This window comes from Lissotriton vulgaris, chromosome 12, assembly GCF_964263255.1.
Source record: "Lissotriton vulgaris chromosome 12, aLisVul1.2, whole genome shotgun sequence".
In the NCBI taxonomy this organism is placed as follows: Eukaryota; Metazoa; Chordata; class Amphibia; order Caudata; family Salamandridae; genus Lissotriton; species Lissotriton vulgaris.
This window is the reverse complement of record NC_141700.1, coordinates 335,273,542-335,345,630: the sequence shown is the minus strand read 5'-3', so window position 1 is coordinate 335,345,630 and position 72,089 is coordinate 335,273,542.

Genomic DNA, 72,089 nt, shown 5'->3' with positions numbered 1-72,089 from the left:
GCAGTTAAGTAGGGTAAGTATTTTATAAGTCATAAGGCATTTAAACTTAGTGATATCTTTAATAAAGTTATAATAGCTAGGGAGCAACTATTTACCCAAATCTTAAGCCCTAACACTGAACAAAGCCAACGTGTAGTAAAAACAATATGGTTGCCTTTTCATTCTCTAAAAATAACCATTACCCAATTATGTACTGGCTTGTCATTGCTATGTACCATGGTATACTGCAAAGATACTAAGGTATACCATGGCCCAAAACATAACTAAGGCTTAGCTGTATTATTGGATTGTGGCACCCCTACATCAGTCATGGTGTCACATGGGCAATGCAATACTTAAGTCAGGTTTGCAAAGGAATGTAAGCCACCATGCATGGCCCTGCTTTCATTGGAAAATCTAGAGAAACACAAGGCAGCACATTTAAATGTTTTTCATTACTCTACCATAATCACCATAATCGCCATAATCTAAAATGCTGCTAAATTTCACATATATCCAAATACCGTGCCACTGTAGCCCCTCTGTTATATGCAATACCACTCTTTGTCACTCCTTCATCTCCACTGTACGACTCCACTTTATGGTATTACACTGTACACAATGCCACTCAAGTCTACGTCACTCCACTGAACACCACTCCACTCTACTCTATTCCACTATTCACTACTCCACTCTGCAACACTCCACTGTATGCCTCTTCACAGTCTGCTACGCTACTGTACACCACTCCAGTGTATGCCACTCAACTCCATGTCTCTTCATTCTATGCTATTGGATTGGACACTATCCAATGTACGCCACAACACTGTGTGCTATTACACTGTACCCCAGGCCACTGTATGCCACTCCAGTCTAGACCACTTCATTATACACCACTGGAGTGTACACTATTCCACTATACACTATTACATTCTATGCCAACCCACTGTACAACACTCTGCATCAACCCACTCTGCTCTATGCTATTTCACGGTACACCACTCCACGCTAGTCCACTCTACACTGTTATACTGTAATCAACTCCACTCTACGCCTCTTCAGCTAGTCAATTCCACTGAATGCCACTCCTCTATATGCTACTACAGTATGTGCTTTCTACTGTATGCTACTCCACTCTACACTGCTCAAGTATATGCCACTCCACTCTATCGCACTGCATTCTGTGCTATTCCATAAGACACCTCTCCACTGTATGGTGTTACACTCTGTCCCATTCCAATGAAAGCAACTCCAATTTATACTACTTCACAATACGCCATTGCAGTGTACATTACTCACCTATGCACTTTTACACTTTACACCACTCCACTGTACCCTATCACGCTGTATGTCACTCCAGTCTACATTACTCCACTGTACACCACTCCACAGGACACTACTCCACCATACGCTATTCCACTTTACACCATTTTATTGTATGCTGCTCCACTATACTCTATTCCACTGAATGCCACTTGCACTCTACAACACTCCACGGTATGCTATTCCACTGTATGCAACTCCATTGTACGTGAATCCACTGTATGCCACTCTAGTGTATGCCATTCTACTATACGCCACTTCATTCTACACTATTCGTTTGGACCCCACTCCGATGGATGCCACACCACTGTATGGTACTACACTCTACCCCACACCACTGTACGCCAAACTAGTCTACACCACTCCATTATACGCCACTCCACTGTATGCTACTCCATATACACTGTACTCCACTCCACTGTACAACACTCCTCTCTATGCTATTTTGCTCTACACAATTACACTAAACATACCTCCACTCTTTACTGATCCACTCTACATTATTACACTGTATGCCACTGCAGTTTACCCACTTCAGTGGCCTCCACTCCAATGTATGCAACTCTGCTATATGCTACTCCAGTATATGCTGTTACACTCTATGCAATTCCACTGTTTGCTACTCCACTCTATGTTATTCCACTGTATGCTGCTCCACTATACCTAACTCCACTCAAAGCCTCTTCAGTGTATGCCACTTCACTGCAAGCCACTCCGCTATATGCTATTCCAGGATATGCTATTCCTCTCTATGCTATTCCTGTGTATACCACTCCACTCTATGCTAATCCACTCTACTCAACTCCACTATATGCTACTCCACTCTACAACAATACAGGGTATGTCACTCCACTCTATCCCACTCCATTCTACGCTATTCTGTTGGAGGCTACTCCATTGTATGCCACTCCACTATATACTGTTACACTTTACCCCATTTCAGTGTACGCCATTCCAGTCTACACCACTTCACTGTATGACATTGCACTGTACGCTACTCAACTATACAATATTACTCTTTATGCCACACCAATGTATGCCGCTCCAATCTATGCTACTCTAATCTATGTCATTCCACTTTATGCCTCTCCACTGCACACAAATCCACTCTACACCACTCTATATCTCCACTCTGCAAGACTCTACCACACTGCCACTGTACTAGACTCTACTCCACTCTCCCCATAGACTCCATTGTCCAAATTTGTCCTCAACTCTTTGCCTGTACACTCTATTGTACAACACTCTACTCCTCACTACAATTGTTTCCAAGACTGTACTACACAGCACTCCAATCTACTGTTTGAGATACCACCACAATTTATAACACTTTCCTCAAGTGTACACTATGCCATTCCACTCTACGCAAATCAACTTTACCCTAATCTGCTCTGTGTCCCTCTACACAATTCAACTCTATGCCACTCCACTCTTCTATACTGCACTGCACAATATTCCACTGTACGGTATTCCAGTTTATGCTACTCCACTTTACTGTAATCCACTCTACGCCACTATAGTCTATGCCGCTCCCCTCTATGCCACAAAAATCTATGCCACTTGACTCTAAGATGATCCATTATATGACACTCCCCTCCACTCTATATAACCCTACTCTATAAAAGTGTACCAAACTTAATGGAACCCTATGATCAACACCACTCTATCTTCATACGCCCCACTTTCTAACTCAACACAATCTAATGTACAACACCCTATTTCACTGCACAATACTTTTCTATATGACACAGCACTCCATTCTATCATACGAGATCCTTCTTCAATTTGTGACAGTTTACTATGTATGCTAATCCAGTGCACTTCACTCCATGCCACTCTACTCTACCACACACCAATACTCTCTATTGTACTTTACTCCATACTATGTTACACCAATCCATTCAACACTGCTCTACTCTACAAGACTTTCCCTCACTATACACCACTACACAATCCACTCTATGCAGCTCCACTGTTTCCACACACTATTGTAATCTAAGTAGCTCCACTCTACAACACTCTACTACACTATATGCCACTCTTAAAAAAACTTAAATGATACCTTTAGCCCTTCACCATCACTGTACAACACTGTACTATACTGCATGACACTGTACAACACACTACTCCACTCTACTATACGATACTCAAGTCCACTGTACAACACAGTATTCAAGTCTATGTAAGCCACTGCACTCTACTTTACTCCACTCCACTCTAAAATATTACTCCACTCTACTCCACTACTCCACTGTACGGCACTCCATTCTGTTCAGCTTAATGTAATTATACTCTATAACACTGTATGCCAATCCACGGTACCATACTATACAATAGTGTACTCTACTGGACACCCCTCCACTCTTCAAAAATCAACTAGACTGTATATTACTCTATATATAATCAACAAGAGAGAAAGGGCTTGTAAGGCCACTCGTGTGCCCCTTATGAGCAGTAATTATAAATCAACAGAAGAGTGACCAAAAAAACTTTGAAGGGATAGTAATTGGCTTCCACCAAGCTGAAGGAAGAATATCGGACGGAGAGCAGTCGGACAGACAAGATTACATGCAGAGTGCCACAAGAAGAACCCTCTAGCACCCACAAGACAGTTGGTTGCCATTTGTCTTCATTGGGTTCTATATTGAAAGTAGTGCTTGAAAAGTTAAAAGAAGTATGGACTACTCCCCGAACCAGTTTATTAGGGGTTAGTTCTAACCTCATTAAAAGTCTTAGTGAAAGTAGAGCGGACGAGAAAGTGGTTAAGTTAGTTTGAACCACCCAGTCCCAAACAAAAAACAAATATAGGTTGACATGTTTCTGCTACAAAGAGCCTATACTCAGCTCAGCGTTCATCAGGACCATATACATCTACAACAAGTGAGTGAAGCACACTAAGGCCTCACCACCACTTGAAGTAGAAAGATTATCAAAAAAGAAGATTACGACCTTATGTGTAATCAAGACACTGGAACTTTCTAGTGTTTTCTCCTCTTACGAGTGAGAGATTTATGTCTGTAAAGGAAGAGAAACAGAACAAAACCAAAAAATATATATATATATTAAAAATATATTAAAAAGGCACTCAGTTTCAAAGTTTCGTGGTATTTACAAAAAATATGAAAACCGTATTCTATAAAGGTACAAACACCATCACCCACTGAATGTGCATTAAATGGAAATAACAACATAGTGTCTGATAGCTCTCATTGTATAACTTGTTTAGTAAATATAGAATTTTGTATTTATTTTATACTAAAACTCAATGTGGCCTTCATAAGTTTTTTATGAAAATTATAAGCAAGGAGCCAGCTATAGTTTTTCTGCGAATTAGACAGAAAGATAGAGACTTTATAAACGCAGTCAACTCTCAGGAGAAAGGTGCGTAATGGAAAGGAAAATTCAATCCATACTCTCATACGCATGTCCAACAATTTAAAAAACAGTCCAGCAGTCATAGTTTATCGACCTGCCAAGTATTCATGCATATTGAGCATGTTAAAAAGATTTTAAGTATGTACACCTTCACCATATTGGAGATACTGGGAATGGAAAAGATTAGTTTGGTCAATTTACTCACATGTCTGATGATTTCACAGCACCGCATGGGCTCGCGGCTGGGGGAAATCTTCACGCTCGGGCACCTAAGGGAGTAATTAAGCCTTAGTGTTACAAGGCTAGTGGTGCTCAGGGTTTCAATTGCGAGCGGGATAGTTTGTTTTTTCGCCGGCAATGAGGGCACATAAAACGCCGACGCCCTCATAGGGCTTTCGTTTTTGAAAAGGCGCACAGATACTGCAAGCATGCCGGTTCTACATACGGGTATTAAAATTGCATGCATGCCGCTTGTGAGCAGGTGCCGTTTAGTGCTTACCTGGCTCCCGGCGACTTCCCGCTTCTGAACCTGCTTGTTGGCCAGAACTGCGGCCCGAAAACACTGAGCCGCCATCGGCAAACAGTTTTAAGCTTGTTCGTAAGGAGGGAGTGCCGATCACGTGATAGCCAGTGACGTAAGTTGGGCTGTCTTGGTTTTCTTAAAGGGGCAGTGTCCATAGATAGCATCATGAAGAACACTATATTTTCGTCCCTATTAATGTACAAAAAAGTAGACGCTTTCTGACCTTAATAAACTGCTGCCTTATTAAAAAATCAGACCGCAAACAAACAATGGAAGAAGAAGGCACTTGGCCCATAGTCAAGAAAAACGGGCATTATTATTTGATCTTATTTGGTCTTTATTATTGTGTTGAAATATCAATCAGAGAACGATCGATAAGCCCTGCTAGCTAATATGTCAAATGGCCTTAGTCCATTGTAACAAATTAAGGGCAAAGAAACAAACAAACAAAATAGTCAAAAGGACCAATAAGGAAACAGCTAAACAGATATGCCTAGGGAATTAGCGTCGCATTACTGAGCCCCAAGGTATGGCATCGTTCAGGCCAGTTAGGTGTGTGTAAAGACGGTATATCCATCTTTGTTCCCGTTCAAACAAGGTGTTTTCATTTGTTGAGTTGAGCTGTTCTACAACTGTCCATCTTAGATCATTTGGACAGTGGCCAAGTTCAAGAAAATGTGCAGTTAGTTTTGTAGTAGTCCTACAGCACTTCACGTTGCTGCGGTGTTCACCGATGCGCAATTTTATTTTTCTCGTGGTCATCCCCACATACCGGAGACCACAAGCACTTGCCACCAGGTAAATAACATGGGATGAGTTGCAATTGGTATGGCCTCTTAACTGCCAGAGTTTACCTTCCTCAAGATGGAGTGTTTTTGTTGCTGAGGTCAGGTGGCACACACTACATACTCCACAAGGGTAATGGCCAGTAACTCTAGGTAGACCCCATGTAGTGAGTACACTGTTGTCCGGTGTCGGTTCAGTGTTCCTAGGACATGTGTGAACCAGTGCATCTTGCAGACTTCTTTCACGTTTGTAGGAAAAATTAGGTTTCTTCCATTTCCGGCCATTGCTCATCAAAATGCGCCAGTGTTTACCCACACACCTGCTTACTGCATTCAAGATGTTGCTGTATGTTGTCACGCATGTTAGGGGTGTCTCATCTTCTCTGTCTTTGTTATAATCCTCCAGGAGGGCTTCGCGGTTTTGGTTCTTCGCCCTATTGCAAATTTTTTTCAAGATGCCTTTGGGGTAACCTCTTGCTGCTAATTTATTCGTTAGGTCATCTGCTTGTGCATTGAAATCGTCTAAGTTGCTTCAGTTTCTATGAATCCTTAGATATTGACCAAACTGCAGATTTTCACGCAATGGGCGAGGATGGAAGCTCGAAACGTGAAGTTGTTTTTGCTGGTAGGTTTCTAGTAAGTTTTTGTGATTAGACGATCTCCCACTTTGGTTTTTGTCACATCCAGAAAGACAATTGAGTTGGGATGGTACTGGTGGGTAAATTTCAAATGGGGATCACAGTTATTGACCCAATCGCAAAAGCCCAAGAGGCTCTCCTCGGAGCCCTGCCAGATTAAAAGCACATCATCAATGTACCTCAGCCACAGGATAACATTGAGATTTTAGGGATTGGTGCGGGCTAAAATGTGAGTTTTTTCAAAATTATGAACGTACAATCTGGCAATGCTTGGGGCAAAAGTGCAGCCCATTGAAGTACCCGTCTTTTGCAGGTAAATGGTGTCTTCATACTGGAAAAAATTGCGCTTCAGGGCTAGAGTGGCACACTCGATAACAAAGGTGCGGGAAGTGGTATAATACCACGTGGAGTTCTCTAAGACATCCGTCAGAACTTTCAAAGTTGCATCCTGCGGGATGCAGGTATATAAACTTTCAATGTCTAGAGAGACAAGGAAGCATGGTTCATTGGGCATTTTGACATTGAGAAGTAAGGATGAAAGACTCTTGGTATCCTTGACATATGTGCTAGTCGACTGGATTAGTGGTTTGAAGAAGAAATCACAGTACTTGGATAATGGCTCCAGTAACGAGCCAATACCCGAAACGATCGGTCTCCCCGGGGGTGGGAGCCTATTTTTATGGGTTTTTGGTAATGTATAAAAGTACGGGATTTTACCTTCTGATTTTGTGAGGAAATCTGCTTCATGTTTATTTATATAGCCATCTCGTTCAGCCGTCATGACCAACTCAACTATTTCGTCTTTCAAAAAAGGTGACGGATTTTGTTGGAGAATCACATTATTTCTAGTATCTCCTAACAGTCGTCTGCATTCTTGGTCATAGGCAGTGGCATCTTGGAGGACAATGCCTCCCCCTTTGTCCGCACTTTTAATGACTATTTGTCTGTTGTTTTGAAGTGCATTAATGGCTTGGTATTCACAGGCAGTCAAGTTCTTGAATGTGGTGGGTTCAGTCATCGCTTCCACTTCCTTAGATACCGCCTGCTCAAAAGCTATAATATCAGCAGGCATAAGGTGTGTTGGAGGAATGAAAGTTGACTTGATCCTGAAGTCTGTGTCACTTGGTACAATTTGACGTTCTAATCGCTCTTGGTTCTCAAAAAAGGTTTTTAATCTGAGTTTTCAAAAAAATTCATTAAGCTCGCAGTGTAATTTAAAACGGTCAAGCCGTGGCGTTGGTATAAAGCCAAGACCCTTTTCCAGGACTGAAGTTTCATCTGGACTCAAAGGGTATTTAGATAGATTAGTAATCAGGGTTTTGCATTGCTGGGACCCGCTCTCTGTTCCTGGGTTTTGCTCCGTGTATTCTCCCCTACGGATCTGTCGGTCCCCAATGTACTTGGTTCACTCCTCTCGTTCTCCCCCTGCCCCTGTGGCCAAACCTTAAAAAAGGTTGCAGGTACATGTTTTGTTGGAAATTCTGAGGGGGTAGAGCAAAATGTGGATTCCAGAACATGTTCGGTGGGTAGGGTGGATGGTTAAACGGACCCATTGGAAAACCTGCGGCTCCTTGCTGTTGAAACTGAGGCCATTGTGAAGTATTATTACTGCCTCTTCTACCTTGCCCTCTGCCACGTTTTTTATTTCCTCTACTACCAGTGCTTGAACAACTTGAGTTGGAATCATCAGATCCATCAGAGTTGTAGTTATTTTGGTCTGGTGCAGTGTAATCAGCGCTAGCATAGGGGTAAGTTTTGTCATATGACCACTTCTTAAGGTCCTTCTGGAATTTGACAACCTTTGATTGAACTATGTTGTCTTTATATTCATTTAGCTCCTTATTGAACTCATCAAGTTTCCTTTTGAAACTGGTAATAGTAGTTTTTATATGGGTTTCTGTTGCCTGTATTTCCACCTGAAGGGCTTCTGACAGACGCATTGCTGTTTTGATGATTAGAATAGCCCAGTCATGTGTGCAATGCCAGGCAATTTGTGCCCATTCCTTCCTGAATACACTATCTTCGAAAAATATTCTCGGGACATTCCTTACTAACAAGCCTTTAGGAGCCATTTTATTTTTAAGGTACTCTTTCATCATCGTCCCGTGTAGTATGGCTCTGATGCGACTTCTTTTTAGTTCGCCTAACTTGTCCCATTCTGACGTCTGGGATATAGTTTGGGCGACTAGGGGGTCGGCAAACAGTAGGGTCATTAAGTATGGCATCTGCCTCCTCCCTGAAGTAAGACAAACCAGAATCTTCCATGGTGAAGGTATAGCGTGGACACTTTTTGTCAACTCTAAAAAGTAAACTCTCGCAGCTGCGCGCTGCCTAGAATATATATAAACAACAAGAGGGAAAGGGCTTGTAATGCCACTCTTGTGCCCCTTATGAGCAGTAATTATAAATCAACAGGAGAGTGACTAAAAACATTTGAAGGGATAGTAATTGGCTACCACCAAGCTGAAGGAAGAATATCAGACAGAGAGCAGTCGGACAGACAAGATTACATGCAGAGTGCCACAAGAAGAACCCTCAGGCACCAACAAGACAGTTGGTTGCCATTTGTCTTCATTGGGTTCTATATTGAAAGTAGTGCTTGAAAAGTTAAAAGTGTGGACTACTCCCCGAACCAGTTTATTAGGGGGTAGTTCTAACCCCATTAAAAGTCTTAGTGAAAGTAGAGCGGACGAGAAAGTGGTTAAGTTAGTTTGAACCACCCAGTCCCAAACAAAAAACAAATATAGGTCGACATGTTTCTGCTACAAAGAGCCTATACTCAGCTCAGCGTTCATCAGGACCATATACAGCTACAACAAGTGAGTGAAGCACGCTAAGACCTCACCACCACTTGAAGTAGAAAGATTATACAAAAAAGAAGATTACGACCTTATGTGTAATCAAGACACTGGAACTTCCTCGTGTTTTCTCCTCCTATGAGTGAGCGATTTATGTCTGTAAAGGAAGAGAAACAGAACAAAACCAAAATATATATATATATATATATTAAAAATATATTAAAAAGGCACTCAGTTTCAAAGTTTTGTGGTATTTACAAAAAATATGAAAACCGTATTCTATAAAGGTACAAACACTATCACCCACTGAATGTGCATTGAATGGAAATAACAACATAGTGTCTGATAGCTCTCATTGTATAACTTGTTTAGTAAACATAGAATTTTGTATTTATTTATACTAAAACTCAATGTGGCCTTCATAAGTTTTTTATGAAGAATTATAAGCAAGGAGCCAACTATAGTTTTTCTGCGAATTAGACAGAAAGATGGAGACTTTATAAATGCAGTCAACTCTCAGGAGAAAGGTGCGTAATGGAAAGGAAAATTCAATCCATACTCTCATACGCGTGTCCAACAATTTAAAAAACAGTCCAGCAGTCATAGTTTATCGACCTGCCAAGTATTCATGCATATTGAGCATGTTAAAAAGATGTTAAGTATGTACACCTTCACCATATTAGAGATACTGGGAATGGAAAAGATTAGTTTGGTCAATTTATTCATATGTGTGATGATTTCACAGCACCGCATGGGCTTGCGGCTGGGGGAAATCTTCACGCTCGGGCACCTAAGGGAGTAATTAAGCCCTAGTGTTACAAGGCTAGTGGTGCTCGGGGTTTCAATTGCGAGCAGGACAGTTTGTTTTTTCGCCGGCAATGAGGGCACATAACACGCTGACGCCCTCATAGGGCTGTCGTTTTTGAAAAGGCGCACAGATACTGCAAGAATGCCCGTTCTACATACGGGTATTAAAATTGCATGCATGCCGCTTGTGAGCAGTTTGCCGTTTAGTGCTTACCTGGCTCCCGGCGACTCCCCGCTTCTGAACCTGCTTGTTGGCCAGAACCGTGGCCCAAAAACATTGAGCCGCCATTGGCAAACAGTTTTAAGCTTGTTCGTAAGGAGGGAGTGCCGATCACGTGATAGCCAGTGACTTAAGTTGGGCTGTCTTGGTTTTCTTAAAGGGGCAGTGTCCATAGATAGCATCATGAAGAACACTATATTTTTGTCCCTATTAATGTACAAAAAAGTAGACGCTTTCTGACCTTAATAAACTGCTGCCTTATTAAAAAAATGAGACCGCAAACAAACAATGGAAGGAGAAGGCACTTGGCCCATAGTCAAGAAAAACGGGCAATATTATTTGATCTTATTTGGTCTTTATTATTGTGTTGAAATATCAATCAGAGAACGATCGATAAGCCCTGCTAGCTAATATGTCAAATGGCCTTAGTCCATTGTAACGAATTAAGGGCAAAGAAACAAACAAACAAAATAGTCAAAAGGACCAATAAGGAAACCGCTAAACAGATATGCCTAGGGAATTAGCGTCGCATTACTGAGCCCCAAGGTATGGCATCGTTCAGGCCAGTTAGGTGTGTGGAAAGACGGCATATCCATCTTTGTTCCCGTTCAAACAAGGTGTTTTCATTTGATGAGTTGAGCTGTTCTACAACTGTCCATCGTAGATCATTTGGACAGTGGCCAAGTTCAAGAAGTGCGGTTAGTTTTGTAGTAGTCTTACGGCAACTCACGTTGCTGCGGTGTTCACCGATGTGCAATTTTATTTTTCTCGTGGTCATCACCACATACCGGAGACCACAAAGACATGTCACCAGGTAAATACTATCCCTTCAAATTGTTTTAGTCACTCTTCTGTATATTACTCTAGTCTACTGTAGACTACATCACTTTCCAATACTGTACAACACCCTACTACACTCAGCTGTACAACAAAGTACTCCAATTGTTGACACGTTGCTTAACTGTATGCTATGTCACTCCACTCTACTGCTCTCCATGCCACTATAGTCTGTGACACTCCACTCTACTCTTTGACACTTTACTCAACTCTACACTGCCCCACTCCAGTAAACTCCACTCCACTATACTCCTGTCTACTACACTTTAAATCCCATTTGATACCACAGTACTATACTCTGCTCTACACTGCTCCACTCTCCAACAGTGTACAACCTCTAAGCACTACGACAGAACGTTCCTGAATTCTACAGAATACAAATTTGAAAAATAATAATGCATACATTTCTATTTAATATGAAGTCCCTTGTATTTAACTGTTTTTTACTTGTTCTCTTGATCTCAGATAATGTAGTGCGGGAGTGTTTGTTGTAGCACTTCTATTCTACTTTATCCAAAAGTAACTGAAGCCCTCTTACATTATCAAGTATGTGGGGCACACTTTTACAAACTGTAGCAGAAAAAAGAAGTATATAGCCATGCTTAACTGATATATTATGAAATTCCATTTTTATATGTCACCCCTTTCATATATACAGCGACAGTTTCTGAAGAAAGTTTATTTGTAATTGCTTAATAAAAACAGTTTCAAACCTAGACTGAATTTTTTGCTGTGCAACCACACCTCCCTATCAGAAAAGTAAATAGTACTCCTAAGAAGTATGTCACCCGCAAACTTGATAAAAAAACCAGCACAAGACACTGTAATTTTTCCGCTGTGATTTATACACCACATGTCAATTATATAAATTGCCCTTGAAACATATAAAAAACATTTTTTCCCTCATAATCCCTCTCCACCACCTTATGGGAACTGTACAGAGTCAATATTGTTCCTAACCTGCCCTCTACTACTTTCTTTTCCCATACTCATTTGGAAGTGCATCACAATATCACTGACAACAGTCAACCGTTCCCACCCATTAAGGAGCAAACTTGTGCTCGGAACACTCTAGCCAATAAAATGTCCATGTTGTTCCACACAGGAGGAAGGAATGACTGCCAAAACTTATACTTTAATTACTTCACAGCCAATGAACATTAAGCTTTGTAAAGTCCAGCTTGGAGCACGTTACCCTAATACTCCCCAACAGGAAGGAATCGCTAACAACACTTTTCCACTGACTTCTTCTACGACTAACGGTTCCTATGAAAAAAAATATAAATTCTCAGCACAGTAACTATTTCAATTAGCAACATATTGTGGTGAACTTCTAACCTCTGTGCTCATGTAAGTGTTCCATGAACTGTTACTATGGTAACAGGCAGAAAGCCGTTTGAAATTAACAATGAAAGGTACTGGCTGTACAAAAACCTCTACAAGACAGAAAGGAAAGCAAAGTAAAACAAATCACTGTGAACCAGATTTACAGCACCTTCGCGTCCACGGCCCTACCCCCAAACAAAATTAAAAGTGGGTGGACCTCAAAGACGCCCCTCAAATCCCAGGAACAACCACCCCCGTAGATTTCTGTATTGTGTGACAGGGGCTTGGTGGACCTCCGCCTGGTACCCTCGAGAGCCCTGGAGACTGCCACGCCCAGAGCCAGTTCCTGCAGTGTCCCGGGGTGCCTACCCCCAGGACACTGAAATTTGCTATGAGAGGGCAGAAGTCTTGCGGCTCCCGCCCTCCTATAGCAAACTTAGTTTGAACTTTGATAGACACAGCAGTGAAATCTGTTCTCACTTTCAAGAAGATTGCATTTCCACATGCAGCTTAGCATCTCCCCATGTGTAAAAGCAATACCGGCTCCAGAAGGACACAAGGAGTCGGCTGGACCGTGGGGGCATTGTACGCTCCGTCTTTTTTATTGGTAGGGTCACGTGTGTTGTGACGTATGTGCTGGATGGGTGTGGTGTGGGTATATACCAGTCATGCGGGAGTGTGTGTGCCGTTCTGACAACTAGACCTGGAACTAAGAAATCTCTACAATGGAAATCTGGGTCATGTCGTGTTTTCCTGGTAGCGTAAGCGGAATGGGCGGTACTAACGTATTCAGTCTTGATTAATTTACCACCTCCCCCCCGGGGCTCTTAAATGTTGGGCGGGGGACCGTGCGGCTCCAGGACACTGCAGGAGCTGGACCTGGGGCGTGGCTGTCTCCAGGGCCTTCGAGGGCTCTGGGCATAGGGTCACGCAGTCTGCCTCACACAATACACTAAAAAAGAAGAGAAAGTGATGAGAGATGATTTCTGACGTGTTTAAGCTTCAGAGCCTGGATAATCATTAAATGGGGTTTTGCAGTGAAGTGCGTACTTATTCTGGAAGAAGCCTTTTAGGGTCTTCAAAGATATCTGTTTTGCTCGTATGTTAAAAACAGAAACTTTCAACACCTCTTTTTGATTGGTTGTGAAGCATTGTAAAAAGACGTATTAGCGACCAATCCCTTACCTTGCGCAGATTTTGAAATAAATTTCATTGGCTGTTGTGTACTTACGTCTACCTTCCTGATGCTACTTTTGATTTGCTTTCTTTATTGTATGTCACGTTACGATACACTCACCATGTATGTAGCCCATTTTGTGATGCGCTTCATTTTACTATGCGTTTCAAAAACTAGTTGTGGTAGAGTGTTTTTAACTTAAACTGTGTACTCTACTTACAACTTTGTTGACTGTAAAAGTATTTAAAAATATTATTATATTTTCTAATCTATCATAATTGTGCTGACTTTTCTCATTTAGCGTGGAGTACTATGTTATTTTATAAAATGTATAATTCTTCAAACCATCCTTGAAAGAAAAATGCTCATGTTTTCAAAATATTTTTATTGAGTCTTTTATATTCATCATATAGGTGAAATGCAAAAATTATTTTACATTCATTGGTATCACGCGTTGGAACACATTTATTTTATTTTATCATAAGCACTCATTCCTTATGTTTACAAGTATTGCCCCATCATCTTTTTATAAATGTTTGGGCTTTTTTACTTTCAGATAAAGTAGAATAGAAGTGCTACGACAAACACTCCCTCACTACTTCATCTTTCTTTTTTTATGTACATTTCATGTCATAATTACATTTGACAATCACAACATTTTAAACCGCAATAATATTACTTTTTTCAAAAAAGTACTTGCCAAGATAATCCTCCTATTCTTCAGGAGTGAAAATTGGAAAAAGCACTACTTAATATAAATACCTTTAGTCCAATTTCACTCTAGAAGATAAAGAGTTTTGTTTTTAGTGCATTTTTCAATCATAAAGAAATACTTGTATACTAAAAAAATATCTTCATTGAAAGTCATCCAACTCTAGTTGAAGGATCATAAAGTTATATATAAATTAAAATATCCAAACAAGCTTACTGTTCACAGAAACAGACGTACTTGGACACTTCAAGATGCTGGTGCATGAAAATTTAGTAGCAGGAAACAAAGTGTTTCACCTTACGGCTTGATCGCGTTTTAGCTGATGTACTGTGATGTCCCATTTTTATCCAACAACAAACATCAACATAGAACTTTACACACCATACGTGAGGAAACAAAATACGACCATGGCAGCCATTATTCAAAACTTAATAAGCATCTGTGATAGGCGGCATTTCCAAATTTGTACAAATAATACAAACGGACTAATGTTATTTCATTCAACTCAAATTCAAATTGTGAATATAAATATTACTTTCACAAAGAATAAAGCGTAACATATTTGTACGAAAAACGAAATGAAAACATAACCGTGCTCAATAATTGTCAAAATCATACTCATTCCCATTGCAAAGTATCTTCAAATGATTGCACTGATGCCCTCAAATTTTTAATAAAGTTTGATTTCTTTGAACATTCATAAGGCGTCTATGCGCTCCGCGAGCAGTCATTGAGACACAGTTGATACACTGTCAACAAGCACCAAGTCAATGCCCCAGAGGGCTAATATTGATTGGACCAAAGTTTGGTGCAAACACCATGTGCCCGGAAACGCTGAATGACATGTAACATCTATATAAGCAATGGCCGTGCTGGCGTTCTGTGCATACATTGATGAAGGCTTAGTGCCGAAACGCGTCTGCGTGTCCGGAGTCCGGAGTCCGAGTACGGAATAAACAACTTTAGGACTCTACCCGAGTGTGCTGTTGTTCTTCATTGGTACAAAAGGGGGTGGTGATGGACGGAGCATCTGTATTGTTCTTCATTGGGCGGTATACCCAAGGAACTATGTAGCGGCATATTAGGGGCGGGAACACCCCCGCCGAACAGGCACCCGCTCGTGAGTGCAGCCAGCTGGTGTTACAGTGAGGGGTAATATATATATATATATATATATATATATATATATATATATATATATATATATATATATATATATATATATATGTGTGTGTGTGGCTGTGGGTGTGTGTGGGTGTGTGTGTGTGTGTGTGTGTGTGTGTGGTGGGCGGATAGATAGATAGATAGATAGATAGATAGATAGATAGATAGATAGATAGATAGATAGATAGATAGATAGATAGATAGATAGATAGATAGATAGATAGATATTCAATGACAAAACATATTAAGTGGTGAATGAATATACACATGAGCGGAAGTTACATAGAAATAAGAAAGGATGGATGGATTATAGGAACTCCTATTTGGAGAAAAGGCTTTGCTGGTATGCTGTTATTAGATAAATACTTGGGGGGTGTTTTCATTTACTGGCTCGTACTCATTTGTATGATATGTCTAAGGACAATCTAGTTACAAGTACCTTAGCCAGAATTGTTACATCCGTATTCATTAGCGACAGAGGCCGATATGAGTTGCACCTATAGGGGTCCTTCCCTGGTTTAGGAAGGGCCACAATCAGCGCTTCGCGGAGCGTGGCCAGTAGCCTCTGCTGTTCATATGCCTCCTCAAACATAGCCTGAAGATGAGGTGCCAGAATATCCAGATACTCTTTGTAAAACTCCGCAGTGAGTCCATCCGTGCCCGTTGCCTTACCATTAGGCAAAGCATTGACCGCATTGCGTATCTCCTCCAAAGTGAACGGATGCATTAAAAAGTCTTTCTGCCCTTTGGACAACCACACCAAAGCTACGTCCTCTAGATATTCTGCTATTTTTGGTTCGTCAGCGGTTTGCCTACACCTGTACATACCCTCATAATACTCAACAAAAGAGGCTAAAATACTCTCGCTATCACAACGCCTGTCCCCGTCCACACAGATTGAGTCCACCATATTGTTTTTCACCCAGTGTTCAGTTATTTTTCTCGACAGCGCCTTACCTGGACGCCCTCCCTCCCCATAATATCTGGCCATCCATCTCAACGACGTGCTTCACTTCCAAATCTGCCAACTCATTATACTCAGTGATCTTTGATCTAATGATCGCTAGGGTAGCAACATCCATGTCCCTGTCATACTGTCTCTCAAGGTCAAGTAGTTCCACCTCTAGGGTCTACATAGATCCCTGGAGCGACTTAAGTAGCCCAGCCTATTGACCAATACACAATCCCATGGATTGTTACCTTGAATGCCTCCCACAGGGTATCCAAGCCTTCCACCGTGCCTACATTGTGGGCAAAGTACTGAATATTAGTCTCCCTGACGCCCTCACGAAATACTTGATCTTGCAGAGCTGTGTAATTGCCACTGAAACAGTGGCGGGGGAATAACTAGGTATCAACATAGTGAACAGTGCAGGGGAGTGATCAGAAAGTGTCCTAGGCAAATGAACAACATACGTAACCCGTGAGTGTACATCACTAGTAGTCAGCCAGTAGTCCAGACGGGACCATGACTGATGCGCATAGGAGTGACAAGTACCCTTCCGAACCGCAGGGTGTCTCAGCCACCAGATATCTATAAGGGACAGATTGCGAATTCCAGTCTGAACCGCTTGCACTACCTTCTTTACTAATGGGTCAGATTTAGTGTGCCGATCTAGATTCGGATTCAAGATTACATTGAAAACCCCACCGCAAATAATAGCGGTCAGCCGTAGCCTATAAACTTTATCCCATAAGACATCATAAAAGGCAGGGTCATCAACATTAGGGCCGTATACGTTGATAATGGTGACCATCATCCCACATAATTTCCCCTGCACTATTATGTACCGACCATCCGTATCAGCCTCTACATGAGACGGCTCGGACACAAGATTTTTTTAATCAAAATCATGATCTCCCTCGCATATAAGGAATATGACGATACAAATTTAGCACCTGCCCATCTAGTGGCAACATTTTCGGCAGCTTGTCTGTTTAAGTGTTTCTTGTAATAGTGCGACTTGTACGTTGTGCCTATCAATGAAAGCAAGAACCTGCCTAGTTTTCTTTGGATTGTTCAATCCCCTGACATTCCATGTTATACATGTCACCTTACCACCCTCCACCAGCATCTAGTAGGTTCCAAACCAGAATAAGAACTATGCATCCTGCCCCTGCGCCACACACAATAAAATCACACTGCCTCTGCACCCGACGCCACACTAAGCCACCGGATATCATGTCCCCAACAAACCCCCCCACCCACTGAAGCATCCCAAACATGCCAAGGAGTCCCAACACCTCAAAATACAGAACCAAACCCCCCTCTCCACCCATCACGAGAAGCTAGTCCTCTCACTATCTACCCGCATATCAAAAAGAGCACTTGGGTAATTCCCTCCTGGGGGACACCAGCCGCCCACAGACCCCAAGGTGGTACCAAGGGGGGTCAGGGCAAACCAACAATCCCTCCCCAGCACAACCCACGGTCATCATAGCAACAATAACAACCTAAACATTGCCAGAATCTAACATATACTCAAGCGCACAGAAACCTCCCTCCACATAATGTAATTGTCAACAGCACCTACCCTGAGTGGAAGATGTCAAAGAGAGGCGGACCTAGCATAAAATAAAGCAGTGCAACAATACAAAACTGAACGTCCCACCACCCCGACCCCCCCAATTCACACCAGGCCCATTACACGTGTACAGAGCAGTACCAATAATAACACCCTCAGGAGAATCAACAGCGACCAAATGTTAGAGAGACAATTCCATCTCAAAAATGTCCAGCAGTCATCTCTCCCCACCCAACAGACAGCACATCCCAGAAAATGGCCATAGTTCCATTACTGTGTCAACTCGCCTGTGAATGGAAGTGCAGTAATGACAATGAATACATGTGCAATGTCCCACATCTGTATTGTACAGGAGTGTCATACCACCTGGAGGAACTGACTAATCCTCATTGTCCGCATCCTCGCCAGCCTGCCGAGTCGCTGCACGCTTCTCCAACTGCTTAATGTATTGCATAGTGTCTTTCAGGGTCATGCAAATCTGAGGCTTGCTTCCATACATTATCTACATACATTATCTTAAGTTGGGCAGGATACAACATGCCATACTGGATTTCCATACCCTGTAACTTTTTCTTGACTTGCTGAAACTCTCGCAGGGCTTGCTGTACCACTACTGTAAAATCTGGAAACAATACCCCCTCCATCCCCTGATAGCTAGTGGTGCCCAGCTCTCTGGCACGCCGAAGGGCCACATCTCAGTCGCAATAATTTAAAAGTCTCGCGATAATTGGACGTGGCGGGGCCCCAGGTACCGGACGCGGCACCAGCGACCTATGTGCTCTCTCCACCACCAGAATCTTAGAAAAATGCTCTGCACTCAGCATGGTTTTTAGCATGTCTTCAACATAAAGTTCCAGCTTGCCCGTATTGGTGGATTCAGGCACTCCTGTGATGCGCAAGTTGTTACGGCGTGATCTCGCCTCCAAGTCCTCGTTCTTGGCCCTTATAACCTCCAAGATCATGTCCATTTCAGAGCAGGACTTCATGACATGGTCCACCCTATCCTCTACCGTGGAGATACGCTATTCTACTTCCGTCAGACGAACCCCATGTTCGTGTAACTTAGCTGACAAGGCGTCCATACGCAAATTCAAATGATCAATCTTGCCATCTATAGTTTGAAGACTCTGCTGCATTGACATGACCACTTTTTCTAGCTTAGAGCTACTTCCAGACTCCATTTCCGTCTCCGTGTCAGACGTTGCCTGCTTTTGTGTTTTCTTCAGCCAATTAGTTACAAAAGATAGCATAGATTGCAGGTGTTTGTCTGGTTTCCCCATCCTGTGTCGCGTACAGTCAATCAGTTGATCGTGGGTGACACCCACCAAACAATCCACACGAGTAGACAGAAGTCCCACTCACCATCTGGGTCTCACGTCACCAGGGCAAAATGCCGGCAGTGCCAGCAGACACACCGTACAACGCAACCTTTAGCCCAGCCAGAGAGAGCACACCAGGCGCAATCCCGCAACAGTTCTTTTTCAATACTGGAGGTTTAACACTTCCCAGGCTCACTCTGGAATGACTCAGAACATCGACAAGGCCCGGACATAAAGGGGCTAGCGAGCAGGCAGCACCCCAGGCGACCCAGACCGGGCCTGCTCACAAACAGGCCTTGCACCAACCCGTTCTTCCAGCAGAGAGGTGGTACCTCCGGCAAGCCAACCACAGCACTTAAAGGCCCTATCAGTCCCTGCAGCAGCGTCCAAAGGGAACCTGTAGGGCGGCACCAGTCCCATGGTCATTCCAGTTCAATAGATGCCACCAGAATTGATATGCAAATCTCCAACAGCAGCCGGGGATCACAGCAGCACCTCCACACAACCCACTGTGTCTACTGTAACTAACTTAATATGGCTAACACAGCACAGGGGGATACTGGCATGCATTCACACCACCAATGTCACGGCCACGTCCCACACTCCTGATGTCCAGGCCTCTTCCCGCGCTCCCGATGCTCAGGCCTCTTCCCGCACCCCCGATGTCCAGGCTCTTTGCCCTCCCGCCATGCTCAGAACTGATCCACTCACCAGCCCTCTGCCAACAGTCCAGCCGATGCCTGCCAAGGCTGCAGAACCGAGCACCAGCCGTCCAGAGCGCTGCCTCCAGAGCCCACAGCGCCAGCAGGGCACCCAGCCATTTTTCCTCTCCCGGGCACACCTCAGCAGCAACAGGGCCGTGCCGCCACCGCCTGTCAAGCCTTCGCACAGCATCACATCGTCGCAATGAGGCCTCCGTTCTTTCTGCTGCTCCCTACCGGAAAGTGTCGCTAATGTCAGCCGCGATCCCAGTGGGGCTTTACCTCTCGCGCCTGCACTGCGGTACAGGGCTCACCACTTCCGAGGTAAGACCGCTCCGCAAAGGCCTCACCGGCACTGCCCATCAAGCCTCCGCACAGCCTCCCGCCGTCGTTGTCAGGCCTCCGTTCTTTTTGGCTGCTCCCTTCCAGACAGTGCCGCTACCACCAGCCGCAATCCCAGCGGGGCTCTACTTCACACACCAGCACTGTGGTACACAGCTCACCACTTCCAAGGTAAGACCGCTCCGCAAAGGCCCGGCCAACTGTCACACACTTTTCCCCGCCGGAGATCAGCAGTGCTCTTACCGTCCACAGGCTAGGTCCGTGCAGCGCTGCTCTAACGACACACGTCGCCTGGTACCTCCGGCATTCACGGCTCCTCGGACCTCTCTCCGCAGTCAGTTAGGGCACCAATTTAGCTAGGATGCCTCAGTGTACACTACAGTCCCATATGTCGCCATTTAATGAGCAAAACAGCAGATGCAGCATACCGGCATTCCACAGGGGCAGCAGCCACATAAATCACTTCATTCAACTTAGCAAGTAAGGCAGACTCAAATATGTTAACTCTCCACCTCAGATGCCTAGGGGAGGACAAGGATAATGGATGGATTGTTGCCACGACCAGCAGAGCTGCACTAATGTGCGGCCACCTTGCTTTCGGCTCACCAGCGCCCCCCCTCCCCCCCCCAAAACATATATTATATGGGGAGGATTGTGGAGCCTCCCTCCCCTAGCCTTAACAGGATCCAGGGATCCAATCCCACTGGGCTAAAAACATTTATATTAGGGGAGGGGTGCACTCAGCCCCGTCCCTAAACTCGTATAGGCCCTGGTAACCCCGACCTCAGGCCCAATGATTATTTATAAGGGAGGGGGGAATGAGGCCCCTCTCCCTGAGCCTCAAGAGGCCCTGTGGCTACTATTTCCGCTCAGCCAAAAACATTTATATAATGGGAGGGGGTAATATAGCCCCCCTAAGAAAGCCCAATGAGCCCCAGTGACCCTCATGCCTGGTGTCAAAAACTAATTATAGATGAGGGGGTGCAGGATCCCCTTCCTGAGCCATAAGAAGCCACCGAGACTCCATCCCCTGGGGCTGAAAACATTTATATTAGGGGAGGGGGTATGCGGCACCCTTCCCTGAGCCCAAATAAGCTGCAGAGACCCCATCCTCTCGGATCAATGATAAAGTGTGAGGGGCAATAGCCGTAAGTAGTCCCTTGGACCCTGAACTTGACTTGAATGAGTTAATCCACCAATCAGGGCAGGCCCCTAAATAATTTAGAATCTGCTCTAATTGCCAGCTTGATTGTTCTGGGCAGGTATTCTAAACAACAAAAACATCTATATGTAGCGATACTCAGTATTCCGATACCGATGTCACTTGTAAAGCCCCCCCCCCTGTCTAGACCTTTTCACAAGTGGATCTTTTGCAAGGACAAAATGTAATGACAAAAAGATGCAACACTATTGAGTGATGAAAATGTTGTTATGTTATTCACTCATACTCAAGTGCTAGGTTAAATATACAGACATGAGTGAATACAAGGAAGACAGGCACCAGTCTAATTTATGTGACGAGTGCTAGTCCCTATCCAGATTGTCAAGTGCTTTTCCAGATTTATTATCAGGATCACTAGTGATGTATTGTGTTGTCACGCTAACACTAATGCATTGGGCAGGCATTTTATAGTATGATGTGTCAATATGTGTGACACAAAGTCACTCTGATTTCAATGCACCTAGGAGTGGATCACTGTCATCAGTCAATTTCCTAAGATTTTGCCAGGTATTTTCGATTCCATTTTAATAAGGGAGATCAGTCTGTAAGAATCACGTGGATCTACTATTAGCACAGATTTTGATAGAGTACTTATGGCTGCCTCCCCTAAGTCTCATTACAAGGTCCCTGCCTCTTTTGATGAGTCAAACATTGCTAGTAAGTGTGGGGGCAAAAGACCACTGTGAAATTCAAAAAAACTACAGAGGGTTACCCATTTATCCCTGGAGTTTTCCCTGACTTCTCAGCTGCCTCTGTCACCTCTTCTAATGTAAGTGAACTGTCAAAGTGGCTCTCCCCAGAACAGAGAGGTCTTTCACAGAGAGGTCTGGAATTAAAGCACCAAGGCCTCTCTACTGAAATTGGCTTTGAGCAATTTAAGTCTTGATAAAACCTAGGAAAATCGTTGCAGATAATCACTGGTTCTGAATAATCTTGTCCTTTTGCATACGTAATGCCTGTAACATGACAGTTGTTTCGATGTTCACTTTTACAAAACTAACATAACAGTTTCCTCAGCTTATTACCTTAGTCACAAAGCTGGCCCTCGAGGGTTATTCAAAGCTTCTAGAATATACTTAGGAGTTATTGACATTTCATTTAGGAGGACCTAGTCTCCAATAGGAGTACTTCTTCAACATTGCTTCAATCTCACACTTCGAGATCTAGAATTTTTGATTCATCTCTCTTTTTTTTAACATTATTTATAAAGCACGTGGTTACTAGAGGGCAGCGGTGTGGCATAGCCAAATAAGGCTGAGGCGAGATCACTTGGGGAAAAGCCAAGTTTTAAGCATCTTACGGAAAAAATAACAATTGATCAATCAAGGGACCATGCTGAATTTTCTGGCCATGTGTAGTAAAGAAACCCTGCTCCCTCCATAGCCTCCCAAAACTATGGGCAACGCCGAAGGCGTACAGGCTGTCTGTAAATATATTCACCGTTAGACCTTCGCTCATTTCACAGGCTCTTAACAAAGCTATTAGTTCAGCTGCTTGGGCTGAGTGGTGTGAAATCCTTGCGGTTTCCACTACGGTCTTCAAAGTGGTAATGGCATATGCAGCTGTTGCAGTGCCATCTGGTAACTTAAAGCAAGAGCCGTCCACATATAATTCCTCGTCTGATTCAAGTAAAGGGGTGTCAGTTAAATCCACACGTCCCTTTGTTTCTTCTTCTGTTCTAAATACACAATCATGGATATCAACTCTTTTATCTTTCTCAGGGAGAGGCAATAATGTGGCGGGATTCAAAGTAGTGCATCTTTTAATAGTAATGTGAGGGGCAAACAATGTCAGTTCATATCCTGTCAATCTAGCACTTGTGAGGTGTTGCGTTTTGGTCGTATTCAGAAGGATATCCACAGCATGCGGTACCATGACTGTGAGATCGGTGTTAAGGATTATTCCTTCTGACTGTCGGATGGCCAGTGCCACTGCAGCAGTGGCCCCCAGACAGCTTGGGAGGGCACGTGCAACAATGTCCAAAATGGAAGAGAAAAATGCACAGGGTCTCTGTTTCCCACCAAAAGTCTGTGTTAACACTGATAATGAACAACCGTCTACCTCATGCACATAAAGTGAAAAAGGCTTCCGGTAATCTGGAGTTCCCAACACAGGTGCAGAACAAAGAGCAGACTTTAAATATTCAAAGGCTTCTTGACATTCATCCGTCCAGGGCAGGGGTTCATGCACATCTTTGGTTGTCAATTGCAACAAGGGTTTAGAGAGAAGTGAATAGTTAGGAATCCATTGACGACAATAGGAGGTTATTCCAAGAAAAGCACGAACATCACGTTGAGTACGAGGTACAGACATGTTTGTTATAACAGATATTTGTTCAGGAGTTAATCGCCTCCCCGCTTTCGACAGAAAATGGCCTAGGTAGGTCACTTCCTGTTGACAATATTGAAATTTAGAAAGGGACACTTTATTACCCTTCTTAGTCAAATGATGTAACAATTTCACCAAAGCCTCCTTGCATCCCTCTTTAGTATCAGAGGCCACTAGTATATCATCTACATACTGAATAATGGTATTTCCGGCTGGCAGAATCAATTCATCAAGGACTGCTTTTAAAGCTTGGCTATAAATACTGGGAATTTCAGTATAGACTTGAGGAGCGCGTTTAAATCTGATACTTCGGCCAGCCAATGAGAATCCGAAGATATGCCTGCTATCTGGATGAATCGGGATGCTAAAGAAGGAATTCGTCAGATCTATTACCGAGAAATACTGTGCTGTGGGACGAATCATGGTCAAAATTGCAGTTATATGAGGTACTACTGGGTATTGTGGAACCACTATCTTATTAACCTCTCTAAGGTCAATCACAAAACGATATGTGTTCTTATAATCGGGTACACCATCAATTGGGGCTTTCTTCAAAATCTGTAAAATCGGGCTATTACAAGTATTTGCCACTGTTTCTTCCACTACCCCTTTTTTAACCCCTTAAGTGCTGCCTCTGTGCATTGGCCGACGGCAGCACTACCTCCCCAGTGCTGCGCACGACCATTGGACGTCCATTCAGCACTAGTTCCAATGGACAGCGCAGCACTGGGGAGGGATGTTTAATAGCATCTATGAGGTTAATGAGGTTGCGAATAATGTGTAACATAGCCCGTTCACCTTCGGGTGAAATTTTATTCTGTGGAATGCGAGGCAGCTGCGCATTAGGTTTCAGGGTAATGGACACGGGGGCTATCTTTAAAAAACCAACATCAGTGTCTCCTGTTGCCCACAAAGTCTGAGGAATTGTGGAGAATTCAGGGGGAAGCCGCTCATCTTTCGCAAAATATTGAGCGTCCCTCAACGAGGGTTTCTGCGTTGTTAAATATACACCATCCGGTGAACAGTAAATCCGAGCATGCAATTTCTTTAAGATATCTAAACCCAAAAGGTTCTCACCGCAATTAGATGTCAACAGAAAAGGGGACTGTATAGAAATAGGACCTATAGTGAAAGGCAAAGGCTTAGAAACGGGGCTTACCACAGGTATTCCAGAGAATCCTACTGATACATTATTTTGGCCAGACAGATCAGCCCCTGGAACCATTGTATGAGCAACTGAACCTTTCATTGCTCCATCGCGGAGTCCCGGTGGAGTCACCAACTGAAGGAATCGAAATTTCACAAACAGGTCTATACTTACCAATAGCCCATATATAATACAATTGAAGAAAGGCAGTCGGCAATGGAGAGAGTCGAATCGTTTATTCAAATCAAATACAAGCCCTGTCAGGGGAGCCTCGGTCTACACGACCTCGGGGGGTGCGCAGAGGAGACTAACTTCATGCAAAAGATACAAAGCATATATACGTTTTGCACATCTCAGTCGACACCCTAGAAGGAAAAAAACAAGTTGTCAGTGAGCCAGCAGGAAGACCCATATAAGGCACAATTGATTGCTAGTAGCTAGACAGAAGCTATTCCGGGGGTAGGTCAATGAGGTGCCTTCTTGTCTATCTGGAGCCCGGGGAGTACAGGAACGGGCTCTGCTGAAATGCACGCATCCCACAAGAGAGGCAGGTGCGACCTTGAGTTTCCCTGAGCTACACACTAAAGATCGGAGAAGAAAACTGGGCATGGCAACATGGTTTCGTAGCGAGGGCTAACTCACGTGACTTCTGGGAAATGGTACATGAACAGGGGGAAAGGACAGTACAGGCCGTGGTTATATCAATAGGCCTTAATAGGCCTGCATGAATAATGCAACAAGCATACGCATATCTACATGATAGTATATGGTTATTCTAATGTATCCACAGTTATATGATACATAGTGGGCCAATCAAGTATATTTCTAATTTTATAACCCAACAGTTCTTTTGTTTCCACGTGGTTTCTTTTATGTTTTCAATCACTATTTTTAGGGGGTCCCAGGATCAGAGGTGGGGAGAGTCAATTGCATGGGGTGTCTACCCCTACTTATTCTTTATTATCATTCTTAGGTGTTTCAGGAAAGCAATTGTCTCTATCCCTTAGTCATAGTTATGAGGGGGTGAGGGGATCCGGCGAGAACGGGCTACTGGCTCATCCCATCACAAGGACCTAGGTCATGTTGCCACTTAAGTGGGTTACAGGAGATGGGAGGGCGAGGGTGGGGGGGTTCTCTGGGGGGAAGGGGTGGAGCATGGGGGCGGGGGAGGGATGTCTATCTCAGTCGTGGCTTTAAATTTGATCAATGTTGTCATATATCAGCTCATATGGTTAAAAATTTGGAAAATGCACAGTGGGGCCTAAATGTTTTTTTTAGTTGCTGATGGGGCAGGGTAAACTTACTTTAACCTCATGGAACATTTGCGCACTCAATGATGCTAAAAAATGAGCATTATTTTCTAAAATCGTTCACACTATGCAATTAGACGTATAGACTCACATACCATGGGGAGGCGTGAGTTTCTGAAGTTGCCTGGATATGACTTAATTGCTTGTTCTAAACAGACGTCTATGATAAGGGGCATTCCCATTTTATTGAAGCGTGGAGTTGGCAGGAGAGGACAGGATGGGCAGATGTATCATAGCTAGAATTTTAGTTGTTAACAGACCGTTAACTATATGTACAGTTTATGGGCCAAACTTAGGTGACCCGGAATTGTTTGAATATTTAAACATAGATTTAGCCACTTGGCTGCTTCCTCTGTTTATGTGTAGGGAAATGAATATTAACTTACCTAGCAATTTCAACTTGACAGGCGATCACAAGTACTTTGGTAGGAAACCCAGAGTGTTTAAGGCTCTCCAGACCTTAGTGCAAGAACATGGTATGATTGACCTATGGTATCGGCATAATAAAGCTGATGATGGGTACACATACTACTCTGCCCCTCATAATAAAATGGTCCGGTTGGACTATTTTTTTTATTTCTAATCATGTGGTGAAACAGCTTCTATCTCCACTCCTCCTAGAATCTTATCGGATCATAATCCGTTGATTGTGGAATGCCCCTGGTCTCATCTAGGCAGAGGACCTAGGACTTGGACCTTTGAAAGGAGACTCTAGTTGGATGAGCCTTATCAGGCTCATGTTAAAACGTGGTTGGTTGAATTCGTAGAGGTCAATAGGGGAACCGCATCCGATCACATGGTCTGGAATGTTTAAAAGGCTGCAGTTCGCGGTGAGACCAAGAGTTTTTCTTCCTTTCGTTGGAAGGCAGGACAAGAGCTGGTCAAGAGTCCTATTGAGGAGCTGAGGCCCTCAGAGCTAGAACTAACATCCAAAATTAAGAATGGCTCCAATATAGAAGAGTGTCAGCAGGCCGTTGCTATATTAAAGTCCAAACTCTTGGAGTCTTTTGGGCAGGACCTTGCTACTAAGTATCTCCAATACCGCACAATGATGCTCGAATATGGGGAGAATTCGGGCAGAGTATTGGCCAAGAGGCTCCAATAGAAAAATCTGCAGAGTTGTATTGTCAACATTCAGGATGAAAGCGGGGTGGTTCAGAACACTCAGGAGGGAGTGGCCGAGGTGTTTCAAAGGTTTTGTGCTGCACTATACTGAAGACACCGGGAGCACTCAGTTGGAGTCTGAGATTGAGGATTTTCTATTGGGGTTGGATACCTCTAAGATCTCTCATGAGCAGAATGAATGGCAATCGGACTCTACTTCATGGGAGGAGGTTGAGCTAGCTGTAAAAGCCTTAGCCAATGGGAAGGCCTCTGGCCCAGATACCCTGCCCTTGGAGTTTTATAAGACTTTCCTCGGGGAGATCCAATGGGATCTTTTAACTGTTTTTAGGGCAGTGCAGAGAGGTATTGTTCCTGATTCATGGCACCAGACTACAATTTTTTTGTTTAGAATAAAAAAAGGAAAAGCCTGAGTTGAGTCAGTCATCTTTTTAATCAATTTCCCTTATAAACAGTGATAGTAAAATATACTCAAACATTTTAGCGTCCAGGCTGGTAGAGTCAACATGGGTTTATCCCCGGCAGGGACACTGCGGACCATGTCCGGCGTGTCATTGCTGGGCCCAGGTCACGGCCTCTCCCCTCGGGTTGATCCTGTTTGACGCCGAGAAGGCGTTTGACAGGGTCTCCTGGGGGCCGCGATTGGGTGGAAGTGTTTCAGTAATTAATTTATACAGGCAATTCGGGCACTATATACCTATTCAGTAGCAGCACTGCATATTTCTGGTCAGGAGTCAGGGTATTTTAATATTAGTAGAGGCACTAGGCAAGGGTGCCCATGTTCACGCTTGCTCTTTGCTGTGTACATAGATCCATTCTTGAGCAAAATTGAAGGACACTCGGGTATATCACCGATAAGGATCCAAGGTACAGAATAACGCACTCTGGCTTATGTGGGCGATATTGTCGTGTTAACATCTCGGCTCTTAAGGCATCGGCCGAACAGTTTGGATCAGTATCTGGGTATAAGTTGAATGTGGGAAAAACTCAGGTTGTACAAACACCCAATCTGCCGTACTCTGATGCCCCAGTGGTCAGCAAAGCAATCTATTGAGGAGTTAAGATTACGGCTGCAGTAGAAACCATTCTGGCTTTGAACATTCTTCCGGTGGTAGATGCTGTAAACACTAACTTGGAACAGGCTGGGTCATTTACATCTTTCCCTCTATGGTCGTTGCAGTGTTCTCAAAATGCTGGTGTTTCCAAAGTTTTTGTATCTTTTCAGGACAATTCCTCTAGAACTCCTGCAAAGAAGTTTGGTAAAGGCCGATAGGATATGCTATAAGTTTTATTAGATATTGCTGCTCCCGCAGAGCTGCTAAGTGGATGTGCCTTCCCCGTGATCGGGGAGGATGGGCCGTACCCAACCAGTTGTTATATTACTGGTCTGTGATGGTTCCGTTTTTTGGAGTGCCACTGCTGGGAGTGCCACTGCTGGGAGAAAGTGCAGAGGTTCAGCCATGCAACAGACCTGCTATTTTTGAGATTGGTCTCGGCACGGCCGCCAAGGGTATCCTGACGCAAGTCTTGGAGCCAAGTTACTTTAAGAAGACCAAGTTTAAGGTGGTCATTGCTATGTTTTTAATTTGGCAGAAAATTTGTCGGAAACTGTTTATTTCCAACGTCAATATTCATACTCCATTCAAAGCCGCTCACTCCTAAACTTTTTCTTCCAGGATCAGACTATTTTTAGATGGCAGGCACTTGGTATTCATGGTATAGGGGACTTAGTGGGTGCCGGGCAAACACTTTCTTTCTCGTTTTTGAGGGATACGTTTTAGTTGAATACGCATGATTTTTTGAAATACCTGCCGCTTAGAAGTGTCATTCATAAACGTCTTAGTGAAACCCCCTTAATGTTAGATAAGTTTGTCATATATGAATTGATTCAAAAGAAAGCCAGAATAGGGACAGTGTATCAACACTTACTGTCTAGTCTTCCGGATGATCTAGAGGCGCAAAGTCTTAAGTAGGAGGGTACATTGAGCAAGACTGGAGTTGATCTGAGGCCTGCATTCGAGTTAGCCAGTGAGGTCTTGGTCTCTGGTAGTCTTCGGACTCAAAGTTACATGGCAGTGTTTCACCTTTACTATACGCCTCCAAAAATAGCGAAATGGGGTTGTAAAAAAGGTGATCACTGTGCAAGGTGTGGGTTGTACGCAACTGATGCTATTCATATGTTTTATTCTTGCCCGAGCCTGCATGACTTCTTGCCGGATGTTGAGCACTTCATTAACATTACGCTCAATCTTCCGTGCTCACTGTCTTCAGAGTTGGTGATAATGGGTTTCGAAGGCTCATTGATGGCTAGAAATTCCTGGTACGTTTCTGCATTTCTGTTAAAAGCAATGTCTGTAATTCGGCTGTGTATTACCTCACAATGGTTATGCTCTTACGCACCTATATTTATTAATTATAGAGCTAGGTTGCTTGCTATTTATAATCTGACGTCTTCAGTATTTATATTAAAGGGTAGGCATAGGTAGAAGTTGACCTGTAAGATTTGGGCCCCTGTGAAGCACTAGTTAAAATAGTTTGGGTGTGCCCATTACATTTAAGTTGTCTACCTTTAAGTTGTTATAGCTCCATGAACTGTTTATCTCTGATGCTTTTCTTTTCTTCTTCTCCTTTTTTCAGCCCTATCATGCTGTTAACTCTGTTACATTAATTTTCTGCTGTTTCCCGCTGTTTATAAAATTTGAGTTATGGACTTGTTCTGATCGCCACGACCGCAATGTCTGATTTTAAAAAATAATGTAATTTTGTTTTTTTTTAACGCAGGCAAAGTAAGTGGTTGTAAGTAACCTGGGTGGCCCCTAAGGGCCACTCCCTTCTGTTGGAACCTTGGAAGGTGACCAGACTCACCCGAAAACAGGTTGCAGGGTTGGGGTTGCATCTGGTCGCTCGGCGGATCGGTGTACCCCACATGATCGAGCTTGGTTCGACCCCACCATCTAGTGGTCACCGGCTGGGGTCCTGAGAAGGCGAAACCGTGGAGTTCACCGTTTGGTACGAAGAGTCGGCAGTGGAGAATAATTTGACACTCGAGTGTACCTGGTGAGTGGCTTGATTCTTGGAAAAATTGTGCCATTCTTGAATGGCACAAGCCTGCGGGCTGTGTCTTGATACATTCTCCTGACTGTCTTGGTGCGGTTTTGGAACTGCCTTGCTTGAATGGCATGGGCTGACCAATTGTGTCTTGGTACAATATTTTGGTCTGTCTTGGTTTGAACTTGAGGGGATTGAGGACCCTTTTAAAAGAAACAGAGTGTTTGGGAACAATCTGCCAGGCTAACTGGTAATTTGGTCTTTCCTTGAAAAGGTCTGGAGCTAGAGCCTGTCTTCTTGAACTTGGTACAATCTCTGGATTGCAGTGGGCGGTTTTCAGACTGTTTTGGTTTGGTTCTTGAACTATTTTTCTTATGTTTACTTTTTTTTTTTTTTTTTTTGGTGTTATACTTGTACGTTGGAGACAGCATATTTGTCTTAGATTAAGATGCCTTATCTAAGTGAGTTAGGGTGTTTTGGATGTCGATGTTGTTCCACTGATACTCGATTGAAAGAGAGCTAACCTGTATCTTCGGAGGGGTCCCCAAATTTTGACGTATAAGTCAAGCACGGCATTGACCCTATTATTGTTTAGAACGTTGTGGCATAAATATACAAGGAATAATGCTGATTTACAGTGGCCACTCACTGGCTCATTTGATTAACAAAATTTGAATTTCTTGCAGGACAAATTGTTCGCTAAAAAGAGCAGGCATTCGATGTTTGATTCTCTAAGAGTATGGCAGAAAGAAGCAAAGCAACAGTGTATGAGAGTAGAGAAAGAGGCCCGGAAAAGACAGATACAAACAATAACGCAGAAAGCAGTGGCAAATGAAAGGGAAAAAATAGATAAAGGCATAGAATGTGCAGATAAGAAGTTCCAATTACAGAACGATAAATGTTATGTCGCCAGAAGGGAGGAAGACGTTATTGTTGAAGAGTTATTGGATTCTCCTCCTTCATCTCCTTATGCCCCTGAACGGATATACCCAACAGCTCTGACGTCCCTTTCTTCTCCCCCTATGGCCGTTCCCTCTAGTGTTTCTGTTTCTAGCACTACTGCCTCAGCACTACCGCCCCACTTGCTTCTCCTCTACCCACGCCAGCCACAGGGGCGGGACCCGTTAGATCTCCTGTCCTGTCTATTGGTTTCATTTCAACTGCTACGCCCCCTTTCACCCCTACAACACTGTCTCACTTAATGATGGCACCTGTCTCTGCATCTGCTCTTTCCCCCTTGAGTGTGACACCTCAAACACTGTCAAATGTAAAGAAAACGCCTGTGCGTGGGATGCATTAAGGGAATTCGGCAGCAGCACAAGGCCGCATGGAGAGCGTGTTGGTGGGTTCTGCTGTGGTGATGAGGAAAAGCAAATGGTGGCGAATCAAGTAGGTCAGTGGGCCTGAAATGCGATCTATAGTGTGAGAGATGTGTGGTGTGTGATGAAAGGAAGTCTTCATACAGCAGCATGCTCTTAAGCACATTTCGGCAGCGCTAATAGGACTGTGGGAAGTGTTTTCCGGGTGTTGCACGGCTGATCATCTATGACATATAGGACGGGGTATGTGCTACAGGTATGGCTCGCAATGAGATTTTTAGCAATGTAACAATTAGTGGGTTACCAAGGCAGATTGCTCAAAAGAGTCCCGACGATAGGGACACCGCACCCCATGAGGGAGGTCCATCCCATTTACCATCCTGAAATACCAGAAATGAGCGACTCAAGAAATACTGTGATTAGACCACCAGTTGATGCTCGGTTTCAGGAACAGTGGATCTATACTCCTTGGAGGAGCAGTGAGTTCCTATCCCTGACGAGCCGGATGCCGGACCCTCGGAAAAACCCTACTGCATATTATAAGGAGTTGACCGAGGCGACCTCCTCCACAGTGATGACATTAGCTGATATAGAGTTATTTTTTGGTCTGCTGATACCGTTTAATATATGGAGACAGGTTCATATGCAGGATCATGCACTGGAGTTGGATGGCACATAGGATTAGATCAAGGCTTGGGATAAGGAGCGTATGCCCGGCGAGAAGCCAAAAGCGGAGCTCCTAGCTTTGCCGGGGCATATTATCACTTACATGCACTCCCTTATCCCGCCGAAGAGAGTGGATTGGGACAAGTTGACTGCGTGGCATCAGAAGAAGGATGAAAGTGTGTCTGGTTTCCTTACTAGATTTGAAGGGGTGCTTTTAGACTTTAGTGGTCAGGACTTATCACAGGACGGTGGTGTTTGTTTGTTTGTTAATGTAAGTATTCTAGGGCTACTTCAGACCATTAAATCCCTCAAACCATTATGAGGAGAAGAACAAACAATGGTGACACCAAAAATTTAGAAAGAGATAAAGAAGTTTATTTGTTAATTATCTTTATCTTTTTTTGGTTCATTGTAAAAACATATATTAGAAGTAAAAAAATGTCATACAGAGACAAGCAAATATACACAACATTCTGATCACATTCATTCACAACCACACACATACTACATACACATAATCATATTGATATAAATGATCTTTTCATCAAACATGATAGGATTTATAAAGGATGTAGCGAACAGAAAATAACAGCACTTTAATGAATGATTGGCTCTTTTAGGTCGTTTCCAAACTGACTCTACGTGTGTAGATCATATATATCAATATGATTATGTGTATGTAGTATGTGTGTGTTTGTGAATGAATGTGATCACAATGTTGTGTATATTTGCTAGTCTCTGTATGATTTTCTTTTCTTCTAATATATGGTTTTTATAATGAACCAAAAAAAAGATAAAGATACTTAAGAAATAAACTTCTTTATATTTTTCTAATTTTTTAGTGTCGCCATTGTTTGTTCTTCTCCTCATAATGGTTTGAGGGATTTAATGGTCTGAAGTAGCCCTAGAATATTTACATTAATGTACTTTCCCTGTCTAGGTGTACTTCTCACCAATATTGGGGGGCCACTTTATTTTGCAATTGTTTGTTTGTTTGTTAACAGGTTTGTCACTAACTTGCTTCCGGAGGTTGCAACTAGGATGCAGGCTTCGGAAAGTACTTGGACAACCTCATCCCCATCAGTGATTTTGAGTATGGCACAGTACTATGAGCATACAGAGATGAGGACAAAGACAAGATGGCGAAAAAGTCAAAGGATTTGACGACGAGGGTGTTGATGCAGAAGTTGCAAGGGGAAGAGGCAGAGGCAGAGGTTCAGGTTCGGCCCAACGGCTAACCCGGACTAATAGAGGTGGTGCTTCGATTGCGCCCATTGGGCTTCACCAATGTGCATATTGTAAGCAGGAGGGACATTGGTGGAATTGTTGCAGAAAAGTAAGGCCCGAGAGGTTGAGGTTTTAAAGGATGTGGAAGAGGAGGAAGAGACCAAGGGTAGATGCAATCGGTGAATATATCAACACAGTCGACAGAGCAGGAACTATTTTGACGATCCCTGAGGCCGACAATACTATCACGATGACTATGGCATGGATGAGGTGACAGGGTTATCCCATAGCTAGGACAGCCAGGGACAGAGTGAGGGACCAGTTCCAGTGCCTGTAAATCATCGTGGACCCTATGTTATGACGGATTTGCTAGGTACAACCAAGACATTTTTAGTTGATACAGGGGCTATGAATAGCTCTTTTTCCTGTTCACTGGTCCCAGGAGCAACTTTGTCTAGCTAAAATAATGTGTTGGTAGGCTTGTCAGGCATGCCGGTTATTAGCCTCATTTCCAAAACTCTTGCTTTAAATATTGGCCTCATCACAGTTGATTCACCATTTTTATTGACATCAAATTGTGGGGAGAACTTGTTGGGATTGGATTTGTTAAGGACCACAGATTGCCCGTGCAAACCAATGCTTTACAAAATATGCTCCTCTCCCCGCAGAGTTCAAGAATGTGCTGCGCACATTGTGGGCTACAGGGGACACGGATGTGGGGTTTGCTCCAGATCCCACCACTCTCTATCCAGATAAAGCACAACGCCAAATTGCCACGCATTCCCCTGTACAAGTTCTCACAGGCAAGAGAGAAGGCTTTATTACAAATAATACAGGATTTGATTAAGTGTGGTGTGGGTGAAGAGGCAGTGGCGAATGTTTGTAATAGCCCTATTCTTCCTAGTGTTAAAAAGACACCATTGGATTCTTCTGATTCCTACCCTGATGTTTCCCATTTTGAAATAGACCTTAGAGAGGTAAATAAAATAGCGGTGGTAAATAAAATAGTGGTTCCCCAGTACCCTGTGGTTCCAGACATTATTACGATCTTGACAATGAATCCCCTGTTAGCAAAATTATTTTCAGTGATTGATTTGAAGAATGCTTTCTTCAGCATAACAATCCATGCAGATAGTAGATATCTGTTTGGATTTACAAAAGCCAGTTGCAGCTTCAAATTCTGCCGTACTCCACAAGGCAATACAGAAAGTCCTAGTATCTACAGCCAAGCTTTGAAAGCTCAATTGACTTCCCCCGGTAATATGCTGTTGCAGTATGTTGACAACCTCCTTGTGGCTTCGGACACTGAGGATGGTTATCAAGAAACCACAATTAAATTATTGTTGCATTTGGCACACCATGGACACAAGGTGTCGCTTTCGAAATTTCAGGATTGTCGACAGGAGGTCACTTATTTAGGTTACCTACTGTCGAAGGAGGGTTGCAGATGAACGCATAGCTGCTATCACTAATATGCCTGTTCCTAAGACTCAAAGCAAGGTGTGTGCTTTCATTGGCATAACTTCATTGTGTCACCACTGGATCCCTTACAATTCCATAATAACAAAACCCCTTCTTTACGTGACCACCAAAGATGTGCACGAACCCCTGCCTTGAACATCTTCATGCCAGCAAGCTTTTGAGCAATTTAAGGTTTGACTTTCCTCTGCTCCTGTGCTTGGTAATCCTGATTACCACAATCTATTTGTGCTCTATGTACATGAGGCAGATGGTTGCACACTTTCTGTCCTAACACAGTGTTTTGATGGTAAGCAGAGACCCTGCACTTTTTTCTCTGCCATACTTGATAACGTTGCCAGAGCTCTCCCAAGCCGCATGAGAGCTGCTGCATGGTGTCAGTTTCTATCAGAAAATTGGCAGGGCTTGTCCTTGATACTGATCTCACAGTAATGGTACCTCATGCTGTGAATACGCTATAGAATAATACTTAGACGCAGCACCTTACTAGTGTGCGTCTGACTGGATATGAATTAACCATGTTTGCTCCACTCATTACCATCAAACGATGTGCCACTTTGAACCCAGCAATGTTATTACCCCTCCCTTCAGAAGAAAAGTACAATGTTATCCATGATTGTTTTTTTTGGACTGAGGAAGAAACAAAAGGATGGGTAGACCTGACTGATGTTCCCTTATCTGACTCACAAGGGGAACTATATGTCGATGGCTCTTGTTTCAAACTACCAGATGGCACTACCACTACAGCATATGCAATCACAACGTTACACACTGTAGTTGAGACATCCCATATCCCATATCAATCAGCTCAAGCTGCAGAGTTGGTTGCCTTCCTTAGGGCTTGTGAGTTAAGTGAGGGACTGACTGTTAATGTCTACATCGACAGCCAGTACGCCTTTGGGGTGGCCCATACATTTGGGCACCTATGGGCAGAGAGAGGGTTCTTGACTTTGCATGGACTGCGAATACAGAACTGCCCATTGATACAAAGAATGCTGTCCGCATTGACACTTCCAGATAAGTTAGCAATAATAAAATGCAGTGCTCACAAAGCCATCACAGATAATGTTGGGAGGGGAAATGAGTTTGCCCACCAGACAGCTAAGTAGACAGCTCAATCAAATATGAAAAAGATGTTTGTATCAGGTCCAAATAGGTGGTTCCTAGACAATGGCATGTTCGAGGACACACTGGAAAATAGCAGGGAAATTCAGGGTGAGGAGACCCTATATGAATTGGCAATATGGGAGTTCGGATTAAGATGAGTGCTGGACTGACTTGTCTGGGAAACTGAGATGGTTGTTGCCCAATGCTTACGTGCTCCCTGTTGTTAACATGGTCCACGGCCCAGTACACATTAGTGCCAAAGGAATATGTAAGCTACTGGACCCAGTATGGCAGGACAATACTATCTCTAAGGTAGCACACACTAAGCGAAGCATTGTATCATTTGTGTGAAGCATAATCCTGGGTAAGGTACTCCTACACCTTTGTACCGCCTTCCTTCCCTTTCGAGGTTTTCCAGATGGATTTCATCGAAATGGAACAAGTTAACAATTTGAAGTATGTGCTAGTGGTGATTTGTGCATTCAGTAATTGGATTGAGACTTATCCCACCAAAGAGAATGCAGCTATGGCGACGGCGAAGGCACTCCTAATAGAGTTCTTCCAGGGCTATTGATTGCCACGTGTGAGTTGGAGTGAAAACGGAAGTCACTTCAATTCAAAAGTCATTGAATTGGTGTGCAAAGGCTTGCATATTAGGCAGAAGTTTTATGCAGCGAATCATGCCCAGTCAGCAGGCCTGGTTGAAAAGTACAATGGTACTCTCAAACAGAAGCTAGCAAAGATTCAAGAAAGCACAGGATTGCGATGGCCAGATGTGTTACCTTTGGCTTTATTATCTACCGGAGCGACATCGCATTCTAGAACAGGGTTGTCCCATATGAGGTGGTCTTTGGACGCCCCACCAATGTCTTCTCTGAGATAGAGTACCCCCTGCTTGTAGACTATCTGTACCAGTTAACTAAAGATCTCTGTTCTATCCACCAACAGATTTACATCACGCTGCAACCAGTGCCAGAGGGGTCTGGGCATCAGCTACAGCCCGGCAACTTTGTTTTGGTCAAAAATGTTCAACAGAAGAACTGTCTGGAGCTGAGGTGGAAGGGGCCCCTGCTTGTCCTTCTCGCCACCCGCACAGCGGTCAAGCTTGAATGCTGAAAGCATTGCGTGCATGGCACTCACGTCAAACAGAGGTGCTACTGGGGGAGTGAGCAGGTTCCTGAACCAAGGTCTGAGGTATTACTCACTTATCCCAGCAGCAGCCGCCATTAAATAGGAGAGGAGGGAGGGAAAGCTTAGCTGGGAGGTGGGAGTGTGAGGGGCAGGTGGAAGGGGTCCCGGAGAGCATCAGCGGGAACAAGTAATGCCCAGAAACGTGTGAGAACAATAACAATACCAGGGACCACAATTGGCAGGAATAAACTAAAAAACAAATACCTTCAGGACAACAGGAAAGAAAATAGGAGCAACAAAGCAAGAAAAAGCGGTCACAGCAAGGCAGGCTCGAACCCTATCAGTTCCCTGGCCGCGGTAGCGGCAGAATGGAGGCGCTACTGTGGGAGAGAGCAGGTCGTACAGTTCCTCCATGTGTGTAGCAGTTCAACAGTGCTCTGCATCCAGTGTCGGAAATCAGAAAAGGTAGATTCTACTACACTTTATAAAAGTTTAGTTCTGTTAACTTTTACTTGGCGAAAGACTGCAAATAAATCCCTTGAGGAGCAGTAATAATTATATACGTTTTAGGATATCCCTCCATCCTTTGTCACTTATCACCCTACTTTTACAAGGAATGCTGTGAGAACAGGGTATGGCCACTGCAATTATGAATGTATTTCTTCACAAATGTATAGTTTTTTAAGCTATGACTACAAACACTGCAGCTGCTAAAAAACTTTAATGAATCAGCACAAGTAACTCCTCTGACTTTGGTGCCTTCATTCTGCTTCCAGACCCTCCCACCCCAAGAATGTGACTGACATTCTTCCATTTGAAGTCAAATTTTTGTCTCCCACCAAAATGAGCAATTATGTGATAAATGACAATGGAGCATAAGCACTCAACAGAAGGTCAGGCTTGTGCACAAACATTATTTACGCAAAAAGAACAATTGATGGACAGAAAGCAGAATAATGTCATACATTCACCCCAGTTCAGAGATACGGGCCTAAATCCATAATTTTTTTGCTCACCATGCCATTCCAGTTTGGACCCAGCCATATGCAAATCAGTCTTGACCCTGCACCCAAAGGGAACAGTCCAGCCCGAACTGACAGGCTAGGTCCTCCCTGGAATGGAAACAAGCATCCTAGAAGCAGTTTCGGGCTTTCAGCCCTCATCAGTCAGGATAGCTTGACTCCAGTGGCATGGAAATCACGGGACCCACATCTGGGCATACCCGTACCACTCGGGGTGAAAAATACAAATGATGGACAGAATGCAGAACCATGTCATACATTCACCCCAGTACAGAGATCTGGGCCTAAATCCATCGATTTTTTCTCACAATGCCATTCCAGTTTGGACCCAGCCATATGCTAATCAGTCTTGACCCTGCGCCCAATAGGAACAGTCCAGCCTGAACTGCCAGGCCAGGTCCTCCCTGGACAGGAAACAAGCATCATAGGACCGGTTTCAGGGTTTCAGCTCTAATCAGCCAGGATAGCTTGACACCAGTGACATGGAGAGCATGGGACCCACGTCTGGGCATACTTGTCCCACTTGGAGTGACAAATGCAACAAGAACAATTGAGGTACAGAATGCAGAACAATGTCATACATTTTCCCAAGTAAAAAGATCTAGGCCTAAATTCATCGTTTTTTTGCTCAAACATTATTTACAGCATCACTAAATTTCAACCTGAAACAAAAACTAAAAGCACTTGCAAGAGAAATGTTCATCATGGATGTTAACATTTCTTCAGCAGCTGTTCATAGCTTGATAATAAAAATTCTGTCCAATCAAATAATGCACAAAACATGGGGTTAATGTTTCTCCTATTTATCTCGATACTGCAATTGATAAACACCTTTTTTGGACGTTGGGTCTCTGCAGGGTCACCTCTAAGCGTTTTGCTTACACCCCTCTTGTTTTTTCCGAATTTCTTTTTGTTGGCATTAGGACTCTGTGCTGTTTCCTACTGCTAACCATTGCACAACTCCTTGTGCTCTCTTCTTAACACATGATAAAAGAGGCCTACATCAGATTGGCAGAGTATATTTACCTATAAATACCTAGAAATGGTACTACCTGTACTCAGGGCCTGTATGTACATTAAATGGTAATAGCTGCCCTGAAGCACTTATTGTGCCACCCACTAACGTTGTCTTTTAAAACATGTCTGAGGCCTGCTCCTGCAGCCTGTGGTGCAGCTTTAGCCTGTCATTTTTACCTGGCAAAATAAACCTTCTGTTAAGATTATATCCAGTGCTTAATTTGAGCCTGTGGTTTCTGGTGCTCGGCAGCAACACATACTTGTCGACACCAGCGTTTGTGACCATCTGCAACAAGGTGGCGCTGACTGGCTAAATTAAACATGACCACAGCAACAGTTATGTATTAATTCAATATACAGCAGGAATGACTATTACCTGCTGCCCAATCCAATTGTGTAGCTTTGGGGGCCTGGAATAGTAAGAATTGTCACACTCATAGGAGTGTGATGGTTATGAATGCCATTGTTACTATTATTGGCAGTATGGTGGGGCAATGTGTGGAGAAAGCTGCAGTGGCCTCCTGACAAGAGCTCTGACACTTATTTAGTAACAAATTAGGCACTGCCTAAAACTTCCTTTTTATACATATGTCACCCCTAATGTAGGCTCCGAAAGCCAATCGGTCAGGGCTTATTGTATTTAAAAAATGTGAACATGTGGATTTAAGTTTTACATGCCATGTATTAAAAAAATCTCCTAAATTCAATTTCACTACTGTAATGCCTATCTTTCCCATTAGATAACATTGGGCTAACTTATTACATTTAATAAATGCTTACCTTTGATTGGGAACAGGTGGAAATTTCATGTTTGGACTCAAATGAATTGTAATTTAAAATCATTTTTAATTGTAAAGTTGGATTTCAAGTCACAATTATGAAAATGTTTTCATTTTCTTGCCCTAATCACAGTGGGCTTGATTCACAAAAGTAATCTGAGACAAAATCCTAACTTTACGACTTTCGGTATTCACAAAGAGTATTTAGAAGCAGTAAAAGTTTACGACTTTCAGTATTAATAAAGGGTATTTAGAAGCAGTAAAGTTAGGATTTTGTCTCAGTTAAACTTAAGATTTGGTCTTAACTTAAACTTAAGACCAAAACTCAAGTTTAACTGAGACAAAATCCTAACTTTACGACTTTCGGTATTCACAAAGGGCATTTGGGAGTAGTAAAGTTAGGATTTTGTCTCAGTTAAACTTAAGTTTTACTTAAGTTAAACTTAAGACCAAAACTTAAGGTTAACTGAGACAAAATCCTAACGTTACTACTGCTGAGACAAAATCCTAACTTTACTACTCCTAAATGGCCTTTGTCAATACCGAAAGTCATAAAGTTAGGATTTTGTCTCAGATTACTTTTGTGATTCGGGCCCTACGTGTCTGCTGCCAGTGTCCTGGGTCACATGACTGTGAATGGCTCTGCTGTTGAGGTTTGTGTATTACTGCCAGATAGCCAGATAGTAAGACAAAGTAGACTGGGTGTAGACAGGATGGCTGTGGGCAGAGTTTTTGCCTGCCCCACTTATAATTGAAAGAGTTTGCTTCCTGCACACACAAAGTAGCTTGAGACCAGCCTTTTCTCATCCCGGAATTCTTGGAATCTTGGCAGGGGAAGGATGAACTATCCAGAAACAAATGTGGGAGTAGCCGATGAGGTCCCACCACTTCAAAGGCTGGCACCAGTTATAAATATTGGACACTCTTGAACACCACCTCAGTGCACTCCTAAGCCTGTGTACAATATTGAAGAAGAACTGCCTTGTTATCCAGAGGACTACCCTGCTGTTTAAGGCCTTCCATGTTCCCCAGAGGACTACCCTGCTGCTACCAGAGGACTGTCTTGCAGCTTGAGGCCTGCCTTGTTCCCCAGGGGACTGTCCTGCTGCTTAGGCCTGCCCTGCTCTCTGCGGAGGTGAGGCTATCCTGAGTGACTGCAAGGGGCAGTTTGCTGATCTCCTATTCTGAGCTACAGGCACACAACAAGCTCCAGAGACCTTCCTGCAACTGTCCAGCTGACCTGCTGCAACTGGACCTGCCTGAACCTGCAACTGGATCTGCAGGAGCCCTGCTAACCTCTCTTAGAGTGAGTCCCTGATACCCAGGTCCTTGACCCTTGGCTGCACTCCTCTTTAAGCTTTAAGAAAAGGGGAAATCCTGAAGTTTCAGCCTGTTCATGACTATTATGGGCCTGTTCGCTTGGAATCTTTGCTGCATGTGCTGCCTACCTACGTGAAGCTCTGGTGTACCCTACTTTTTGTGCCACAGCAACCACCCAGCGACCACCAGTAATGCGAGATCTGCACTTCACGCTACAGCAATAAAAGCCCGCAGTGACAGCCAATGTGAAGCTCCAGCAACGACCCTAAATGACAACTGACTAGATCTGTACACTGCAGCGACAACTCTCTCCCTGCTCCTAGAAGCCTCCTCCCCTGGAAACTGGACTCTTTGGGGCAGATTTTGGGAAAGTAACCTTGTTTCAGCAGGACTAACCTGGTCCCTGTATCTGTCCCATGCTCCATCACGGTTGGCCTCAACTTCTGACTTTCCCCTGGTCTAGCACAGCCAGATGACAGAGAGTGCAGCTTTGCACTTACCTAAAACTTTGAAATTCAATATACCTGGTTCGGCTGATTAGATGGTTTGGAATTATGGTCTCATTTTATTATATAAACTTAACTCAATTTTGTAAAATTAATTTAGGATTTTTCTTGTGCTGGGTGCTGCAAAAATACTTAACATGTTGCCTCTAAGTTAAGCCTGAATACTTGTTTGCCAAGCTACCAGAGGGTTAAACACAGGTTAATCTAGTGACTTTTCACGTTCACCCTGACAGGGATTGTGGTAGTTTCCTGAGTGGGCTTCTACCTCTAATCAGCCATTAACCTAATCTCTGCCCCTTGATTTCTTAAAATCTCTATCACACATCTCTTTCACCGGTCTCTTTACTTGTGGTTTTCATTTCAATCCGGCACAAATCAACACAACAAGGAGAAATAAGTTCAGCCGTTTGTACCTTAAAACTACTACAGACACTGCTTAATTTCTTACGTTCCAATTTTGTCACTAAATCATCCGCTCCTTCTTTTTCTTTATATCTGTCTGTTGGGTTCCGAGAATTCACTGCACTCATAGGTAAGCAGGGTGCTTTGGTATGTATGTATTAAGAATTACAGATTGTTATACTGCAGTTTAGCCTTGCTTTATTCCCTCACAAAAATCCTTTGTTTATTTTTCTGCTACCATTGTGATAGCATGCATCACTTTCACTGTCATGGAGCCTTTCACTGCCCTTCCCAATATTACAGAATTTGCTTTTTCTCCAGGTAATTGTTCCTATACTCTGCAGACGGGATGTCATGGTTTCAGACTGGCTGCCAATAACTGTGAAATGCTAATGAATGTACCCAACTACGCATATTTACACACACCTCCATGAACTGTTTGGCACATTGGTTAGACCCTCCATTCTCTAGTGCAGAAAAGGAGCAGAATTCAAGACATTTACCCTGGCATATTGAATACATGAAGTATATTGTACATGGTAACATTGTGGCGGTGTGATGGTCTGACACCTCTTTGTAACTCAATATTTTTCCCTCATCTTTATGCTCCTCCATCTTATTAGGAGTTCACACTGTTGTGCAGTAACACAATGAAGGAGGTCACGGAATAGGCAGGATGTACTTGTGCCATCTTCTAGTGGTCGCGAGCATTTGAGCTGCAGTACATCCTACCCTTCCTTTTGCTGCCATGGTGCCCGAGTATAGAGCAGGGCTATCCAAAGTCGATCCATGCCAGACTTTTAGCATATTGATAACTGTGGTTATCTTAAACATCTGCCATGGATCCTGCCTTCCCAGACTGACTTTGGTGTACCCAGGTATAGAGGATGCTCAAGCAGTGGATGTAGGCTTGTTTGCTGAGAAAAAGCAGTAACCAGTGTGGCTTGTAGCCCTGTTCACTTTGGAGTGGAGTCTGCTTGTGCAGAAGCCTAAAGTAAGGTGAAAGAGCCAGTAAGATGATGCGGCAGCGCTAAGGGGAGAATCACAACATCTATGTGCCTTGACTGGGGCAAGTTTGAGCAGGTATCATTCCTAATACTGTTCTATTTTGGAGACTTTTCCCAATCATCCAAGCTCCAAAAAAGGCTCTAACCCCCAGATTCATCATTGTCATGTTTTTAGAGTCCCTAATAGCGATTATTAAGGGATCGCTATTAAAGACTCGCAAAACGGAATTCATGTAGAAATTGCAAAATTTATAGCGATTCCTACAGCTTCCTTATTTGCGATTCGCTAATTGCTATTCGCAAATAAGGAATGACTCTCCATTCATTCCTATGGGCCTAAAGGCCCATAGGAATGAATGGGGAGTCATTCCTTATTTGCGATTAGCAAATAGCGAATCGCAAATAAGGAAGCGATTTCAATGGTGCCAGGGTGTCCAAAGGACACCCTGTAGCACCCCTGAAATGGTAATGTACACTGGTGTTGCACACACACATGTCCAAAGGACATGTGTGTGTGTGTAACATACTACTTAGAAAAATGCACTAAAGTGCACTTTTCTAAGTTTTCGCTATTTACCACATAGTTAGACTTCGCGGTAAATAGCGGCCCCAGATTGCGAATTCGCAATTTTTAAATGGTTCATGAATTGCATTTAAGAAATCTCAAATTGAAATTCCTTAAATGCAATTCATCGCAATTTAGCGATTTCTATAATTGCGATTTTTGCATTTGGGATGATGAATCCCAAATGCAAAAATAGCGCTCGCAAAGGGCCAGATTCTGAGCGACCCGAATTTCCTTTGATGAATCTGGCTGCAAATTTCTACACACATTGATGCTGCTTCGTCCCATCTCAATAGGTTATTAGATATGGAGGATAAGCTGGCAGTTCCAACAGTCAACAAGTAGCCTCATAAGTCCTATTTATGTTACCTCCTATCAAACTTATCAAGAGACAGTGCAGGCTCCTAACAATTGAGCTACAAAGAAAGACAGACAATGGTCTATGTTTTATCTAGTACCAAAGCGGAAACCTCTGAGACTATTTCAAATGTTTCAGATTGAATGACCTCTACCAGTGACTCTGAGTTGTTCAATAGTAAAAACCTCTGTGGGAACTCCTATGGGTTCTTTTTTTGGTGTGTGTTGCAGCACTCAGAATATGTGTCATAAGTGTCACGTGGTATATTGAACGTGGGAAAGATCTTTAGCTAGTTTTCCACCTGCAATGATCCCAAACATCTAAGAAGCACTGATGTCTATTACATCAAGTTACTCCTTTATAATTGTGACCAATCATAGTTAGATATCAATATTACCTGACTCTCCATAGAAACATCTGCATTTGTCTAATGTAACTTTAGAATGTTGTGGCCTAACTCTACAGGCAATCACACCTGTAAAATGTGCTCCGCCCCCCTATTCAAAGAAGAGATGGGTAGAGCACGCAGCTACAATCTGACTGGCCTTAATAGGAAATCTAACTGTTTGACCCTAACAGGAAGCAGAATCCAGTAACAAGCTGCCAATGTTTACTTCAAAACCAATATTACTCTTATGGGAGACAAGGATGATTAAGGGTAAAATGCACAGCACGTCTTTCACGCTGACTCAATGTGAAAGCAGATAAGGTATTAATTGTTGTAAATGTCTACATTCCTCCAGCAAGTACAATGAAAAAAACATAACTAAGGAGTTAAAGTTCTTGTTGGCAGGACACTGAATTCATTTTAGGAGCAAATGGAATTGCAGTCTTGTGTCACCGTCACAATGATGGCAACTTAATGAACCAGATAGATGTGCATAAAAAAATGGACATTCCTGACATTCCAAAACAGCTGCTTGCTTTGATAGAAGGCAGGTACTATCCATGCTTTGTTCACTAAACTTTCACGCTTTGATTGGTCACTCAGTCCGAAGAATCCTTAAAGTTATTCAGGTAAAATCTCTTCCTGCCGTAACTTATGTCCATGAAGCAGTCCCTGGCAGGTAGAAAATTGGGTGAATCCTGCTCAGCATTCTTAGGACCATGTTTATACTGGCACATTCTCTAAGTATTTGGTTCAATTAAGTCCTCTTTGACAGTAATGGCAAATTTTTATTAAACTCTGTTTTAGGGCAATAGCTGTCCTTGTAGCTTTCATGAATGCACAGATTTGGGGCAATATTCAATATAGTCTAATTGAACGAGCCTCAATGCCCAAGGAACAATTACCTGACAGATAATTAGATCTACCGGAGGCCTGGTCAGGTAATTCAAAATATTTTGCACTCAAATGCATAACTATGAGGAGAGGAGTTGGCCTAACGGGTAGGGTGGTCGACCCTGAATCTGGAGAACTGAGTTCGGGACTGGCAATAACGCTCACCATCCTGTGATTCTGGGCAAATCACGTTATCTCCCCATGCCTAACAAAAATGAATGTGTCCTCATGTAACGCAACTGGTGCTATGTAAAGCGCTCTGATACCCGATACCTTCGGGTCGAGTTCACGCTGTATAAAACTATGTAAAAAAAATAACTATGTATAATTTAAAATGGCCATCATTTTCCCAGCATGAGAGCCTGTTATAGGAGTTACCTTCTACTAAGCACACTGCTCGGAGCTATGGCGATTTAAAAGCACAGGCAAACTTATTAATGCCCTTGACAAAAGTGTAGACATTCCTTAGACTGAGGTTTATGTTAAAAAACCTGCTGGACTTTAGATACGAATAGCAATCATGTAAATGGGAGTCAAACACAGACTTTGTTTGCAGTCAGAAGAAAACCTACCCAAATATTGTGTCTGTGTCCTCGTCTTCTTAATAGAAGACTGTTGAGACTGAATGTTTCCCTGCATGCACCAGCTGCATGGATATCTGGAGCTCTTATACTGATTTGTAGTTGTGGGCGAACATAGAACAAGATGGCTGGGGGGACATCACTCAGGAAGTCAAGACCACTTGCCCTGAGCCTGGATCACCAACCTTTGACCTGCCTACCAAGACCAGATCCTTCTGTGAGAAGCAGACCACCCAGGGTCTCTCTGCCTCCCAAGGTCACAGTACACTGTGAGGATGAGAGTGCATACATTCTGTAGGTCTTCCAAGACCACAGATCCCTGTGAGTAAGAGTAGAGTCCCAGCAGGAATCTTGCATGAAATGCTAGATCTGGTTGAGACCGTCGCAGAAGTGTGGTCTGTCTGCCTGATCCTGTAGAAGCTAAGGCCATCCTCCTTTTGTGAGTGCTGTAGTCAGTAACCGCATGTGCCTGGAGTGGACCACCATGAAGTGTGGGCCATTGCATGTGTGTACTCTGTAGTTGATGACCTGGTGTGCCAGGAGGGGGTCAGCATAAGGTATGGGTAGTCACCCATGTGCAAGCCGTAGTAATTGACATAGATTGCCAGGAGGGGTCCACTGTGAAGTGAGAGCCATCACCCATCTGTGCATTGTAGTCATTGACCCCATGTGCGAGGATGGGGTCACTGTGAAGACAATACCATCTCCCATGTGGGTGCTGTAGTCAGTGACCCTGTGTACCAGGAGGCGCGCACTGTGAACAAAACACCATTGTATTAGACGAGAAAGGCCACAAACCCCATGGTTGGGGCCAGTGGCTCCTGCTTGTTACACGGCCCTCTAAGGGGGGTTTTGACATGGACACCTATTACTTGAAGCATACTTTTTTGTCTTCCAAGATATTCCAAGTCGAAATATAGATTGTAGTGATAATGAAAGAGGTCACTATAAGAGGTATCTTCAAATGTTGAAAAGCAGTAAAATCCCATTTAGAGGGACCTGATTACCATACTTACTCTCCAGGTCAAACCAACACCATAGATTTATTTTACTTAAGTTTCATTGAAATCTTATCCCCTGTATGTTGGCCTATCTACCGTAAATATTTTCCTCACAGAAACCACCGCCTTATCCATGCGATGGTGTGTCTACACAATCTAATCTGCATATCTTTTTCTTTTGTAAGTTTTAATCGAACCACTGTAAAAGATTTTTATTGCCAACCAGGCGTAAATATAATTTTAGGCAATGTCGTCCAGGGATGTTCTTTTTACAAATATTGTCTCATCACTTTGTTTGTTATTGTGTTGCATCTTTTTAATGCCTTTCTTTGAAGACTAGGCGATTGCATAATAACCTTGAATGAATTACAAGTTTTATTATGATTATAATGTATGGTTTTAAGAGGATATTTGAAAATGTTGTAAACTGATGAATGTTCTTTGCTTGTATGCTCGAGCATTTATGATCTTATTGAATATAGATCAAATAAAGTAGTTTGACTGACTGACTTACATATAGAGGTCTCTTCAAATGTTGATATTGGAGCAATAAAGCTTTTCCAAAGTCTCATGTTCCAAAATAATATACCTAAATAAGACATGTTGGACTGTTTTTATCTTCAGAGGAAGAGACAGAGCTAGGGGATATAGAGGGAATTTGAGCACCGAGAGCTTTGCAATACCTTGTAATAAGCATGACAAGAGGGGTGAGAAAACCTTTAGACCCGCAATATTTTCTGAAATATTATCTGAGATGAATAGGATAAGTTAATATATATCCCAGGTGGTGCAAGATGTTCAGCAATTAAGATTGTAAAAATGCCAAATAAATATGTTTGAAAAGTGTTATCCTGGTGCACACGAGGTTAATCTGATTTTTAAGCAAATTTATCTGGTTTTGATTAGCGCTACTCTGGTCACAAGGCGTCCTGCCCTTGTCTTCAAGTAACTCGAAACGTGGAGTGGGAGGGGGACTCCCTCCTACAACTGAGTGCGCTGTTTTGCAACGAAACTCATAGGTTTCTTCTCTGTATTTTACATAATTTCATGCATAAAATGTTCCATATATCACAAATCAATAGTCCATAGTTATTCTCCGTGGTATAATGCTTTTATTTCCAATTTCTGGCAGATAATTATACCAAGTTTAGTAATACATCTTGTAAACCCAATGCATTTCGGGTCTTTCCATCAGACCCTTCATCAGGGGTCTATAGAGTGAAGAGAAACAGGACCTGTTAATTCACCTTGCCAATAAACACGAAAACATAAAAACATAAACGCATGAACACCAAAACATACATTCATTTCATGATTAAATTCAACTCGTTTGAATGATACCACTCTAACTTCAAAACTGTATATATCTCCTGAGTTATATACGACAAGTACAGCGTGAATGTCATGACAATCATTACTTCCTAGGAACGCTAAGATAATCCCAATGCTAGATAGCGATGTTAAATAAATTTGCGCTCTATTTTCTGAGTTACTTACGTAAGACCGTCCGGTCTGATACCTAATTCGGCGTCTCGATATTTCGCGCCAACGCTAAGCGTCTGTTATGGAGTAAAGTTCCGCACACGTGATCGGAAAGCCTTCCAATCACGGCAGAGTGATACTCGTCATGTGACTTGGTCCGTAATGGCTTCAGGGAAGTGTGGGGATTAATCGCGCTAAGACTAATCCTAACTAAATGTATACATGATGTAACCAGGAAATATAAGTGGTATATCTAAACTAAATGGTAACAAAAACAATGGTGTCACAAAGCAATATTCATACGAACTCATGAAATAAACTGCAAATAATGTGAAAAACGGTACATTCATTAAAGTGGACTGGAGAACCTAATGAACACTTCAAGGATCTCGGATATAGTTCAAACCCATAGCTGTAGTGCTTATAAAAAACATGAATGTTCAATTCTATCATTAAGCCCAATTGGGTGGCTTGAATTAAGTTTTTTAATCCAGTAGCATTCACATCTAAGTCTTTGCTTAGACGGATCCATGTCGCTGCGTGGGAGGATTCTCTCCAAGACCGTGTATCTTAACTGGGAAATTTGATGTCGTGCTTCAAGCCAGTGGCATGCAACTGTGGATTTAGAGTTCATGAGTCTAATATTACTCTTATGTTCAGTTATGCGTGTTTTCACTTTCCTTTCAGTCTGACCTACATAGGTTTTCCCACACGGACATTTAATGGCATACACACAGTTCATAGTATCACATGTACTATTGTGTTTCAATTCAATTTGATGCCCTTTGGTAGGATGAGTGAATTGATTTCCAATGATTACATTGCCGCAATGGGTGCAATTTTGACATTTTTGCATGCCTCGATAGGTCATGGTTAGTTTCTTTGGCGTATTCAACATTTCTTTAATGTTCTTTGATCTTTGAAATGCAAAAGTTATATTTTCTTGATACAGATCTTTTAGATCAGGTTCTTGTTGAATAAGTCTCCAATGTTTATTCACTATTCTTTTGATTTTGGCTGCATCAGTAGAAAATTTCAATACACAAACTGTTTTAGTTTCTTGTGTTTTTGCCACTTCTTTCAGCATACTAACTCGAGATTGTTTGGCCACTTTGTTTAATGATGTTTGTAGTACATCATTCGGATATCCTCTTGCTTGGTACTTTTTTGTTTGTTCTTGGAAAATTTTTAACAACTCTTCATCATTGGAAGTGATTCTTTTTATTCTTATAAATTGCGATGTAGGCAAATGTTTTTTCAGTGTCATTGGATGGAAACTTTGAAACAATAGTGACGAATTTTTGTCAGTTTTCTTAATATGATCATTAGTGGTAATGATGTTCTTTGTTATGGACACTTTCACATCGAGGAATGCTATGTTTTGCTCATCTATAGTATGGGTGAATTTTATCCTTTCATTACAAGCATTGAGAGCAATGATGTTGTTTTCCAAATCTTCTCTCGCTCCTCTCCATATTATAAATAGGTCATCTATGTACCTTTTGTACATAATCAAATGGTCTGTCCATGATGGATTCTCTAGAATGTGGTCGGTTTCAAATTTGTGCATAAAAATGTTAGCGTATGAGGGCGCCCCCCCAAAGCCCATAGATGTTCCACTGCTTTGGTTATAGTATTTTCCATTCCATTCAAAGTAGCTGCAAAATAATGCAAATTGCATGAGTTGTATGATTAGCAATTTTTGTTCCTCTTGAAGGTTGCTGTTAGCAAGGCTCCATTCTAGTGCCTCTATACCCTCGTTATGGGGAATAGAGGTGTATAGGGCGGTTACATCTATAGTGCATAGTAGATATGTTTCATCAATCTTCAGTACTAGCTTATCCAACATATTCAAGAAAGCTGTCGTGTCTTTGATGTATGTGGCTGAGTTTTGTACAATCGGTTGCAAGAACCTGTCAATGAATTTCCCTATGGGCTCAGAGATAGACCCACACGCAGAGACGATGGGTCTAAATGGCGGATTGGTCAAATTTTTGTGTATCTTGGGTGTCATATACAGCTTTGGTCTTCTTGGATGTTTCATTTCTAAAAACTGTTTGGTTTTGTCGTTTATCCACTTCATATCATGGGCGTGATTAATGATCTTTTTTAGAATTTGTTGGTATTCCTGAGTGGGATCCGATTCCAGTGGAAGATATATATCCGGGTTGTTCACATGGTCATTCACATTTTTAGTATAAAAATCCGTGTCCATGACCACAAGGGCCCCTCCCTTGTCTGCCTTTTGGAATGTCAGCTGTTTGTTATTGGTTAAATTTTTCAACGTGTTCCATTCTCTAGATGTGAGGTTACTTCTTTTAGGCTTGCTGTAAGTTATATGTTGTATCTCTGTGAGGACTGATCTCTCAAAAGCTTCAATGGTTTTATGAGTAAATGGAGCACAAAATGAACTTTTGGGGCGAAATTCTTTTTCCCAAGTTGTTTCAGCTTGAGCATCAATCGAATCTTTAAAGAAATATCTTAATTTCAGTGTTCTAAAAAATTTAAACAGTGCAATATCTGTTTCAGCTGCGTTCGAACGATATGTAGGTACAAATGTCATCCCTTTATTGAGAAGATTAGTTTCTGCTTGTGTGAGTTGTTTAGATGAAATATTCACAATTAATTGATTTTCGTTTTCTGGCTCCTTGTTCTCTCTGCAATGCTTTTTTCTGTTTCTGCTTCCTCGTCTTGTTGGTTTGTACTTATTGGTGGAGCGTTTGCCGCAGGGCTGATCTCCAAAAAACTCACTTGGGGAATAACATTACTGGTAGAAGGTTTTTCTCCTGTGTTGTCTATGAGGATTGTAGTTTTTGAATGTACCGTTTTTCACATTATTTGCAGTTTATTTCATGAGTTCGTATGAATATTGCTTTGTGACACCATTGTTTTTGTTACCATTTAGTTTAGAGATACCACTTATATTTCCTGGTTACATCATGTATACATTTAGTTAAGATTAGTCTTAGCGCGATTAATCCCCACACTTCCCTGAAGCCATTACGGACCAAGTCACATGACGAGTATCACTCTGCCGTGATTGGAAGGCTTTCCGATCACGTGTACGGAACTTTACTCCATAACAGACGCTTAGCGTTGGCGCGAAATATCGAGACGCCGAATTAGGTATCAGACCGGACGGTCTTACGTAAGTAACTCAGAAAATAGAGCGCAAATTTATTTAACATCGCTATCTAGCATTGGGATTATCTTAGCGTTCCTAGGAAGTAATGATTGTCATGACATTCACGCTGTACTTGTCGTATATAACTCAGGAGATATATACAGTTTTGAAGTTAGAGTGGTATCATTCAAACGAGTTGAATTTAATCATGAAATGAATGTATGTTTTGGTGTTCATGCGTTTATGTTTTTATGTTTTCGTGTTTATTGGCAAGGTGAATTAACAGGTCCTGTTTCTCTTCACTCTATAGACCCCTGATGAAGGGTCTGATGGAAAGACCCGAAATGCATTGGGTTTACAAGATGTATTACTAAACTTGGTATAATTATCTGCCAGAAATTGGAAATAAAAGCATTATACCACGGAGAATAACTATGGACTATTGATTTGTGATATATGGAACATTTTATGCATGAAATTATGTAAAATACAGAGAAGAAACCTATGAGTTTCGTTGCAAAACAGCGCACTCAGTTGTAGGAGGGAGTCCCCCTCCCACTCCACGTTTCGAAATAAATATGTTTGTCAAGCCCTACCAGTGCAAGCCCTTTAAACCTTTCCCTGCTGATGACGACCTGGACTCGTCATGGCACACAGTGGACGTGTGCTGATGACAAGTCCAGCTTGTCATGGGTCCCACCCATGGGGGAAGCACTGGCGCTCCCCCTACGGGTGTCCAATTTTGCCCCCACGAAGGGGGATGGCAGCGGAAGAGCTTCCGCTGCCACCCCCGACCCTCCCAAGGGAATCCCATGACGTCAGCGTGTGCAGCGGGCACTGACGTCATCAGGAAGTCCCAGACACTCGGGAAGCCATTTGCTTCCTGAGCGTTGAGGAGCAAGGTAGGATCCTCATTCCTGTGAGGGTTTAGGGAACGCAGCAAGGCATCAGGGGAGAGGAAAGAGATTTTCCTCTCCCCTGATGTCTCTTTCCAGGGCATTCTTGCTTCACGATCGCGCACAGCGTTGCAATCGTGCGGCAAAAATACCCCCACTAGCACCAGGGAATTAAATGTTGTGCATTGGAAGTGACCCCGTGGGCAAGGGTCACTTCCAAGTGAGGGTCAATATGTGCAAAACGGCTGAAAAATGGGCCGATTTTCCCCCCGGGGGGGGGGGCAGAAAATGCCACTAGGCACCAGGGACTGTTAGGCGTCCATTTAAATTTGGATAAAAGCGACCCCTTGTGCAAGGGTCGCTTCCTAGAGGGGGCATATGTCAAGGAATGTTTTTCTGCTCCTCCTGGGGGCTAATCGGCCTGTTTTTTTCAGCCGTTTTGCCCCCAGGGGGGCAGAAAAACACCACTAGGCACCAGGGACTTATTTGGGGGCATTTACATTTGCATGGAAGCGACCCCTTGGGCAAGGGTCGCTTCCTAGTTGGGGCATATCTTAAGGAATGTTTTTCTGCCCTCCCCCGGGGGCAAATCAGCCCTTTTTTTGGCTGTTTTGCTCCCTGGGGGGCAGAAAATGCCACTAGGCACCAGGGACTCATTTGGGGGCATTTAAATTTGGATGGAAGCGACCCCTTGGACAAGGGTCACCTCCAAATGGGAGCATTTAGTAATTTTGTCTGCCCCAGATCTGCCTGTTTTTTTGGCCATTTCGGCCCATTAGGCCCTAGGAATTGTGTTTTGTACTGTATGGAAGCGACCACTTGAGCAAGGTTTGCTTCCAAAGGTGGTTATATTTTTGGATGTTTTATTCTGGTGTCAGTCGGTCTTTTTTTTGTCCTTACTGCCCCCAAAGGGGGGGGGGGGTAGTAAGGACAAAAAAAAGACCGACTGCCACCAAGGGGGGCAGGCAGAAAACAACATCCACAAATAGAACCAGTGGTTTGGTGGAAAACCTCACCTAATCCCCTTTGGTCCCAGACCTATTTGAAGGCCCATCTGGCCAAATGACAATGTAATAGTAATTTTTTTATTTCTCTATTTTATTCTAGTTCAAGGCTTTTGCTGTTTGGACTGTTCCAGGTTGGGGTTTTGTTACTGCTGGTTTTGCAGCTTGTGTAGTTGCATATGCTTAGTAAGTGAATTTATTTTGTGCTATTTACTCTAAATGACTTTAATTTCCCTACATGAAAGTGTTTTTTGTAAATGGTACAGTAATAGCAGTTTGTTTGGCTTTTGTGTTTTGAGTGTCAAAATCTGTTTTCCATTAGTGCTTAATGTGTACTTTGTTGTCTTATGAGTAATTGTTTTTTTTATTTCTAGTGGGATATTGTTGCTTTTTGCTGTGTCTCCTCAGAGTAGGTGCTGGTGAGTGTAGCTATCTTTGGTAAGAGTTATATTGTTTTGGAGTGTATAGATCTTTGTGCTAAAGGCACACTTTGTTTACTACTTACTTTGCACAGTGCTGGTTGTTGGTGACTTGTTTGTGCAGTCTCCTTTCTTAGTAAGGATAATGGCTATCCGCAGGATTACTGCTCAGCAGGTTGTTGATATGCTTTTTGAGTCTTCCTCTGACCTTGGTTCAGAGACTGACTCAGATTCTGAGGCAGAGGTAGGAGGGGAAAATTCAGGCTGTGAGTTTTTTCTTCACATGGAATCATCGGATGATGAAGCTTCTTCTAGTACGGATGAAGTGCCTATGTTAGAGGAGAACATTGAGGTGCAGTACTGCGCCCAGAGACATCTGGGCTGCATTCTGGGGCTGCAAGGCTTCCCATTGGTATAGGTCGCAAGAGGCATCTGGGCTGCAGCCTGTGGCTACAAGGTTTCACGTTGCTGTGGTGTGACAAGAGGCATCTGGGGCTGCTAGGCTTCCCGTTGGTGCAGTGTGCAAGTGGCATCTGGGACTGCTAGTCTTCCCATTGGTGTAGTGTGGCAAGAGGCATCTAGGGCTGCTAGGTTTCCCTGTGGTGTAGAGCGGCAAGAGGCATCTGGGGCTGCTAGGCTTCCAGTTGGTGTAGTGCGGCAAGAGGCATCTGGGCTGCAGGCTGGCGTTGCCGCACTTCCCTTTGATAGTGCTGGCCTCTGGGTTGCCCCAGGCATGATATAGCCGGCATTGCCAGACTTTACTGGTGTTCCAGGGTTGAGAGTGAATACTGAAAAGTTTTTGCTGATACATTTTTTAAAGTTGTTTATGGATGATGTGTTTTTGGCAGAGATTGTTGAGCAGACTAATTTGTATGCCGAACAGTTTTTGAGCGACAACAGTGCCAGCCTTAAGCCCCATTATAGAGCTACCCGGTGGACTCCCACAAATCTTGAAGAGATGAAGAAGTTCTTGGGATTAACTTTTTTGATGGGCTTGCTAAGGAAGCCATCAATGTCTTCATATTGGTCTGCTAGTCCCTTAATGGCAACAGATATATTTCCGGCAGTCATGAGTCGTGATAGGTATTTGCTTCTGGTTCGTATGATGCATTTTGTCGATAATGGTTTAGCGTTGCCACAAAATCACCCTGATTGTGACCGTCTTTTTTAGACTCGGCCTGTCCTAGATCACTTTATTGATCATTTTTCTGAGATCAATGCTCCGGGAAAAGAAATAGCAGTGGATGAGTCTTTGGTGTTGTTCAAGGGCCACTTGGCTTTTAGGCAATACATTCCTAGTAAGAGGGCACACTATGGAATTAAGCTGTATATGCTGTGTGACAGTGGGACTGGATATGTCTCTAATTTCAGGGTGTACACCGGTAAGGAGTCCAGCATTAACCCCCCTGGTTGTCCATCCACTTTTGGAGTGTCTGCAAAAATTGTGTGGGAACTTGGTAGAGGATTATTTAACAAAGGCCACCATTTATATGTAGATGACTTCTACACAGGTGTGCGATTGTCCATGGAATTGACCAAAGTAGGCACTGTTTATTGTGGCACAATGCGCTGTAACTGTAAAGGTTTCCCAAAATAACTTGTTTGTCAAAAGCTTGTGAGGGGACAATGCAGTGTGTTGCGTTGCGAGGAGCTTCTAGCTGTGAAGTTTTCAGACAGGAGAGATGTCTACATGCTGACTACCATCCATGATGAAAGCACTGCACCTGTGACTGTTTGGGATCAGGTTGCTGAAGTGCGCAAACCTGTGTGCATTTTAGACCATGATAGGCACATGGGTGGTGTTCACAGAGTAGATCAGAGGTTGGAACCTTACTTTGCTCTTCGAAAGGCTTACATTTGGTATAAGAAGCTTGCTGTTCATATTTTCCACTTGGCAACCTTTAATGCTTTTGTTGTGTTCATGGATTCTTGTCGTGAGTCAAAGATTACTTTTGCTAAGTTTCAGGAGTCTATAATAGGCAGCCTTGTTCTAGTGGAACAGGCAATTGTTCCTAGAGTTGGAGTGGTAGAGGATGTGGCTAGATTGAAAGATCACCACTTACCTGAATACATTCCTCCCACAACCTCAAAAGACTTTCCCACTAGGAGATGTAGAGTCTGTTGACGAAGAGGTGTGGGGAGTGAGACTCGTATGTACTGCCCAACTGTTCTTCTAAACCTGGATTGTGTGTGTCAGCTTGCTTTAAATTGTACCACAGGCATTAGAATTTTTGGGAGTATCCATGAGTGGTAAAGTGAACTGCCTGGCCTGTATTGTTTAACATTTTTTGTTCTGTTTCAAGGTTGCCATTAGTGCAATGTATTTAGTTTCAGATTTTGTGTTAGCAGATTTGTATCTATTTGCAATTTGTTTGTGATTTTTTGTATGAAAAAATTCTAAATGTGATGGCGGTGTGTGTAGGCTGGGGCTTGGCTGGCGGTGTGGGTGAATTGGTGCTTTGCTGGCAGTGGGCATGGACTGGCGCTGGGCTGGTGGTGTGCGTGGACTGGCGCTTGGCTGGTGGTGTGGGTGGATTGGCGCTTGGCTGGCGGTGTGCGTGGACTGGCACTTGGCTGGCGGTGTGTGTGGACTGGTGCTTGGCTGGAGTTGTGCACTGACTAGCGCTTGGCTGGTGGTGTGCGTGGACTGGTGCTTGGCTGTCGGTGTGCGTGGTCTGGCGCTTGGCTGGCAGTGTGTGAGTAGTGACTTGCTGCTGGTCACTACACACACTGCTAGCTGAGCGCCACTCCACGCAATCCATCAGTTTGTTTAGTTGCTGTGTCAGGAATGTGGGCGTGTGAAAGTGATGGGCCCTTGAATGTCGATGTCTGCTGGTGTGAGTGTTGTAATGTGATGGTCCCGCAGTTGGTGATGTGAATGTTTTGTATGTGTCGCACTTATGAAAGGTGTATGAATGGCCTGTAAAGAGGTTGGTGCCTTGGCGTGGCTTTACAGCTCACGAGCTGTGAGTCAATGGTTCAGTTTCTCCTCCCTTAAATTATTAACAGTGCATTTCGTTTTTGTGAAATCACTTACTAATACAATTATACATACTGAACCATTACTCACCCTCGTGCCAAATCCAACCAAGATGTGTGTGTGCTTGAGGATTAGATGGCTGTGCAGTTATATTTGTCTTTTTTCGTCTTTCTAAAGCAAGGTGCACCTTGTCCCTTTTTGTGAATGATGTGATGTGTTGGTTTTGTGCCTGGTGGTGTGAATGGTCTTGTGTGTATCACGTATGAAAGGTGTGTGAATGGCCTGTAAAACGCTTGGTGCCTTGCCGTGGCTTTACAGCTTACGAGCTGCGAGTCACTGGTTCGGTTTTTTGTGCATTTAATTATTGACAGTGCATTTCATATTTGTGAAATGTCTTGTTAATAATACTTTATATACTGAACCATCACTCGCCCTCATGCCAAATCCAACCAGTATGTTTGTGTGTTCGTGGAATAGATGGTTGTGCAGGAATCTTTGTCTTTTTATTCTCTCTGCCAAGGTTTACATTCCATCTAAGAATAACCTACCAACTGTTGAAATTATCGTTAAGTCATGGAAGTACATGATGATGTCTCTCTTGTGAATTCCAACAATTTATTTTATCCATAATGTCATGAAAACTTAAAAATGTCGTTCACATTTCCCTTGCAATATTGTGCCAAAATTCTCACGCTGCAGAAATAAACACATAATTTTGTCAAAACGATTTGGTTTTGCAAGGGGAGTCACCTGGGTTTTTGGTCCTGTGCTCGATGGCCATCTAAGGAAACCTAAAAAACCTACACATTTCTGCAAAGTAGACACCCGGGGGCTTTCAGGGAGGTATGGCTTGCATGGATCCCCAAACGTTTCCCTACCCAGAATCCCCTGCAAACCTCCACTTTAGCTGAAAAATATCACTTTTTTCAGACATTTTTGTGTGGGAAAGTGTGGCATCACCGGACTCACACAAATTTCCTAACACCCAGCATTCCCCAAGGTCCCTCATTAAAAATGGTGCCTCATATGTGGGGGAGGCCCAAGTACCCGCGACAGGCAAGGGCCCAAAAAGTAGTGAGGTGACATCAAAATTGCCTATCTCAAAACCACCTGGTTTTGCAAGGAGGGTCACCTAGGTTTTTGGCCCCGTGCTCAGCCGCCATCTAGGGTAACCTACCAAACCCATATATTTCTGAAAACTAGACACCAGTGGGCTTCCACGGAAGTATGGCTTGCATGGACCACCCAACGTTTCCTTACCCAGAATCCCTTGCAAAACTCCAGTTTAGCTGGAAAAAATACTTTCTTTCACTCAATTTTGTGTGGGAAAGTGTGACATCACCGGGCTCAAACAAATGTCCTACCACCAAGCGTTCCCTCAGGTCTCCCGATAAAAATGGTGCCTCACTTGTGTGGGAGACCCAAGTACCCGCAACAGGCAAGGGCCCAAAACGTAGTGAGGCGACATCAAAATTGCCTATCTCAAAACCACCTGGTTTTGCAAGAGGGGTCACCTGGGTTTTTGGCCCCTTGCTCGCCGGCTATTTAGGGAAACCTACCAAACCCACACATTTCTGAAAACTAGACACCCGGGGGCTTCCAAGGAGGTATGGCTTGCATGGACCCCCCAACATTTCCTTTCCCAGAATCCCTTGCAAACCTCCATTTTAGCTGAAAAAAGCACTTTGTGGGAAAGTGTGGCATCACCGGGCTCAAACAAATTTCCTATCACCCAGTATTCCCCCAGGTTTCCCGATAAAAATGGTGCCTCACTTGGGTGGGACAAGGACAGAGGGAACCCTACTCACGGAGGAAACAGGGTACTAATTATATACAAGAAACAAAGGTTCCTGTGGCTATTAAAATTAATATAGCAATAAAAAGGCTCTATGGCGATATATTTTAAGGTACAATACTGTCAGAGGACAAGGAACCACTCACACTGCAGAGGTTGAGTTATAACAATATACTCAATTTTATATACATTGTAAACAAAAGAAATAGTTTATGGTGCATCATGTCCCAATGTGAAAAATGGAATCAAAATGTGTATATTAATTTGCTTTGTGTGTGAAAGTACGTTGTATCCATAAAAACTGGCCAAAGGGAAGGCCATCTCTTAGGGCACGGGGATGGTGGCTGTGTTTTGATAGCACTGTGTTTATTTTTGTGGTTTTCCTGCGAAGGGAAGTGAAAAGGGCTTCACAGGAAAACCATCTATCATATTGCAGCCACCATCCCTGTGCCCTAAGAGATGGCCTTCCCTTTGGCCAGTTTTTATGGATACAACGTAATTTCACACACAAAGCAGATTACATGAAGGAGGCGGAAATACTGAAAACCAAACTAGTCACAAGAGGCTATCCAAACAGACTGGTCAAGAGATCGCTCAAACGGGCATGGCATTGCCCAAGGGAGGAACTGCTTAAAACGAAAGAGATACCAAAGGTCGAAAAAATAGTATGTGTCACGACCTTCGGCACCCACACCAATCAGGTGCCCAAGCTCATCACTAAAAATTGGGATATAATCAAAAGTATAGACCCTACCCTAGATGCCCCTCTCCTTGCATACAAAAGAGGAAAGAATATTGAAGACCATCTTGTACGATCTGCAACAGATAAAAAAAACGCCCTCTACAAATACGCTACTTGACACATGGGGTCTCCCTAAGATAAAAGGACATCACAAGTGTGGGTCCTGTGTATCTTGTAATTTTACAATCAATACCACAACCTTCGAACACGGCACAGTGAGATACAATTTAGAAAACTTCACGAATTGTAGCACTCAGAACATAGTGTACTGCATCTGGTGCCCATGTGGTCTTCCATACATAGGCCAGACACAGCAACCCATTAAAGCACGAATCAGCCAGCACCGGAGCCGTATTTGGAGATCAGTACCCAATGCACCACTGGTAGCCCACTTCAGGGAAAAAACCACACTGTGGATGAGATTAGGTGGCAAATAATAAGCATTGCGACCATACCACAGAGAGGGGGCGACATAACCAATCTATTGCAACGAATGGAATGCCAATGGATAGACAGGTTCAATTCTATTGAAGAGGGTCTCAATTCATCCGAAGAGTGGAGAGGCTATGTTACCACACTGCACTAGATCAAAACACCGCCATTCCACTTTCCCCTGGCCATCACCTAAACTCCATTCCTGGTGGTAAGCAATCAAATTGCACTCAAAGAATGGCCTGGGCCATTTTCAACACTGTCGCAACAATTAATTCTACTGTTACACAGGTTTGGTATGCAATTACTAACTGTACTCAATACATGTCGCTTGCTAAATGCACTGCTTTCAGGCTTGTTGATGAATGAACATGTATGTACTCTTCACTGCACAACATGAGAAAACATACACAGCATGAGATTAGAGTGAAAACTGTTTGCTGCACTAAGCTATTTGTGCAATACTGTCCAAGGTCAATGCTGAACACATCGTTGCCATGACGGTTTTAGCATACAATGCAATAGTGTAATGAATTCAGTTGAGAGTATGTGTATACCGTGACATTTAACAATGAATAATAATGATTGTTTAACATTTGGATACTAAATGAATATGTTTGTACTCTTCACTGCATAACATGAGTAAAACATGCAAAACGTGAGATTAGAGTTAAAACTGTTTTCTGTACTAAGTTATGTGTACAATAGTGTCCAAGGTCACTGCTGGACACATCGATTCCATGACAGCTTTAGTATACAATGCAACAGTGTATAGAATTTAGTTGGGGGCATGTGTATGCCGCAACAGTTAATAATGATTACTTAGCAAATATATTTGGAAATAATCCCAAACTGTATATATATATATTTGGTAATCATGCAGGTCCTCTAATCTCACAGGCACTATATGACACAGGAGCCATAATTCTCGTAATATACAGTGCACACACACTGTCAATCCGCACATATGCGGAGGTCTGTTTTCCATTTCCATCAACGGTAACCGATCACCGGATCGACTGGTGATGCAGTTATCTCCCACCCTGGCCTGCCAACGTGTGGCGGAAAAACGATTACTTAAGCACTCGCTTAGAGAGCACTTACTGTCACCGTACCGATGTGCTGACAGTAGCAGCACACTGAAGCCGACGAGGCGGCATTTTTACAGAACCCAGAGAGATCATATCACTTCATTTACGATCAAGGTAAGAATGCAGAGAATCCCATGACCATTCATCTGCTCGGCATCACGACTGCTTGCCCCTACCTTTATTATCTGCCCACCTAACTTCTTGCTTACCCCCTCTAGGCGCAATAGTCCACCGGGACTCATTTAAATAAGGGAATACCGACACTGATACGGCTGTAGCATGATTGAATAGAAGCATCAGCCCTACTGTATTACTAAACGCACACCTTGTCCCAAATTGAGGTGAGTGGTATTCCTGCAACTATAATATATACAATATATATAATTTAACCTTGAATGCAGAAAAAGTGATTTTATTTTATTTTATCATTACATGACAGAACCCGGCCGGGTGCTCATGTAAGTTACTTTTCATTATTTCACTCTTCACAGTGGCACACTTTCACCAAGGCTGCGCCAATATCCATACAGGTACCCCTTCTTTAGATACCTTCTCCATTCCACTCCAGCATTAGCGCCGGTACATGGGCCTTATGCTAATTCCCCTTTTTTTGTTTTAGATATCCCAACGTTTCCTTACCCAGAATCCCCTGCAAACCTCCATTTTAGCTGAAACAAATCAGTTTTTTCACACTTTTTTTGCCACACTTTCCCACACAAAAATGTGTGAAAAAAGAGATTTTTTCAGCTACAATGGAGGTTTGCAGGGGATTCTGGGTAACAAAACAATGGGGGATCCACGGAAGCCATACCTCCCAGGAAGCCCACGGATGTCTACTTTTCAGAAATGTGTGCGTTTGGTAGGTTGCCATAGGTGCGGGCAGAGCTAGGGTTCAAAAACTACAGCTAGGCACTTTGCCAAAAAAGGGTAATTTTTGACTGCGAAATTGAGGTGTGACGTTGCCGTTTCATGTCGCAGGCACTAGGCCGACCCACACAAGTGAGGTACCATTTTTCTTGGAAGACTCTGGGGAACGGAGGGTGGGTGGAAATTTGTGGATCCACACAGATTCCAGAACTTTCCACCACAGAAATGTGGGGAAAATGTGTTTTCTTTGACAATATTTTAGGTTTGCAATGGATTCGGGGTAACAGAACCTGGTGGAAGGCAGTCGTCACCACATCCTGGATTCCCCTGGGTGTCCAGTTTAAAAAAATGTATAGGTTTGCTAGGTTTCCCGAGGTGTCGGCAGAGCTAGGCTTCAAAAACTACAGCTAGGAACTTTACCAAAAAAGGGTCATTTTTCACTGCAAAATTGAGGTGTGACCACGTTGCGTTTTGCGCCGTTTCTTGTCACGGGCACTAGGCCGACCCACACAAGTGAGGTACCATTTTTCTCAGAAGACTTTGGGAAACACAGGGTGCATAGAAATTTGGGGATCCACACAGATTCCAGAACTTTCCACCACAGAAATGTGGGGAAAATCTGTTTTTTTAACATTTTTTTAGGTTTGCAAGGGATTCTGGGTAACAAAACCTGGTGGTTGGCAGTCAAGTCACCCCATCTTGGATTTCCCTCGGTGTCTAGTTTTCAAAAATGTAAAATTCCACAGAAACACATACTCCAGCCCAAAAGACATGATAGATATAAAGTATGTCCAGCTGGTAGTTAGTATATTTGAGTTACAAATGGACAGAGAAATGATAAAGCTAGAGAGACATCTGATCCTCCTCAGACTGGACTTAATGACTGAGCTGCAAGCGCCAAAAAGATAGAACTAGGTTATACATTGTGTTAGTTCAAGGAACACAGAATCAATGTAGGCTGGATATTATGACACATATATTTGAAACTAGTATTGTTTATTTCATCACGGCATAATCTTTTATTAACAAAAAGGTGGCAACATTCATTTGACTGTTCTGAAACTTTCAAGAAGACTGTTCTATCCTTTTTAATCCTTTACAGTAAAACAGTGTGTGGTAGAACCACGAGCAATCTTAAGAAATACTTTGAGTAAAAGTTGCTCATGGAAAAAAAATCGCTAAAGATTCTCTAAGACATACGACAAAATGCTGTCTCTAATGTTATCATTACTAGAGGTAAATTAGCCCACAAATATATAGGGACTTAAGATTTAAATATACAGTCAGCAGACCACTAATCTCCACGTTCTCAGGGTCTTATACGGGCAATATTGAAATTATTTTTGATAATAAGATTCCAGAGCCAATTAAAACCAATTCAGCGACTTGTCTTAATGCATTTCTTTTTTATATGCTTTTTTCGTCGGTATGTGTGCTATTGTTCACTCATACAAAATATGCAACGGTGGGGTCCCTCAACATTTTAAGCAGATGCAATGCTGAAGCGGGGACTAGGCAGTACTTGGTGCTCCAGCGTCAAAAAGCAATAACGATTTTAGCACCTGTGTGCCTGTCTGGAGCACAGTTACTTAGTTGGTGGCTGGGCTCCACTATTTAGCGACCGAAATAAAAGATCAACACAAACAGCAGGTCTCCGAGTCAGAGCAGCAAGACGTTCAGGATGCAGATGTGGAATATCACCTTACTTAGAATGGTGTCGAGAATTTGCATATTCACTCTCTTGTCCACCTCTCCATTCCTCTTAGTGACTTAAGCACCTGCTTCAGAGATCTCTCTGCAACCTGCATGTCACTCTTGCCATAACTGTGTATGTTGTGTGGATGATCAAAACCTGTACTACTGTTCCCTCTGAATCTGTTCTGGGGGGAATAGAAGGTTTCATTTGCTGCCTTCTGTGAGACAGGGGGTGTATTTGTTTAAGCATTTGTTGCCCCAACTTATGAAACAACAAGGGATATAATTAATGCTCTTGCATAATATTTCCTATGTACCAGGGACTTTGATAATGTTTGATGTGCGATAATGGGACCTGTTGTTCTGGGGAAGGTGCCTTACCCCGTAGAGGCAGTATTCTAGTGCCAAAACACGTTGATAAAAGTGAGAAGCAGGGTTCATTGCTTGTCAAACCTGATTTGAATCTGTTAGATGGGAGACACCAGTCAAAACATGTTCAGCTCACCACCAAACAATTTTAATATAGATCTATGAGTTTAAGAAAGTGAAAACATAAATGTTGACATAAGATACATAATCTTTTCTAAACTAGAAAGTCAGTATCCTGGAGAATGTACACTTCGCAGTATTAAATCTGGAACCAATGATGATGCACACCACACTAAGAAAGTGTGTTTTCCTCAGTCTTTGTGAGTACATGAGTGCATGTTAATACCATAAACGTTTTGTCTTTTTTTCCAAAGTGTTGTACTAATTTTACGTTTATGGCTGTTGAGAGCATACAGTCTTTTACTCCTCTCACTCCTCTTTAGTGGGAAAACATCACTTACAACGCATTTATTACAACGCACTACCATTACAACGCAACCATTACAACGCAAACCATTACAACGCATTGCGCTGGGGGGCGCTCTAGGATAAGGAATATATTTAATTTACTATCCAACACCTTCCCTACTATCCACGGGGACTGGAGTTGGAATAGTAAATTAAATAAATCACTATCCAGGGCTTAAAAGCACTACGTTGTAGTGGTATGCGATGTAAAAACCGTGTTGTAACAGCAGGCGTTGTAATAGCCTGCGTTGTAACGACACCAATCCCTTTAGTGTGATACCCACCTGTATTGTACCTACTCTATAGTGTGAGTGAATATGTGTGATGCTCCTCCTGCTATATGTCCTTTACCTATTCTTTGTATAAGGAAAGGTTGCATTGCTGTTGTTTATGCTTCTGTCCATGCTGGCCATCATGTAGCTGTGGGGTGTTGTGTGCTAGGTTTTGAACTCATAAGAAATCTTTCCACTTCACAAAAGGCTAAACATGTCACTTTCAATGCCTTTTTTACTGCATGATGCAAATGAATGAGGGACCTCGGATGAAAAAATTGAGTTAACTTTTGGTTTTAAGTGAGAAACAAGCAGTTTTTAAAAGGTACTCAGTACTTTGAAAAATGTTTAAATATATCTGACAGGTGACTTTGTGTCATGCATAACACCTTCGGCCAAGTCTGTCATTTTAGTCAAAAGAATTTTACATGCTGAGTTTCTAGCCAATAATGTCACTGTTAAAAGCAAAACAGCATGTTCCTGAATGCAACATGTTGTTGGCTGAAAAGGCAGGAAAGACTAATAGTACCACATGTCCAAGTGCCACTTGGCGACTTCTGAAATACAAAATAAACTGTAATTCCTGACTTTCTGCCTTTTTTTCTTTTAGGCAGTTGAGGGTTGCATTCCCCGGTGTTTTTTCGGCAGAGACAGCTGTTCAAATTAGATTCAAGCACCTGATGTCTAACTTTAACACGCCTATGAAAAATATTCCTACATTCTAAAAAGATGTAATTTACTAGAACTATGCTCGCAACAGGAGTTGAACGTGCTTGAAGAAACATCAAGGTTAGAAAAACATGTTCATCCCTCATCTTCAGCCAATCTTTTGCTTAGAATTTGGTGTGTAGAGAGCCTACAGGTGCTGCCATGTGAGGGGAAACAGATGTGGCCTGATGGCTAGAGCTGTAGACCTTGCAACCTGGAGACCCACATTTAAATCCAGGTCTCTGCACCTGACTCCACAGCATGTGATTCTGGGCGAAATCACCGAGAGCATGATTTTGACTTTACAAAGAGAGTACCCTATCCAGCAAAGTGAAGTTCTACCACCTTATTTAGAATCGGGTGGAACTTCAGTATGTAGGCGACTTCATATCCGTCACCTACATACACCTTCGACAGCCCAGGTAAAAATTTGTGGTAAGGAATTATGAAAACTGCTAAATGACCCCCCACACAATGAAAGATAGTTCCCACGGTGAGGAAGTCCTTGCTTTTCTCGTTTTTTCAAAATGAAAATCCCTCTTTTGTATTTTCTTTTTGAAACATAAAAAAACACTGAAAGTCTGACATACTGCTCTGTTATGTCGACAGAGCCATCCGCCAAACTTTCAGTGCATTTGCAGGAACTGCCATAACAGCAGTTCCTCTGTAAATGCAAGAGATGGCCGGTGGACCAGTGGACATCTCAGAATTTGGTGGATGTATGACCCTCGCCATTGCAGGAGTTAAGTACGGCATCATGGCAGCAGTTCTAGATCACTCTGCCAAAGTTAAAATCGGGCCCTTAATCTCCCTGTGACTAAAAATGTGAAATGCAATGCATGAGTTGTATTTGTGTAATCCTCATGGGATGTACACTGTCTTGTAGATTGACTCCCATTCTCCTAAGTAACGTACAGTGATCTGTTGCTTCCTAGCTAGGTTTGTTCTATATAAATACCAATACTTACATACATACAAAACATAGGGGCATATTTACAGGCTTTGTGTCACTGCGCTTCACTGCCCTGAGTCACAAGGAAAGGGCAGGAATTTTCCATATTCATATATAGGCTTTCCTGTTTTCAGTTTCTATTTTTGGTCAATTCTGGTGTTTTTTTTCAGTGATTTCAGTACCTTAAAAAACAGTTGTTATCAGTGGTTACACATTTGCGCACCACTAAAAACAACATAAAAAGTGTTTATGGAACATTTACTTCTATTATTGCTTGCTTTCTGCACTGATAGAACATGGTATATAGATAATGTACGTATAGTGTTTATGAGGTCCAAATAGATTTTTGCTAATTAAATTATTGTAGTACACCATACGATACTTCTTCAGTGATTCTTTGGTCATGTGTGTTCCCTCTTTCCTTCCCAGGCAAATTTCTGTGAAAAAACCCCCTCAACATTGGCAATTGAGATGGGTAACCCCAAAACCCCCAGTACACAATTTGTTAACTCTGGCCACTGACATAGCTTTCCATGCCAATACTGGTGCACTTGAACATTGCGATTCTCATGGCAGGTTCTGCAACATTTGCATTGAGCTGGCGCTTATGCCATCAGAGTTATTGAAGCGGTCAAAAATGAAGCAGCACCTTTGAAACTACGGAGGAAATTGCCCTTTACTGAAGGGATCTACAACTTGTACAGAGTACCACAGTGAGATTTCATTGACTTCAAATGCCATTTGTGTGAAGGGACATTTCTATGCATCATTGAAAGCCATCTCTCATACATTGTAAAATAAACGTTCCTGAATTGCTCTTCAATATTGCTTTTCTTACCAAGTGGCAAGCACTCTAACATGTAACATGTTGCAGTCCCAAAGTCACTAAAGGTGTTGCCCAGCCTACTTTCTAGGAGATGTTTCACATCTTCACCAATTATGCTGAACACTTGGCAGACAAGGGTTTTTTCAGACTCTAGCTTTTTATCATGTCCACTACAGCAGTTATGTTTTCCTGTAAAAATCTAATAATGAAGTAGAGTGTACTTTTTTATATCACTATCAATGTGCGTCCAAAGATCCTCCCATTTCTTGCCTTTGGCATCATCACTCAGCAAAAATGTTGTAAACGGTTGCCACATGGGCAATATAGCATTCATAGCCCTTTGAAGTGATAACAATCAGCTAAAAGACACAGTTGGGATGACTCTTTCTTTGATGTCACACAAAGCAAGAAATGATCAATATTTGCGTTTTAGTTTCTGTACATAAGAAAATAGTGTTCCAGAATGGACTAAAAAGTAAACAGCATCCATCATTAACTCTGAAGAATGTAAAGATGCTTTCATCATACCATCTAACAAGTAGCAAGGATCTCCTACAGGGAATTAGTTCAGCTCGTGTATCAATTTTGACATGTCATCACTCAACCTTTCCATATACGTTGCTGAATCACTGCAAATACAAACAATATCCCAACAATCTTTGCTGAACTTGGAAAGAACCTTTTTTTGCAGAACATTCCAAGTGACACAGTGTTCCATGTTTTCCAAAAGTCTAGTGTCATGTTCTCACCATTATCCCAGATGCATGCTGATAGCACTCTTTATGCGTCTACTTGTCACTATACCTTACATTGAATGTTTAAAACCTGAGGTGTTGGCAATTCACCTACTATCAATATTGACCCACTAGAAACTGTGGGCTGATGCATTAAGGGGTTTTACCGATTCTCTGTGGGTAAATGTGATGACACATATTAGGAAAGATTCTTATGAAACCAGCCATTTTATCTATCAGTGAAAGAATCAAATGCAGCCAAAATATGAAATATGATTTTGATATTTCCAGATGCTGAACAGTTTATAAAATAATTAAACGAGACGTAAAACATGCTTCTAAACCCTTTATCTTTAGACCAAAGACCACAAAAACTGAAACAAGCAAAAGGAACAAGAAACAATATTTTAGTGGCATCCCTAAACATCAAAACTCAAGCAGAATAATGTTAGCCCAGTCGTTCTTACTGCTAGCTCGTATAGCAAAGTTACATTGTATTGGCCCTTTCAGGAAAAAAAAATGACTCTTTCACCCTCTTTTTCCTTTCTTTGAATGGCATTTAGATTGTGGCTGTGCAGGTGTTTTTTCAGTGTTTATATGTTTTCACTGGTGAGGGCTATTTCTCTTTCAGTGGGGTTTTATCAGTTATTATAGGTTTAAACCTAAAACCCCACAGCCTATTCATATAATATGGTACATTCCTGTCCTTTCCCCTTGCGCCGTTTTGGCAGCCTAACCCCAACCAAGGTGCAAGGGTGCCTGTGTTGTAGGTAGAATTATTTTTTGTGCAGGAAGGGGTGCCTTCCTGCACACACAATCCCGAGGGGCATTTTTCTCTTTCTATGTGTGCTGCCGAATTCAGCACACATAGAAAGAGGAAGCAATGTACGCCTCACCTGGGGAGACGTATCTTTTTGGCGCATTCCCAGGTTTTCTAGGGCTGGTAAATCTGGGAATGTATCAAAAACCATGGCAACGCCCACCACAACTCCCAATGGAATGCCTCCCTTGCGCAGAGTAATGCATTGTAGAGATTTGAGCTGCGTTTACTTATTACATTTTTTATCGCTATTTAAAGCCACACAAAATGGCTTTGTGTTGCTTAAACAATCTGACTTAGAGGTTTACGTCACACTTTTATCACATTGCATTGTGCAAGCATGATGCAAAGCTCTCATAAAAATGCCCCATAGTGTCTACAAGGCACACAAATAGCACTCTCATTTTTAACTGGTAAGTTAATTGATAAGCCAGAGAGAATGGAGGGCAGTTTAAATGGATGAGGAAAGTAATGATTACATGGCCTAACTCAGTAGTTGAAGATTGAGGGGCATATTTACTATTTTATCATGTAACACAGCACAGCAGGGAAAGTTACTGCACTGCACTGAGTGGATGAGAGAGAGCAGAACTGCAACATTATTACAAAGATAAGGCAAAGTTCTGCTTTCTCACAGTGGTGGCACACTTGTGACTGCTTAGTGCTAATGTAGGCACACTTGCGTCATGTTGCAAGAATGCCTGCATTGTAGTCAGGATAGCTTTTGTGCAGGAGGTTATACCTTCATGGGCAAAAAATATAATTTTTGGATATTTCTTCTACGTATGTGTGCTGCAGAATGCAGCACTATTGCAAAGTTGAAATAATGATGAGAAGTAAAGATATTTCTCCTTGTTGTGGCAGACTCAGGTAGGAACAAAATGTGGGTGCTAATTCATGTTCACAGGTATTTGCAAATATGAGTTTGCATCAAATTACATAGGCGGATGCATAGGAATGCCCATGTGTAAAAAACACGAACCCCCTGAGCAATAATAGGTTCAATACTTAGGACAGGAAAAAATATGTGTGCACAAATTCCTAGGCAATTCCCGTGTGTTAAGGATTTCAGAGTACTAATGGACAATAAGTAATTGATTTGACAAAAGAAATCTGACATGAATTTATAAAAATACAGCGGATTTTTATATAAATGGAGACACCAAAACAAAGACAATCGGATGAGTATAGAGTTATGGATTTTAGAAGGAAAAATAAATCAGTGAAATTTAATACTGCAGAACTTCAACATTGGGGTCAATGGTAAGAAGCACTAGTGACAATCGGACACTTGTAGATCGAGTTACATGGAAGGGTGTGGGAGGGGGGGGTAAGTTGATGGGGGTCAAGGATCAGGACACAACAGTCAGTTGAATTTTGCCTGGCTCGTAGAGCCCGGTGCGGAGTGGCTCTGGCTGTCCTTGGTGCTAAAGCAGGAGCCACAGGGGAGGTGGTTTTACCATCCAGACAGTGCTGGTGAGGAAAAAGACAACAACAAGGCCACTGAGGTGGTCGATTGAAGGTGCTGCAGCATTACTTGGGTTACAGCATTGAGTAGAGGTTGTGGTAGCCAAACTGGTCACCGACAAGCCTTGGCAGGAGTAAGGTTACCTAGAAGATATTTCTATGTCCAAAGGTCTGGGACAAATCAGTAGCCACCTGAAACTTGTTGAAGGTCAGGACTAAGTTTGCCACAATACACTGGACCATCCAATTTTGGGTGATTCCTCGGTGGGCTCGATGGCCAATGATTCTTTGGTTCCTGGAGCGTGCTTTTACCAGCGAGCTGCAGGGGACTAGAACCACTGGTCAAAGGGAGCCTTGAGTTGCCCTTGGCTTTTAAAGGGGCCCCTCTGTCTAGGGGAGATGAACATTATGCTGGGATGAGTGGCAGTCATGAAGTTGTAGGGAGGTTGCCACAGTTGCAGAGTATTGCACCTTTATTTTGTGCAGGTCCTGAAATCGCAGAATTGGGTCGCTTCTTTGTCCTTTGTTGCAAGTCAAATTAGATCTTAGGTTCTGGTGCCAGCGGTGTCACCTAAATCCTTGAGTTAGATATATGAGGGAAAGTAGCCATTGGGCTACTAGAGTCAGTGACTTATCTGCGTCTGAGGTGACCACATCAGGGGGGTGCCTCCTTTGCTTCCCAGAACCCTCTATTCTGCTTATATAAAAAATGGCACAAACCTTCTGGGGTGTACATTTTCCTGACTACAAAAATTTCTCACCTGATGGCTGTTTCCTCCTTTGAATGCAACCTGGTTGCATATCAGAGGTGGTGTAAGCCTGAAGCTCACTGCCTTGATGCGCCACTTCACAAGCGTTCCTGTCAGGAAGGGATGTGTCACCATCATCCCGGCCAGGCCTTTCTTTCTGACTCATGGGAGTGTTTATACTTATTGGCAGGGGGTCAGATTCCTGTTTCCACAGCAGCAGCTGCAGGCTTTCAAACAACGCATTTATTACAACGCACTACCATTACAACGCAACCATTACAACGCAAACCATTACAACGCATTGCGCTGGGGGGCGCTCTAGGATAAGGAATATATTTAATTTACTATCCAACACCTTCCCTACTATCCACGGGGACTGAAGTTGGAATAGTAAATTAAATAAATCACTATCCAGGGCTTAAAAGCACTACGTTGTAGTGGTATGCGATGTAAAAACCGTGTTGTAACAGCAGGCGTTGTAATAGCCTGCGTTGTAACGACACCAATCCCTTTAGTGTGATACCCACCTGTATTGTACCTACTCTATAGTGTGAGTGAATATGTGTGATGCTCCTCCTGCTATATGTCCTTTACCTATTCTTTGTATAAGGAAAGGTTGCATTGCTGTTGTTTATGCTGCTGTCCATGCTGGCCATCATGTAGCTGTGGGGTGTTGTGTGCTAGGTTTTGAACTCATAAG